General features: G+C 57.7%; 1 protein-coding gene across 11 annotated transcripts; it reads left to right on the top strand.

Annotated features, from left to right (window-relative positions):
- Nucleotides 1-11,014: 11,014 nt before the first annotated feature.
- On the top strand, nt 11,015-66,401 carry BIN1 (bridging integrator 1). 11 transcript variants are annotated; one of them, XM_065931958.1, is made up of 18 exons: nt 11,015-11,363; nt 39,548-39,628; nt 45,474-45,528; nt 45,730-45,824; nt 46,516-46,611; nt 47,505-47,612; nt 51,951-52,036; nt 52,224-52,299; nt 53,660-53,742; nt 56,681-56,828; nt 57,996-58,124; nt 61,056-61,163; nt 61,656-61,679; nt 62,472-62,579; nt 63,351-63,419; nt 63,646-63,756; nt 63,971-64,072; nt 65,740-66,401. In XM_065931958.1, the coding sequence occupies exons 1-18, from the start codon at nt 11,280-11,282 to the stop codon at nt 65,845-65,847; spliced, it is 1,671 nt and encodes a 556-aa protein (XP_065788030.1). In that variant the 5' UTR covers nt 11,015-11,279; the 3' UTR covers nt 65,848-66,401. The 11 variants fall into 11 exon arrangements, with proteins under 11 accessions (XP_065788030.1, XP_065788020.1, XP_065788024.1 ...); XM_065931947.1 differs by lacking the exons at nt 61,056-61,163; nt 61,656-61,679 and adding an exon at nt 54,969-55,013 and having other exon boundaries at nt 11,027-11,363; XM_065931948.1 differs by lacking the exons at nt 61,056-61,163; nt 61,656-61,679 and having other exon boundaries at nt 11,021-11,363.
- The last annotated feature ends 2,225 nt before the right edge of the window (nt 66,402-68,626 follow it).

Below are 68,626 nucleotides of genomic sequence, written 5' to 3'. Positions count from 1 at the left end.
AAACATTTAGGCTGTTGACTTTTGACTTTTAAAAGTCTGAACCTGTTTATAAGCCAGGTTCCATGACTTGGAATGGTACCTGATGAATTAGGCTAGAGCAAGCATTCCTTCTGTCAGATCAGAAAGCTAATCTGAAGGTGAGGTTGTGGAGAATCAGAAGAGAACATGGCTGCATCTAGGTTCTGAAAGAGGCCCTGGCCCTGCTGCCAGGACTCGCCTGCGGGGATAGTGAGACTGACAGAAATCCACGTTTGGGAGAATCCGAGAGCAGAATACGCCTTGCCCGGAGTCCCTCAGCTGTCATGCACAAGGCAGGAGAAACCTGCCTGTCCTGTCTGGGCAGTGGGCCCCAGGGAAGCTTGAGAAGGTTCTGCACGGCCCCAACGTGGAGGGAGAGGCAAAGAAATTCCTTAGGTCTGCCCCAAGAGGTTGCCAAAGCCAAGTATCCTAAAATCCAGTCACAAGAGAAGGGGGCTGTTTCTCTCACGCCCTGGAACAGACCCATGATGCAGTTGGGTGGCTGACACAAGAGCCCCAGACTGGAGGAAGGGAAGGAACACGATGCTGTGGTGTGTGGAAGTAGCAGAGGCCACATGTGAGGACCAGGGCTTTGTCTATCTGGAGACTTGCCAGGGAACTTGCCGGGGAAAGAAGGGTTGGGAGAGAAGAGTAAAGGATGTTGAGTCTTTCTTGCACATCCAGGACTGTGGATTAAAATCTGTCCCTACTACCTTTGAATGTACATCTTTTCTGCCATTTTTATTTAAGAAAGCATTGTTGTGTTTGGGGGGCAGAACCCGTTGAATTGGACATTGTCAGATGTTTACTTAGAATGAACAAAAACTATTATTATGTTCTGTGTACTATTCTGTAAAATATAAAATGCGAGAAACATGATTTCATTGCAAGAGTGACGCTGGCCACCTGCACCCTCTGAATGTGCATCACTGTCTGCCCCCCACACCCCTACCCCAGAGGTCCACCAGTGAGAGCTTGACCGTGTCCCCGCTGCTTCCACCAGCTCCCGGGGGCCAGGAACCAGGCTGCAGTGGTAGAAGCTGGCTTTAGAAGCAATGCAGATCAGGAGGAAATAAGTCAATTATGCACAGTCAAAGACATACAACCGTAAGTAAACACAGCATGCTTAATGAAGCAAATGTCAGTAAGAGAAAGAGAGGAGGTGACAAGGGTGGGGCATACGTTGAAAGACAAAAAGGTAGAGGACTTTGAATAAATGCTGCCTGCCCACTGATGAGCCATCAGCTCCAGGTAGGTCTCTGCCCTTCGGTGCTAAGCACCTTGCCTAAACTTGGGGATGGGGGATGGTGCCCAGGGCCAACGGCAGTGGCCACATCCTGGTTATATATGCTGAGTGACTGATCTGTACTCTGCTGATGGAGGGCATTGGAGGCCAGAGCTCCTTAAGTCTAGTCTCAGGAACCTCAGTTGGAGGCCATGGTTCTCAGCCTGGGCATCAGGTTCACTCAAAGGCAACCACAATTTCATGCAGATGTTGCCACTTCTCAGTTTGGTGTCTGAGCAAGAAATGATTCTTCCCTCCAAAGAACATAATCTCTTCTAGCTCTGGTCAGCACCATGACCAGGAGGAACACAGTGGATGCTAACTGTGTTAGTGAAGAGTTGGGTCCCAGAGAGCCTTTCACTCACTATTACAGAAAGACATTTTTGGGAAAAAAAAAAAAAGACATTTTTTTGGGATGGGTGCCCACGTGGCACTAGTGGCAAAGTGCCAGCGCAGGAAACATAAGGGATGCAGGTTCAATTCCTGGGTTGGGAAAATTATTTGGAGGTGGGCATGGCAACCACTTCAGTATTCTTGCCTGGAGAATCCCATGGACAGAGGAGCCTGGCAGGCTACAGTCCCTAGGGTTGCAAAGAATTGGACATGATTAAAGTGACTTAGAGTTGGACTGTGAAGAAAACTGAGCAACGAAAAATTGATGCTTTTGAACTGTGGTGGTGGAGAAGACTCTTGAGAGTCCCTTGAACTGCAAGGAGATCCAACCAGTCCATCCTAAAGGAGATCAGTCCTGGGTGTTGATTGGAATGACTGATGCTGAAGCTGAAACTCCAGTACTTTGGCCACCTCATGCGAAGAGTTGACTCATTGGAAAAGACCCTGATGCTGGGAGGGATTGGGGGCAGGAGGAGAAGGGGACGACAGAGGATGAGATGGCTGGATGGCATCACCAACTCAATGGACATGAGTTTGAATAAACTCCAGGAGTTGTTGATGGACAGGGAGGCCTGGCATGCTGCAATTCATGGGGTCACGAAGAGTCGGACACGACTGAGCAACTGAACTGAACTGAACTGAACTGAAGTGACTTAGCACGCATGCACGCTAGGTGTGTGAGGAAGGCAAGCACAGGATTCTGGGAAGTTTGGAGGCGAGTCACTTAACCTTGCCTGGGTTCAATGGGTGGAAGAAGGCTCCCTGGAGGAGGTGACATGTGAGCTGGTACTGAGGGGTGAAGAAGGGTTGTCAGGTAGCCAGGTGAGGAAACGAGGGTGGCAGTGTTGGGTCTGTGTTCAGGTCCTCAGGAAGGACACATTCAGAGCCCTAGTGCACGTTGGAGCCTGTGTGGGCACAGCTGGGATGAGCTGGGCAACTGCTCTCCACGCAGGTGTTTGCATCCAGGACTCACAGGGTGAACCACACAGCTGTGCCCCCAGTTAGCTTTCAGGCATAAACGATGAACCTGAGTAGAATAAGAGGCAGGAGGAAAAGAAAGGAAGGAAAAGAAAAGTTTGCTATGAGAAAAGGAGGAGAAATCTGACACAAGGGCAGAAATGGCTCTAGGGAGAGTTCCGGATGCTTCACTTCCTCATAGACGTTTGGTGTTGTCAGTCATTTTAGTTTTAGCCTTTTTGGGGAATGTGTAGTGTTAGCTTATTATGGTTTTAATTTGCATTTCCCTAAAGACTAACGAAGGCTTCCATAGTGGCTCAAAAGGTAAAGAATCTGCCTGCAACGCGGAAGGCCTCGGTTCGATCCCTGGGTTGGGAAGATCCCCTGGAGAAGGGCGTGGCAACCCACTCCAGCATTCTTGCCTGGAGAATCCCCATGGACAGAGGGGCCTAGTGGGCTGTAGTCCATGGGGCTGCAAAGAGTCAGACATGACTGAGCCACTAAGCATTGCCCACAGCAAGGACTAACGAGATTCAGCATCTTCTCTTGTGCCCACTGCCACCTTCTTTGGCCAAAGGTTTCTTCAAATCATTTGCCCTTTTTGCTATGTTTTTAAAATTTTTTTTTCATAAAATGGATTGTTTGCCTTCCTGTTATTGACTTACAATAATTATTTATATATTCTGGATCCAAGTCCTTTGTTAGATATATGTACCATGAGTAGCTTTATCAGAGGAGATTACTTCTTCATTTTCATAATGGCATCTTTAGAAGAAAAGATTTTTTAAATTTTGAAGAAATTCTATTTATCAATTTTTAATGGTAGCTTAATATCCAAAATATACCACAATTTTAGAAATTAACTTATTTAATCAACCCACATTTGGACATTTAGGCTGGTTCTAACTTTCCACTATTTTTCTTGTAAGGAATGTCATTATATGTATAACTGTTCCAAGGGTAGTGCAGATGCATTTTATGGTGCCAGCTTCTGTAAGGTTTTTGTTACACACTACTAAAGGGTTCCTCATACGCTGTCAGTGAAGCCCAGTTTCAAGGAACTTTCCAGCCTTAGTATTCCTTCCCATAGCATGCTAGTTTGTTTATAGATAAATGAATCTTTAGAAATGCTTAAAAACATACATGTGCAATCTTGTCACAACACTTTGTCTAGTAAAACATTTTCCTGCTAAAGACAATTATACCAAATTATACAAAGACAACTATAACAAATTTCTATGAATATTTCCAAAGGCTAGTATCTTATTTCCAAAGGGACTCAGCCATGATTCACTGAAATATTGCTGGGCCAGGGGCTGTTTGCTTTTCTGTACCTCAATTACTTGTCTATAAAGCCAGCAACAGTCAGCCTACAGCATGTCACTAGCAAAGAGGGCCCCAAACCAAAGACCCTGTTCCTGACCCTCAGGACAGGATGTCATGACAGTAACCATTGGCCAAGGCCACTAAGTCTTAGGCAGGGACAACTAGTTACCTCTAATCCTCAGCAACAACCTTGCCTCTTGCTATTTTTGTTTCATTTATTTATTTAAGACTTTTTTGTTATTGTTTTGGCTATGCTGGGTCTTAGTTGCGGCATGCAAGATGTTTAGTTGTGGCATGTGGGATCTAGTTAATTGAACCCAGGCCCCCTACATTGGGAGCATGGAGGCTTAGCCTCTGGACCACCAGGGAAGTCCCTATTGCTTCATTTAAAAGGAGCAGGCTCAAGGTCAGCCACACCACTGATAGTAACAGAGCTGGGTCTTCTGGCCCTGAAGCCTGTGCTGTTTGCCATCATCTTCTTGGGCTCTTTATTACCTTCGGCCACACCAAAGGCCACAGGTGGTCAACAAAAGTTTCAAGACATTGGGGAGCAACACAAGGAAGTCAATTATCTTAAAACTGTTTTTCTCTTGAAGACTTCATTTGCCTGTGGCCAAAGGGAGCGAGCATTTTTGCTGGAAGTCTTGAGATCCTGGGGTTGGCTGGTGGCTTGGTGACCGCCTGCTCCCCAACTCCTCCTGCAGGCCCTGGTGGGACTGGATGAAGACTGGAGCTGACCATCTGGGTCAGTAGGTTTGGAAGCCAGGACATGGAGCCTGAAGACAGCTCTCCTTTCAGAAGGTCTCCTGGAGGGCTGCCTTCCCATCTGTGTAAAAGTCCCCTCCAAGATCTGTCCATTCTCCCAAGCCTGTCCACCATCTTGGATGGGACATTTGTAGAGAAGGGAGGGATGAAAGGGTATCAGAACTGAGGCCCAGCATGTGAATGGCGTGTCCTTAGCCTCTTGCCACCTGTATTCTGAACGTCTACCCTGTAACTGGGGCTTCCCTGGTGGCTCAGCCGGTAAAGAATCCACCTGCCATGTGGGAGACCTGGGTGTGATCCCTGGGTTGGGAAGATCCCTTGGAGAAGGGAAAGGCTACCCACTCCAGTACTCTGGTCTGGAGAATTCTGTGGATTGTATAGTCCATGGGGTCGCAAAGAGTTGTAAAGGACTGAGCGACTTTCACTTTCCCTTTCACTCTGTAACTAGGAACTTGGACATCCCAATTTGCCCAGGACAGTCCTGGTTTAGGCCTAATGTCATTTAGGCCAGTGTCATTATTTTTCCCCCCACTTTCACTCAAAACTATATAAGTTTGGACATTTCATCTTAATTCAGATGAACCAGGTAGAGGTGCTCAAGGGAAACTCTACATTGAGGGTACTTATAGCATTAGGGACTCATCGGGTTATCTCTCAGAAGGATATATTTTGATAACAATGTATCAGTCATGACAGTTCCAGGTGACTTCACATTGGCTTTAGCAAGAAAAAAGTGCGTTGGTTTGTTTAGTTGGACAGTGGGAGGTGGGGGTAGGTAGGACTGAATCATGTGCTCCAACAATGTTGGTATATCCGTCTCTCTGTCTCTGTTTCTCTGTCTCCATCCCACCAACTCTCAACTCTTGACTATTTTCTAGGCTGGCTCTTTTACACTGTGAGCAAGCTGGCTTCTGGAAGCTCCACACTCATACCTCGCATCTTCTTAGCAAAGCCAGCAGAAAGAGGAACATCTATGTCTTACAGGGATATATACCTATGAGACCAGGGAAGACTCTTACTGGCTCTGCTGGGCTCATGTGCTCATAGCTGAGCCAATTGTGTGGCCTGGGTGAATGGCTCACCTGGAGTACGTATTCATCCTGGTACAAGGGACAAGACTGCATCAAGCCACATCAAACAAGGAAGGACGTCCTAAAGGACGAAGGACAATTAGCCAGGCAGAGTAAATTTATAGCATCTGCTAGTCACTATATAGAATCACCATTTACAGAGTCACTTCTCACACTCCAGGGGCTTTATATCTATTGTTCTTTATTTCTACAATAATCTAAAGAGTGTAATATACCCCCATAATACAGATGGCACTGGAACAGTTTTTAAGACATACCCAAGTGGTGAACTGAGGAGCTGACTTCCGACTCCAGGTCTGACTAGTCCTCCCATAACATCATGATGACATTTTATACGTGAGAGAGCGTGAGGATAATTTGAGTCAGGGGGCCCTTCTTGGACACCATGTCACATTTATGCTGCCCAGAAATAATGCTTCTGGAAATACATATCCCCTCTGGTTCTGCCTGTAGAGTCTTCTGCATGCTCCCTGTCTCTGTAAAAGATGCAGCTTGCTGTTCCAGGAAGAAGTAAGAAGATGTTTTGTTCCCAATTCTGAAGATGGCCAGGTGCCGGGGGATCCCAGCACAGGACCTAGCAACTATGTGCCTTCAGGCAAAGCTGTCTTCTCCAAGTCTCCACGTGAAAGAGAACTGCAAAAAGTCCTACTGCTGTTGAACGCAGGATTCCTGTGACACTCAAATGAGTATAAACAACAAGTCTTGCTTTGTAAGACAGAACGGTGCTGGTGATGACGACAGCCACAGTGCCAGCTCAGAGCCTCTTACTCGATTTTTGAAGGATAGAAGGAAAATATCTCGTAGTGCTTTTTATCTCCAAGGGTCAGGAGGACTGACCTTTGCCCCAGTCTGAGTCCTTCATGGTTCACAAAATAGTTTCCCCAGGTATCACCATTCAGACATGCAGACCAGCAGGGATGGAACACATTCCACAACATTGTGGTTTCCGAACCAAGGAACACGTTTCTCATTTCAATTTGTGTTTTTAATAGCATTTCTTTATGATTGTGAAAGTTGTTCAGTCATGTCCAATTCATTGCAACCCTTGAATTCTCCGGGCCAGAATACTGGAATGACTATCCTTTCCCTTCTCCAGGGAATCTTCCCAACCCAGGGATCGAACCCAGGTCTCCCACATTGCAGGCGGATTCTTTACTGTCTGAGCCACTAGGGAAGCCCCGGAATACTGGAGTGGATAGCCTATCCCTTCTCCAGTGGATTTTCCTGACCCAGAAATCGAACCAGGGTCTCCTGCATTGCAGGCAAATTCTTTACCAACTGAGTTATCAGCTATCCCTGATGATTTTGATGATTACAAAAATAGTACATGAACAAAATTTGCAAAATAAAAAAGGAAGAAGAGAAAAGATAGAAGACCAAACCCACCCTTTTACCACTCCACCCAGAGATACCAACCACATTTGAATATCCATTGGCACTATACCATTGTATGAGTTAATATCCTGCGTTATTCTATTAACAACACACTATAGCATTTCCCCATCACAAAAATGTAAGAGTTTTATTGTTTTGGTAAACATTTCATGTTTGGCTATTCTATAGCTTAATCACGTCTGGTTAAAGGACTTTGTGCAGAGGCCTGGGGTTGGGTTGTGGAGAGCTGGTGGGGTGCAGGGACTGGGAGACCTGGATGCTGAAAGAACAGAAGGAAAGGTAGACCAATAACGCATCGGACACTTGTTTGTCTGTTCATTTATTCTTGCCTCCATATTTGAGAGCTTTGCTGGGCAGCAGGCTTCCCTCCCTGTTCTCTTGTCAGTGCTTCCAGTGGTCAACATCACTCTCTCAAAGAGCCTCCCAGCCCTCCCAGACCCCGTCCGGCCCCCACATAGTGAATTCCTGAGGGAGAGGATTCACTGCATGCACCACTGGCAGAGCTAAGCCCAGGACTGGTGCTCAGTAGGTAGGGGCTTCCCAGGTGGCATTACTGGTAAAGAACCTGCCTGCCAATGCAGGACATGTAAGAGACGCTGGTTCGATCCCTGGGTCGGGAAGGTCCCCTGGAGGAGGGCATGGCAATCCACTCCGGTATTCTTGCCAGGAGAATCCTATAGACAGAAAAACCTGGTGGTTTATAGCTCATAGGGTCACAAAGAGTCAGATACAACTGAAGCAACTCATGCAAGTCAAGAGACTGACAGAGTGGGGGAATATGCATATTACTATAGTACTAACAAGAACAATAGTAATAGCCAACATACTGTCAATTTTGTACCATTATAATGGGATGAACATCTGTGTGATTAAACTTTGCTAAAATTTCGAGATATTTCTTATACTTGGAATTCTAGGATTGAAGAGTATTTTGATAATTCTTAATACATATTGCAAGATTGCTTTCCAGATAACCTGTATCTGTTATATTCTCAGAAGCAGTATGCGTCTGTCTGATTTTAAATAACATAATTAAAAAAATGACTTGCTGATTTGATGAAAGTGAGGGCGGGAGTGGTATCTCGTTGATTTAGGAAGCAATTTTGTTTTTCTGGTAAGACTGAACTCTTAATACCTATGTATTGATCATTTGCATCTCCAGTTTTATGAACTGTCCATTTTTACCATTTGGCCATTTATTTGTGAAAATCTTAGTGTTTTTCTTATGAATTGTGAGAGTTTTATTTTAAAAAATATTCCCCTAACTTACACTTTAATTTTTTATGTCAACTTTCTTTTCAAAATATAAATAATATTTTTTCCTGATAGTAAAAACAATGGACTGTCTTGCCAAAAAAAATCAGACACTATAGAAAACCATAAAGAAAGTAAAAATCCCCTACATTCCTAGCCTTTGGCCTTATAATAACATCTTCAGAGCATTTCCTTCCAAATTTCGCCGTATGTGTCGATAGTACTTTTTGAAGTTTAAAAAAATTGAATTTTTACATACCCCCAAACCAGTATTTTTTATTTCAAAACTCCCTCCAATGGTTTTGTGCTTAAAAAAGTCTTTTCAAACTAGAGATAAGATCAAAGAATTGTCTTCTTTAAAGATAAAAATCACATGTGGGTTATGAAGGCAACACAGCGTATCATAGAATATTTAGGAAGTTAAGGAGAAAAAGGCTTCCCAGGTGGCGCTAGTGGTAAAGAACCTGCCTGCCAATGCAGGATACAAAAGAGACATGGGTTCGATCCCTGGGTTGGGAAGATCCCCTGGAGAAGGGAAGGGCAACCCACTCCAGTAATTTTGCCTGGAAAAACCCCATGGACAAAGGAGCCTGGTGGGCTACAGTCAATGGGGTTGTAGAGAGTCAGACATGACTGAAACGACTTAGCATACAAGGGGAAAAAAATCAGCCATAATACCTTGACCTTAAAACATCTATTTCCTTGTTCATGGTTTGTTCCAGTCTTTGATCATGAGCATTTATATTTATTTTTATGTGGTTGCAAAGGCAGAACATGCGCAATTTTCTATCTCCTCCTTTTCACTCATAATTATACCTAAGAATTATTTCATGTTGCTACACAGTCTCCGTAATTGTTTAAAATGATTCCCTTAATGGTCTCTCTGGTTGCTGCACTGTCTAGCTGACCCTATCCTGCTGGTAACCATTCAAATTGCTTCCAATTTTTCTGTCAAGTGACCCAAGTTCAGTGAAGCAGAATCTCCCACTTTCCCTGGGGGCTGACTGTAATCTGATTTGACTTTTGCACATTCTCTCCTTTCCTCAGAGGAGGGTGGGAAGAAATCGCTCTTTAGAGAATGGTTAGAAAAGTGCCAGGCATAAAATTATGAGAACGACTCTGAGGTGAACACTGATGAGCATTTAGGAGAAAGCTGCCTGAGAAACTGCACTGCTTCAGTTTTGGTTTTGTAATTCGGGAATCAGGCATGAATTTATAATAATAATTTTGACAAAATGCTTTCTGCTCCTATGTGCTTGCTGCTTTTCCTCGAAAGCAGGTCCAGGTACTAGCTGAGGGCTTTAGCGCAGGAGGGTCTGGGTCTGAATCTCTGCTTCTCTCTTTGACCTTCAGCAGCTGCAGTTCCTCAGTCTTTCTGCAAAACAGGAATAGGAATGGGCTGGGAGGGCTGAGGTGCTGAGCAGTCTTGCAGGAAAAACTGGAGGAGAAGCCAGGCTCTCCTGGGAACATGTCCGCAGGGAGCCCAGGAGGAACCTTCTATGTTTCTCTGGGTATGGTGGGCTTGGTGGATGGTCTGCAAGAGGCTTTGCTCTTCTTCCTGGAAGCTTTTCAGTGCCTCCTGCCCTGGCTCCTGTGCGGGTGCTGGACACGTCCAGACCTCCTCAGCAGGGCTTCCAAGACTCCTCTCTCTACTCAGTTCAGCCTACATCCCTGGGACAGGCACTGGCCTTCCGGGCAACAAAATGCTGTGGCATCCTTCCAAGCCCCTGACATGATTTTGGGGAGCCGTGAGGGTGGGATCAGTAAGCTCGATGCATATTTATTAATTTCGAATAAGTGTCATTGGTCTGTTAGCAAAGTTGTCATTGGTCGGTTAACCTTTCCTTTGAATAATGACCATTCATTCTTCTAGCACGGAATAGGAGACCGAGCACCCAGGATGGAGTGTTTGGAAAGCCTGAGGTGTGGAGTTCAGAGGTCTGGTTCCAGGCCTCTCTGTGTCTCACTTGTAAAAAGTGAAAAATAATAGCACCTACTTCATCGGTCTGTTGCCAAGGGGGCACTTAATAGAGCGCCAGGCACTCCTCAGCGCTCAGTACCGTTAGGCTGTTGTTATCATGATGATTAACGGCAGATTAGAAGACCTAGCGTCTGGTTAGCAAGGGACGAGGCAGGAGGAACAGTTCCCTGGCGGCGTCCCGAGAACCCCGGTCGAGAAGGGTGAACCTAGATTCCAGGAAGAGGCCGAGCGTCAAGAAGGGGATCCTCGGTGAGCGCGCTCCAGCGCAGGCTCCCGGGTCCCCGGGGCGCTGAGCAAAGGCCACCCAATTTATCTTCGGTTTGTGAAAGGGCCCCTCTCCTCCATCTGGCCTCTTTTCCTGGGCGGCGGGAGGTATCTACTGGGTTGAAAGAAGGGCTCGCGGCGGCGTCGGACCCGGGGCGGTCGTACTAGTTCCCGCCCCGGGGCGGTGTCAGCGAAGTGTCCTGGGAGTCCGGCCAGCCACTGTAGCCGCGGCGACGGTGGGCGCCGCTCCCTCCCCGCCGGCTGACCGGTTCTGGCCTCCAGGGTGGCCCTTTAAAAGGCAGAGTCTTGTCCGGAGGGGGCGGGCGGGGGGCGCTGACCGCCACCGAGGCCCGGCCCCTCCTCTCTCCCTCCCCCTCCCTCCCTCCGTCCGTCCCTCCCTCGGTCCCCGCGTCGCTCGCTCGCTCGCCGGGCGCACGCTCCGCCTCCGCCAGTCGGCTCGGCGGTCTAGTGCGCGGCGTGGAGCGGGAGCCCGGGGCCGGGGCTGGGGGCTGGGAGATCCGCGCCCGCCACCGGGCAAGCCTGAGCCGCAATGGCTGAGATGGGCAGCAAGGGGGTGACGGCGGGGAAGATCGCCAGCAACGTGCAGAAGAAGCTCACTCGGGCGCAGGAGAAGGTGAGCGAGCCCGAGCCCCTGCCCCCGCGCCGCCTGGACACCTGTCCCCTACCCCCGCGCCGGGGGCTGGTCCTCGTCCGCGGCCGGGCGCTGTCACCTCCAGACGGGGGCTGCCGAGGACCTTCGGGGGTCCACAGGCTGCGCGCCGCGGCGCTCTGGGTGTCCTCCCGCGCCCGCGTCCTCCGTCTCTTCCCCCCCGGCGGGGGCAGGAGAGGGCGCAGCTGTCTCTACCCGCTCCCCCTTCCCCTCCCCCGTAGCTCCAGCCGCTTTGCATCGTCGCTGCTTCTCTGCAGCGGAGAGGCGGCCCCGGCTCTCGGGGCGCGAGGTCCCGGCTAACCCGGCCTGGAGGCCGAGGCCGGGAGGCCGGGAGGCGAGGTGGCGCTCCGAGCCCTCCCCGCGGGCGGGGCCGGCGCTAGCCGGGAGGGCGTCTGCCCCTTGTCCCCAGGGTCGCTTAGATCCGGGATTCCCGAGGCTGTCCTTCTGTTCGCGAGTGCCGGCGCGTCGGCTCCAGGCCTCCGAGCGTTTCCTGCGCCCGCCGTGCCCTCCTCTCCACCCGCCTCTCCACCTTCTGTCCCCGCGGGCTGAGGGAGCGGTCAGGTTTCCTTTCACCAGGGGTGCCCGCGGCCTGGAAGCTCCGGTCCGGCTCCCGCGGGAGGGGAGGGCTGCGGGCCCCTTGGGAAGTGCCCTCGCCCGAGAAGGGGCTTCGCATTTCCGGCGACCGAGGTGAGGGTGGCGGCTCTGGCTTGGGGAGCCCGCGGCCGGGTGGGGAGCCAGCCGGAGCGGAGAAGGCGCGGCAGGCCGCCGCAGGAAACGCGACCCCTCGGCCGGGAGAGCCCCTGGCCGTAGGCTGGGGGATGGAGCCGGGGCTTCCCGTGGCAACCTGACGGTGCAGGAAACGCAGGGCTTGGGGGCGGGGGTCCGCGCGCGCCGGCCTTCCATCCCCAGCCTCCTCGGGTTTATTGAATTGGATCGCGCCAGTTGCTGACGCCACTTCCCCTGCCGACTCTGACTCTGAAATCTGAGATCGCAGAATCTGTGATCTTACCAGGGTGGCCCCCCTCAACGCCCCCCGGCCGGGTCTGTCCCCTCTCCCCGCCCGACGCACGGCCGGGTGGGAACCGGGAGACCGGCCGGCCTTCCCCCGCCTGGCTGTGGCTGTTTATAAACAATGACTTTTGCAGCTGAGACCTGCGGGCTCCCTAAGGATGCAGCCACGTGATCGTCGTGGGTGGGGGGGCGGCGGCGGCCGCTGGAGCTTCCCCGGCGCTTCCCGCAGAGTCTGCAGCTCATTCCCGTGGTCCCGGGCTAAGGAGGCGGTGGGTCAGTGTGGAGGGAAGGGCCCTCAACCAGACTCCAGATCTGGCCTGCCCCAGCTGTCCTTCTCCCCTCCCCAGGGCGGGAGGAGGGATTAGAGTCCCACAGATGGCTGGCTGGAGGCTGGGACGGCTTCGGTTGCCCAGATTGGGGGTGGGGGGCAGATGCCGCTGCTCTGGTTCCCTCCTTCCCACCCCCTCCCCCATGACTGGCCAATCCGTTTAGGTGCCTGGGTCTGAGCCTGCTTCCTGCACCTAAGGGGCTGAGGAGGATGGACGGGAAGCCGAGGGAGGCTGAGACAGCTTCCTTGCCCCCATTCCGGTGATGTCTGGGCCTTCCCTTTGGTCTTGCTGTGTCCCCTTTGCCCTACTTGCCTTGTTTCTGCAGCAGCATCTTTCAGTGATTTCAGGGTCGGCAGGCCTGGGCCGTATTCCCTCTGGGTGTGTGGCGACGTGTTTCCACTAACCCCCCTGAACTGCCCCCCCCCTCCCTCTTTAGCCTCTGTCCTGTGGCCTTGGGCGGTTGGCTGACAGCTGCTCAGCTGTAGATACTGGCCTTGGCCAAGGGCTGGCCCTGCCCGAGCCTGGGCCCTCGTGGGACTGGACTTGCTTAGCGCTGTGGCTGTTCTCTGCCCCGTGCGTGGGCCCTGGCTGGGGAGACCCTCCCCTCCAGAAGCCAGAGCAGCAGCACAGACATCCTGGCAGAGTCTGGAAAAGTAGCCTCCCTGTTGGTCCAGGAAGCCAGGTGCGTCGACCCCCCACCAGTCTCTCCCCTCTGCCCTTCAGAGGCTCAGTCTGTGTGGAAGCCTGGCTGCTGCTGGCCTGGCTGCCTCCTCGGCGCCTTCTGGTGGCCTTCAGGGCCAAATCTAACTCGCATGGTCAGTGGTCTCATGGGCACCCCGCCCCCACCTTGCCTTGGTCAAATCTGTGAGTAATGGGGCAATTCCAGTTGTCCCGTTGCCATGGCAGGCTATTTCCTGATCAGGGATGAGCAGGAGCTTGGGTGGAGGGCCTAGGCAACATCCGCGTAGGAAGAAGGGCCCCATCTCTCCTTTTCCTCGCCATCCATCTCCCCCATCTCCTCTCAGCCCAGTCCGCCAGAATTCAGAGAGGGACTTTGTGGGGGAGGAAAGCTTGCTTGCTGGTGCCTTTGGAACCAGCTGCCCTATCCCCCAGTCCAGTGAGTCCCTCGGGGGCCTGCTGTTGCTCCTCCACCTGCCAGCCTCCACCACTGGTCCAGGTGCTTCCTGGGGGTGGGGCAGATCCGTGTATGCACCCCTCGTTCACCTGGCCCCAGCCAGTGCTGAGCGATGGTTAGGAACAAACAGGGGTGTTTGGGGGCTTGGTGTGGGAGTCCTGATGCAGGCTCTGGGTGGGTGATTTGACCAGAGTGCTCCTCAGCCTTCCCGCATTCAGCAAATCCCACCAGGACTTGTGTGGAGCACCTGGGCCTGGCTGGGCCCGGGGTGCTGAAGGGAGCAGGGTGCACGTGGCTCTGGCCAGCAGGAAGCTAATTGTTGCTGTGAGGGCCTGTGGCCTCTGGCCCTGGTGTGACGGGAGCGCAAGACCACACGGGAGGGCTCCCTGGGGTCTGCCAGCCCAGCATGGCTCTGTCACAGCTCACCTCCCAGCCCCCAGCCACCCACAGGGTGCTCAGTACCCTGAGGTCATCTTCCCATCGCGCATTTGGCTTGTCGGACCCTCTATAAATGACTCTCTCCATTTTTGGGCCTCAGTAGGTGGCTGGGCAGAGTCAAGTTGGGGTGGAGCCTGGGTCGGATGACAGAGAGGATTAGGGATTGGCGGGCTGGGTCCTTGGTGGGGGGGATGGGACAGTTGGGGAGAAGGGACAGCTGGGGTGGGGGTAGAATCTGGCCCACTTGCCCCTGAGTTCCACTGCTCAGAAGTCCTCATGGGGCGTGTGCAAGGGAGGCCAGCCTGTACTGGAGGAGCCAGACCCATGAAGGGCGCAGGAAAGGAAGCTCCGCACCCCACCACCCCTCACTGCAGGCCCTGAGCTGCTGGGAGTGGGGAGGCCCGGCTTGGAGGCGCAGGGCCCAGGGCTGTCTGTGGACCGGACAGCACTGGCGGGTCACAGCTGATTCTCCCTAGAGGGCAGGTGCAGTGGCAGTTATTTATATGAACCCACACATGGCCATGATGGTGCCATTCTCATCTGGATGGTCAAGGTCTCCCACGCTGTAGCCATGGACCTAGTAGGAGCCAGGCCTTTGCAACCAGTTCTTATGCTCAGAGTGGCCTTGAGAGGGGCCGGGCCACCCCGAAGGGCGGGGGGCAGGGAGCCCGCCCAGGTCTGAGGCCCCAGGCTGCAGTCAGTGACTCTCTTCCGCTCAGACCCTCCTGCGCTCCCCGTTGGGGTGCCTCTCTCTCACCCCTGAGTGTCCTCTCCCATGTCTACCCCCACGTTGGCTTTGCCTCCATCTCTCTGCCTTGCTGCTCTTGTCTCTGTCCTCTGATCCTGTGTACACTTTTCTGCACCTCTCCAGGCTCAGATCAGCTTCTCTCTGAACCCGAGTTATTTATGTAGTTGGTTCATCTTGCCAGTGCTGGAGGGAAGGCTCTCCAGCCAGGCGTCATCTCTGGGTGGGGTGTCTCAGGGGGCTCAGTGGACATTTGGCTGAGGTCCGTGGGTGTGGGGAAGTTGCAGGCATGGCCTCCAGACTTCCTGGGCCCCAACAGGCCGGGTTGGGCTGAGCCCAGGCTCCTCTGTCAAGGCTGTTGGTTCATACAGGGCCCAAAGCAGACAGAGGCTGTTTTGCCCAGGTCGGCTGATGGGGCTGCCTGGGGCCCAGGGGGAGGGGGAGGGTGTTGGGGGTGGGGTGGGGGACAGCTGTGGGCCAGGGAGTGTGTGTGGACTGGGAGAGTGAGCTGCTGGTCACTGACGGAAGGTGTGGGGTGTGTCAGGAGGTGGCTGGGGGGTAGATTTGGGCTGGGTTTGATTGAATCTTGAACGCCGGTGGGATCTGTGAATCCCATGACTTCTCAGAGAGATTGAGGCCTCAACTCTTCACCTCCTTCTTCTCAGATGACCCCTCTGGGTCCCCGTCTCACCTTCCCTCTCTGGCATCGCCCAGGCTCTTGCCCCTCCGCCCAGCTCACCCCTGCCTTAGCCTGGCCTTGCCTGTACTTTTCCCCTGAGGCTCTAGAATCCCTGTGTCCTTCCCCGCTGGGTCTTGGGGTGCGTATGTCAGGGACAGAGCCCAGGCATGGGCCGGGTAGGCAGGCAGCAGTGGCGGAGGGCTCCTGGCTCCTCCGAGCAGCCGGGACCTTGGGCAAGTTTCAGGACCCTCCTGAGTGTGGTTTCTTCGGTGTGAGATGGGGATAACAATGGTCCCCTTCCCACGCCTGTTGTGGAGAGGAGGGTCCTGGACAACAGTCAGGCACAGACCAAGTCTCAGTGGGTAGAGCCGCAGCATGGCCCAGAGGCCTCCCTTTCCCCGGCCCTCCTCCCGGCCCTTCTCCCTGCAGTGTCCATTACAGGCCCCTGCAGACAGCTAATCCCTGCTGGGCCCTGGATGGATCAGCCCAGGGTAATGTGTGTGCATGTGTGGGTGCCCGTGTGTGTGTGTGTGTGTGTGTGTGTGTGTGTGTGTGTGCGCGCAGAGGGGCAGCATGTGATGGGGAAGGGAATCGCGCAGTTTTCCGGGTCGGGGTGGGAGTGGGGGTCTGGACTCATGTACATATAAATCCTGTGGCTCTGGGTAAGTGTCCTCCCCGCCCGCTGGCTTCTCTCTGACCATCAGGAAAGTGATCACGGGGTTTACTTCTTCATTTACTTGGAAAACAAACACTGAACACCCACCGTGCGCTGGGCACTGTGTAGGAGGGGGAGACAGGGCTGAACAAAGCCAAGTCCTCGCCGCCTGGAGCTGGTGCTCTCCCCTCCTCCCAGGGGGTAAGCAGTCAAGAAACGAAGCGTGTGGGGGCAGGTAGATACAGAGCAGGGCAGCCTTTCCATAGTGGAATTTGATGGTTTAGAGCAGTCTTTCCTGGGCACCCCAAGGCCAGTGCTCACACGCTGCAAGGGGTTGGTGGGAGTGTGTGTGCGTGCATGTGTGTGGGTGTGCGCTAAGCCGCTTCACTCGTGTCTGATTGTGTGTGACCCCATGGACTGTAGCACTAGGCTTTTCTGTTCATGGGTTTCTCCAGGCAAGAATACTGGAATGGGTTGCGATGCCCTCCTCCAGGGAATCTTCCTGACCCAGGATTTGAACCTGCATCTCCTGCAGCTTCTGCATTGCAGGCAGATTCCTTACCGCTGAGCCACCAGGGAAGCCCCTGGTCAGGGAGAGGCTGAGCCAAAGCTTCTGGTCTCCAGGTGGGAGGGCCCGTGGGGGACCAGGGCTTCCTGTTGGATGTCACCCTGGTAGGTCACCCACACGTAAGCTCCTTTTTTGGCAAGTCTCCCTTTGGGATTAAAAGTGCAAAGAAAAGGTCACTCATGCTGAAACCACCCTGCAGGGCATTGACAATACAGGCCAGGGCAGCTTGGTGGTTGTAAGAGGGGAGATAGGAGGGGACAACAAAAGAGAAGGGGGAGACCCCAAAGATGGCCCAGGCCGTGGAGGACCACTTAGAAACTTTTCACATCAAGCAGCAACTCAAGGTAGTAACAACTATTGAGTTTCTAGAGAGCTGGGCTTGAATCACTCCCCACAAGCTACTACCCTTGGGCAGGCTGCGCTGACCTCTCTGAGCCTCACTTTCCTCACCTGAAGTCAGCGGTGTGAACCACAGAGGATACTGTGAGATTAAATAGACCCAAGCAAAGGGCAGGGCTGGTGGTTCCTGTGCCGGGAACTGGCTGGCACCCTGGGCTTCTGGGGCCTCCCCAAAGGTGTTGCCAGCTCACAGAGAGGCCACATGGTTCTGGCCTGGGCAGCGAAGCTGGCTTAGTGCCAAGGGCTGGCAGGGGTCAGGGCTGGGGAACTGAGAAGAGAAAGACAGGCTCTTCCTGCTCTGAGGGAAGCCTTTGTCAAATATTGACTTTAAAATAGCCTGATTTTCTTGCAGACCTGCTGAGTGCCAGATGCTTGGTGAGAATACTCATCCCCACTGCAGCCTGGGATGTCATCATGATTCCCATTTGGCAGATGAAGAAGCTGAGGCTCAGAGCAGTGGTGTCACTTGCCCATGGGCTGCTCTAGTCCGCTGTCTAGGAGGTTATGTCTCCCTTGGTGACTAGGCCCTCAGGCTGGGGGAAAGCCCGGAGACATGCACTGCAAATAAGACATAGATTTCCACCCAGGAGGCGGGGTGAGGAGTGTCAGCTGATAGATTTGGGTCCCAAGACTTTCTCCCCCATTAAATGAGGTCTGAGGCTGCTTGTCTGTCCCTGGGTCCCCACCTGGCGTCAAAGTTTATACTTCAGAATGTGGTCTTTCTGTTTGGACGTATTTGGTAGGCCTTGGGTGCTAGCAGTGGAGAATCTGCCTGCCAGACATAAGAGCCACAGGTTCGATCCCTGACTCAGGAAGATCCCCTGGAGAAGGAAATGGTAACCCACTCCTGTTTTCTTGCTTGGAGAATCCCATGGACAGAGAAGCCTGGCGGGCTATGGTCCATAGGGTCACAGAGTCAGACATGACTAAATCGACTTAGGACAGATGGACGAGGTGAGGGGACAGCCTGGGGTTTCGTGAGGCAAGTCTAGGGATGGGAGTTCCTGCAATTGAGGACAAATGGTGGTGTGTGTCTGTGTGTTTTCCCAGATATGAAGGCTGTGTCTACTCAATATAAAGGAACACACTTTATCCTGAGATTGTATCTACTTTTGTTTATATTTTTGCAACAGTGTTTCTCTCATGAAATGATGGTACTACTGTTTCCTATGTTCTTGGGGAGAAAATAGTCTCCATGCTGATCCCTGCCCTGGCCCAGCTGAGAAGATTTTCCTGGTGTGGAATCTAAATGTCTGGGTCCTCCTGCCCTGGGGCAGTTTGCTGCCTCCCCTGCCGCCAGGAGTCCGGGGTGGGTTGGGGGTGGATGGGCTGTTCTCCTGGTCTACGCTTGAAGCTCAGCAGTGGTGGCCTGGGGCAAGCCCCTGGAATATCTGCTCCACGTGGCTGGGTGCTGTCTGCTGCAGTCACTACGGTGCCCCCAGCTGTGAACACAATAGGTGCTCCATGCACCCGTGTTGCCTGGATGCCTGGACTCTTCAGGGGGATGGAGACAGGCTGATGGCTGGCAGAAGTCCTGGAGGCCGTGGATTCAGGGTGTAGGGTGGGAGGGGTAGGGGCGATGTGGCGGAGGATTTCACACCTCCAGCGAGCGTGTCAGAGCCCAGGTGTTAGGGTCAGGTGCCGTGGGGCATATGATGGCGCCGGCATAGGCTATCCCCAGGGGCCTGGGCATCAAACCCAGAACTTTTTCCCGCATTAAAGTCTCAGGACTGTGATGGTGCTGACCTGAGCCACGGGTTGCAGGGCTTGAGCCTAGATGCTGGCCTTCTCAGGAGTGGGCTGGGGCCCTGCTGGGGAGTCCTTCTTGACTTTAGGCCAGTCGCCAAAGAGAGTTTGGCCTGGGTCATCTCTTCCGATATGAGAAAGCTTTGAGGTGACCGGGGTCCCAGGGCTCACTGACCTGAGGGTCTCTGTGATTTGTTGGCCCCAAGACTCATGGCCGTGCTCAGACCCCTCAGCCTCTTGGACCTCGCCTTCGGGCCCAGGCTGTGACCCAGGTCCCAGGGCCACCACAGACGGGGTGGGAGCGAGCCCACAGCTTGGATGGAAAGTGGGGGTTGGAGCCTGGTGGTGGGGTTTGGCCTCGTGCTGTCCACGGTGCCCTTGGGCGGGGGCATGCGTGTCCCCCTATGCTGTGCCCAAGGGTGCAGACAGCAATGAATCTACCTGCAATGCGGGAGACCCAGGTTCGATCCCTGAGTTGGGACGGTCCCCTGGAGAAGGGCGTGGCAACTCACTCAAGTATTTCTGCCTGGAGAATCCCATGGACAGAGGAGCCTGGTGGGCTACAGTCCCCGGGGCTGCAAAGAGTTGGACACGGCTGAGTGACTACCACACGCTATGCCCAAGCCTGCGGTGATGGGCTGGGTCCCTGCTGCTGGCCCCGCTCAGTGGACGGGGGGGGGCTCGGTGGGTGGGTGGCGAGTTGTAGACACTCCTGCCTGTGCAGTGTGAAGGCTGCGGCGTGTGGGAGCTGAGCCCCGGCGGCTGAGGGGTGAGTGGGTGGCAGCCGGGCAGGCAGCAACCACCAGCCGCCGCAGTGCTGGGGGCGGGACTCGCCACTCTTGTCACTGCCGGCTGGGCTGGGGCTCTCAGGGCCCCTGCAAGGCCTGCCCGCCCCATCCTGGTGCCCCCAGGGCACCTTCCTGGGGATACTTATGCTGCTCCTTGCTTCAGCTCCTGGTGTGGAAGCCGCTTCTCTCCCCTTGTCATTCTCTGGTTCACGGCCTGCCCACTGTAGGCCAGGATGCTGAGGTCTGAGGGCACTCAGAGGAGGAGAACCGGCCCTGCCCTCAGGGAGCGCCCAGTCCCACTCTCCGTGCCCATCGCAGCCCTGGGGAGAGGTGGGGGAAGGGCACCGCAGCCTCCCATAAGGCCTGGGCAGTCAGGAAAGACTGCTCGGAGGAAGTGGCCTGCCCTCCTGAGGCAGCCAGAATCCAGCTGTGCCTGGGAAGGCATGGGGGCTCCGGGGCAGGGCTGCCGTCCTGGAGTCCTCTACATCGGGGCTGGGGTCGTGGCCTTCCCCGAAGGCTGCTCTGCATCCTGTGTTCCCTCCCGTGGCGTGCAGACCTGCCCATCTGTATTTCAGGGCCCCAAGGTGGCACCATGGAGGGGATGACACTGCTAAGCTTGTGGAGCTGGACCGCTGTGAGGGGCCAGTGGGTCAGCACACCCTCGGTGCCAGGCACCCCACTGCACTCGCCTTTCGAGACCAGACCAGGTGGCCAGGTGGAGGCCCCCTTGGTCCTGGATCCGAGCCGGGGTGGGTCCTCAGGGGGTGATGGGTCATGCCCGCTGGTTGGGATCCTGGCTCTGAGTGCAGATGGCCAGGTGAGGAGTGGACGACAGTAATGTCGCATTGTGTGGATGAGGCTCAGGATGAGCGGCTGGCTGGTGAGGGGTCCGGGTTTCCACCCAGGCCTGTGCCTGTGGAGCCGGAAGGGGGCTGGAGTGAGCGGAGAGCCTCACCAGCCCTCTTTCCAACAGCTGCTGCTGCTTTCTTTGGACCCTCGCTCAGCTCAGCTTCTCCCCGGGACTACAGCCAACGTGCTGGAGCCCTGGGCGGGCCTGGGCTCGGCAGTGGGCACTGGGGACAGACTCGGCCCCGGGAGGGCGGGGCCGGGAGAGACCCTCTAGGGGACCCCTGTTGCTCCCTCTCCGGCCCCATGTGGCCACCCCACCCTCCTCCACTTTTATGCTCTGAGACAGAGTCATCTCTCTCAAGACATGCCCTCCAGCTTGTCAACAACTACCTTGGGACCAGACGTGGGTGATAAGGTGGACGAAGACACTGACCTGAGTTGGGCCCCTGGGAGGTGGGCAAGAGTCGAGGAGAGAGATTGAACACGGGAAGGGGAAGAAGGAGGTTGATCCCAGTGACTACCCACCCGCTCTGGGGTCCTGGGCAAGTCATGCCTTCTCTGAGCCCACCTTTCCTCCTCTGTAAACGGGAACGGGCGTTCCTGCCCTTGGACTTGTGCTGAGAGTCCAGGAGGATGTGATATGATCAGGACCTGCTGGGGTGGGCACACAGGTTCTGTTCCAGGGAGCCTCTTGGGGAACCCCTGGGAGCCCACAGGTAGGGACTGTTTTGGCTTTTGTGTTCTGAGCTGTCTCTCTTCGCTGATGCCCAGATTCTCAAAGTTGAACTGCAGGGTGGGTTTTGTTCCCTTTTTCCCTGTAGAGTCTGGAAACGCTAAATTGGGAGGGCTGGTGTCGTCTCCCACAGGAGGGAGGCCAAAGTGCCCCCTGAGCCAGAGCTTGATCGAATGGGTTAGGGCAGCAGGAGGGCAGCAGTTCCAGGTGGGCTGGGTTGAGGAGTCTCCCATCCCTCGTTCATTCATTCATTTGAGGAACCAGATGTACAGCTAAAAGAGACCTGGGTTGAAGCCTGGCTTGGCTGCCGAGCCTCAGTTGCTCATTTGGGAACTGGGAAGCATGAGATTCCCCTGGCAGAACAGAGTTCTACTGGGTCCAGCTGGGTCTGGGTGATTCTGGAAGGGAGGACAGGCGAGCATCTTTGCGGCCTTTCATTAGTTTACTCAGAACCCTCCCACCTGCCATTTTTCGTTTGTTCTTCTCCATGACCAGTGCGGTCGGCAGGACTGGATTATGGTCCCACTTGGGAGGTGAGAACTTTGGAGCTCAAGGAAGCCCTGAGATTTTTTCCCCCTTCTGTTCTCCATGCTGGTCTTTCCTGGGAGCTACCACCCCCATCCCTGAATGGGGGAGAAGGTGGTTGGAGGATGCTGGAAATAGACTATTGTAGTGCAAATATAAATGCAGAAGTGTTTTCAAATGAAAGTCAGTGTGTGGGGGCTGCCTTTGTGGGGCAAACACCTGGGGGAAGGGGTGTGTGTGTGGTTGGGGAGGAGGCTGACACAATGGAGAAGGTGACCCTGAAGAAAAACCACCTTGGAGCTTTTCACAGGGCCCCTGGTTCCCCTGTGACTCCACCATGGTGGTGGGGGAACCTGGTTTCACAGAGCAGTCACGGGGACCCTAGAAGGTGAGCGTCAGGTGTGGACAGAGCTGGCCTGACACAGCGCTCCTTACGGGGCCTCAGTAGGAAGAGTCCCGGGCACTGATGCCAGCGCTGTACATGGCACACTTTTGGGGAGGGTGCGGCAGTGGGCGTGGGCTCCCAGGCCAGGGGAGGGAGGGGACACTTGAGGAGGAATTAAGGGTCAGGAATACAAGTTGAATCTTGATCCGAACTGAGAAACAGAATCCACAATTAATCGGCTGCATTTGCTGAACCTGGGGCGAGATGACAATGTTCTCCTGAAATATAATTTCAGCCAGGAGGGGGTGTGTGTGTGTGTGTCCACCATGGGGCAGACTGTGGGGCAGTCTGATCTGGAAGTGGGCCTGGCTGAGCTGGACCGTCACCATCTGCCCGAGTTTGCCAGCCCTGGCCTCCTGGTGGAGTGGACCGTGGACCACTGCTGAGAGGGGTCAGGGCCCTTCCTGTGGGCCGGAGGTGGTGCTGCCCTGGATCTGGTGCGCCAGGTGGGAGCCGGCCTGGTGCCACAGCAGGGACGTTGGCCTGAGGTGTGGGTGCTGGGCTGCCTGGCCTGCGGGAGAGCTGAGTCAGCCCCGCGGGAAGCCCGTGGTCAGCAGCGGGACAGAAGCCGGTGCCTGCCTCCCGACTTGAGTCACTGCACTCTTGGGTCACCCTGTCCTGCTGCGTGCTCTGAGGGACCAGGGGAGGCCTCCCCACATCCTGCAGCCAGCGCAGGGCTCTTCTGAGCCAGGTGGTTGGTGAGGGGAGCTGGGGGTGTGGGGCGGCTCAGCGCCCTGGAGACACAGGATTGTCGCTTCTGATCCCCTCCCCTCCCTTCTGCTGGGAACTTGGGTCACTTGCTTGACCTCCTCATTTCAATTTGCTCCTCCGTAAAACGGGGGTGAGTGCCCCCTGCTAGGTCCAAGTCTCGGATGGTGGATCCTGCACCTAAGTGCACACAGTAGGCCCTAGTGCAGCGTCAGTTGGGGTGTGGGGCTTCTGTGCCCCCGGGATGGAAAAGCCTTGGCAGAGTATCTCCCACAGTGTGGCAGGTGGAAAGCCCCCATTCAGATCCCAGCTCTGCTCCTCCCAAGGCCTTGACCTTGAGCAAGTTACCTGTCCCCTCTGAGCCACGGTGTTCTTGTGTGTGAGGGTTTAATGGGGGGCCAGGTGCTTCCATTTCACACCTTAGGACACTGAAGTTTGGGGTGGGGGTATAAGGTGCCTTAGTGGGCATGGGGCACTCTGCTTGCAGGTCCTGTTGGACCTTCCTGCCCAAGTCTGGACCAGCCTTGGCCCGGCAGTGGCGGAGGTGTGCTGGCTTAACTTGGGATCCAGATGGTGAGGCCATGGGGGAAGAGGAACGTGGGAGGGCCTGAGAGGGCCTGGCAGGGGCCAGGTGACACCGGGGACCCCTTCCCATCACACTCAGTGCCTGCCCCACCTGGCCCGACCTCCTCGTAGGCAGGAGGGGTCCCTCCCAGCTTTCAGACGCTCCATCAGTGTCCAGAGTCACACCTGGGCTGGCCAGGGACTGCCTCCTGGGACCTAGCCCTGGACGCTCACCCCAAGCCACACCCTGCTCCACTCTGCTCTGTTCTTTGGCACTTTCCTGTGATTTTGTCTTTTTTTTTTTTGAATTGGTAACTCTGGCAGCTCAGCTTCCCCTTCCTGTTGAACTGCGTTTCTTTTGGGAAAGAGGGCCCTGGGGGAGGAAAGGACCAGGTAAGTGGGAGCCCCTCGGCAGTAGGCCCAGAGGGTGAACTGGTGTTTGCTGTGATTTTGGGGGCCAGTGCTCTCTGGTGGGGGTGTGTGTGTGGGTGGGGGGTGGCCTCTGCTACCCCTCCCCATTCATGCTGCCTTAGCTCTTCTCAGGGAGGGATGTGATCTCACCCTGAGGACCTCTATAGACTGCAAGATAGACTCTAGGGCTGATGCTCGGCCTGTGTCCTGTTAAGTCAGAGATGTAGAGGCCCTTTGCGTCCACCTGATCCTCACCTCCCCACTGTGAGGGTAGAGATGGGACCCTGAGTGGTCACCTGCCCAGGCTTCTGGCAGCCCCCTCATCATGTTCCTGTCCACTGTGTGCTGATTTCCTGCATCTGCTGGGCTGGGAGGACCAGGGCCTTCCCCTCAGGCCTCTCCTTGCCCACCATGTTTCTCTGCTCCACCCCAGCCCAAAAACAGTGGTGCAGGCTTAGCAGGAGAGAGCCCGGGAAAGCCCCCCTGGTCCCCTGAACAGTCATTGCATCTGCCAGGCGCGGGGGCCCCGCCCAGCTTCCCATCCGTTCTTGGCCTCTCTTGTTCCCCGTGCTCATCTTCACCCTTGCTTGGTCTATGCTCCCTCCCAGCCCCCTCCCAGCCTTCCTCCAGCTCCCCCGCCCCCAACCAGGGGAAAGCAGTGGGATTGGCCCTGGGCTGGGAGAGGACCACCCTGTTCGGAACCAGTGAGAACGAGTGCGTCCCCACCCTTTGATCCACCAACTCTGCAAAGTGGAGCATCCTCACAGGTGCCGGTAACTTGGAATCAGCCCAGGGGCAGAGGTAGGAGAGCCCCTGGGGCCACCCCCGGGCAGCCAAGGGCCTGGGAGTGACCACAGGACCAAGGGTGGGGAGGTGTGGGTGGGGTGTGTGACTGCACTCTCGCTTGGCAGGACTGGGTGGAACTATTTAAAGCTGACTCTGGGCATCAGCTCCTGTGAATGACACAAATAACAACAAAAACCAAAATAATAGCAATAATGTGTTGGGGGAAAAAATACCATGGGTTATGTTCTTTAGGTACTTGTTAATCATTCCAGGTTCACAGATGTGGCTATGGACGTTTCCAAGTGACAAAATGAAGGAACAGCCTGGTTGCACATTAGGTCAAACAGACATAGGCAAAGGGCTGAGGGCATTTAGAGGACTGAGTGAGTTCATGTACCTGAGGTGAGATCAGGAAAGGCTGCCTGGAGGAGGTGATATGAGGGAGGTGACTTGGCCTGGCACCAGTAGGGGAGAGATTTCTTAATGAATATTGTGGGGGTGCGCATGGTCCCTCCTGGGTCAGACTCGGCCCCAGGCTGGTGCGTGGAGGCAGGCCCTTCACCTCCTACCCGGGCTCTGGCTCCATGCTCTGTTGAGCTGGGGGTGGGCTCCTGCTTGCTGCTGCTCCACAAGGGCTGTCCCCTCACCCAGCCCAGGAAGCAGCTGATGAGGGGCTGGTGGGAGGTGGCCGGGCAAGAGGGGCGGATTCCACCCCTCTGCTGATGGCCGGCGTCCCGGCGCCTGCCTGGGGCTGAGAATAGCACCCACACTTGCATGGAGGGGACAGGTGGGCGGGTGGTGGCTCTGGGGGGTGGGGGGGTGGTGCTGACATCTCTGAACAGGTGGCCTGGAGGGCTGGGCCGAGGGCAGGGCTGCGGTGTCCTCAGCCAGCCACAGCCAGCCCCTCCTCAAGGGGCCAGCGGGTGGACTTGTGGTGCTCCCATCCGGGGCACCCCGTCTGGGAGCCCTCCCGGCCCCTCTGTAGAGTGGGCTGTGTCCTGGGCTCAGTGCTGGGAGGTTAGGGATCAAGGCACCCCAGGGCCACGCATGGCGGCTGCTGCGGGGCATCAGAGGCCAGAACTTCCAGCTGCTGTAATGGTGGTGGGGCTGCTGGCAGTCTCTGCAGAGCCGGCAGGGGGAGTCTACCGAGGGAGGTGGGGCATGGTGGGGCAGGCTGTCTCCTATGTAAGCCTGGGTGAGTCATGGGGAGCAGGCGCTCGGGGCACCAGGCACCAGCCTGGAAAGGCATGTGTGGGCTGGGCTGGGGTGGGACGGGGGTTAGGGAGAGTGTACTGACTTGGATGGGCAGAATCCTAGGTCAACAGGGGTCAAGGGACGGCGGGTGCGGGGGAGGCCAGCCCCTGCTCTGTGTTAGACCCGCTAACCTACACAGCCCGAGCTCATCCTCACACTTCCTTGAGGGAGAGGTCTTGGCTCAGTTTTCCCGATGGGACTCAGGGCTCCGAAAGATGAAATTGCTTGCCCAGGGGTACACAGCCTGGGCCTGCTCATGTCTCCTGCTCCCCCTTCGACTCTCCCCATCAGAGTGGGTCCAGAGGGCCCTCCTTTCCTCCTTCTTCTTAGTCACCATCCAGGTCAGACATGGAGCGGATCACCACCCTGAGCTGGTTGCTGGGGTGGGAGCCACTGAGGGGCAGTGGGTGAGGAGGGGGAGCCTCAGGAGCCCAGTGGTGGGCCTGCGGGCTGCCTGTCCCCACGTCCTGGCTGACCCCAACCTCCCTCCCCAACATCTGTGGACATCAAGCTCACAGTGACCCCCAGGCGTTCCCAACTCGGGTGATTCAGGTGCCTTTCTTCTTGTTGCTCACACCTGGGGTCACCCTCACTCTTCTCCCCGTCACCCTGTCCTTGACCCCTCCTCACCATTTCCTGTCCCGGCCATAAACCACTATTGCCTCACCTGGGTCATCACAGTCACCTAAGTGGGCTCCTTGCTCCAACCTGCTCTGTAGTCTGTCCGCACATAGCAGCAGCCTGGGACTTAACTGCGAGTCAGATCACAGCTCTCCAGACTTCCTCCTCCCTGCTGGAGTCTCAAAGCCCCATGGCCCTGCCTGGCTGCCAAGGCAGTTCATACAGTGGTTACATCCTTTGGAGCCAGGCTCACTGACTGTGTGACCCTGTGGAGTTCTTAAGGCAGTGCCTCAGTTTCCACATCTGCAAAGTGGGGTAATAGTAGTACTTCCTTTGTGAAGTTATTGAGGGGATTGCTTGAGGACTCATGCAAAGGCCTCAACTCCTGTGTTGCAGGGCATCTTCCTCCTCCGCCCACCCTCCTGTCCTCTTTCACACACTAGCCTCGCTCTTCCCACCCCAGGGCCTTTGCACGTGCTGTGCCCCCGCCTGGCGTGCTCTCTCTCCGTCATCAGGTCACAGAGGTCACTTTCCTGGCCCCACTCTTTCTGTGCCCTGCGGTGTTTTTGTTTTTGCCACTGGACACGCGTCCCTTGGAGCACCGAACCCTCCAGGGCAGAGACCTTGCTCTGCTCGCTGTAGAACACAGCCGGGCAGCCGGGGGAGGGTGTCGCAGACCACCAGCTTCAGCTCCAGTCTCAGCCCTCGGGGCCTAGGGGCCAAGTCCCAGAGCCCAGGGGCAGGGACTCTACTTCCCCGCCCCCCTTGCCCAGCTGTGAGGGTCAAAACCATGGGGGATGGTGGGGGGCAAGGGGGCAGTGAGGAGGGGGCAGCTTGGGCCCAGCCTGAGAAGTTGGTGCAAAGTTCCTTTGTTCCCCTGGAGTGTGGGTCTGGTGGGGTGAAGACTGGAAGAGTGGGGTCTGGATGGCTGGGTGGTGCCTGAGTGCTGAAGGAGGTGGCTTTCCCCTCTGGGTGGCCCTGGCCCTTCCAGAAGCCTGCCTATCCTCATAGAGGCCTCTCCTGGAGGTTCTGGGTTTGTTGACATCCAGGAATAAACTCAGCCTGATGGGTGGTCCCTGAGAGGAGGAAGCCAGTCACGACCAAGCCTGGGCCCCCTCCTGCACCCCCTTGGGGCTCTAGGGCACCCCTTGTGGCCTGATCCCCCCTCCCCAGGCTCCCATGCATGGAAGGGGGCTCCTTTGCACCACTGGGTTTGGGAACCGATGGCCGTGTTCAGATTCTAGATCCGGGACCAGGGATGTTAGGCCTCAAGTTTCCTCATCTGAACACCTCCTGCTCTTAGAGAATGCTTGGCAGCCTCTTGGAATGCCTGTGGATTAGCGACTACTTCTGCTTTGTGGGTGCCACCTCACCCCACTGGTCCAGCCCAGCCCCCCTCCCAGAACTCCCAACCCTTCCGCACCCCCACTGTGGCCCCTGCCACCTCTGCTCCCCTGCCTCTGTTTTAGGCCATTCCAGCCTCCCCCACCCACCGCAGCCCACCCTAGCTTCCGCTGGGGTCTGGGTGGCCCTGCTGTGGCTGCTGGCCACTGGCTTATCTGCTGAACAGGTTGGAATTTCAGGCTTCCTGGGAGGGGGAGTGGGGAGAAAGGAGAGAAGGGCAGGGTTTCTCAGCTGGAATCATCTGGAAACTTCCTACCTGGGGTCAGAGCCCTTCCCTTCCACTAGCAGTGGGTGTGCTATGGAGACTCCCCACCCTGCCCCCAGTCCCTACCTTTCCCAGGGGCCTGGCTGGGAGGCTGGGAGAGGCTGGTTTTGACCAGACAGTTGTATTGCAAGGCATTGTTGTGGGACGGACATAGATGGCAGCCAAGTGTTTATGTACCAGTTAAGGACGTAAAAAAAGAAAACCAAACATCACTTTTTACTCTCACCAGTATTTCAAAAGGAAAGGGAAAATCACTAAAAGGGGAAGGAGATAATTTTAGAGTGACAGGCTCCCAAGAAAGGCCCTTTGGCTTCCTCAGTAGGTCAGCCGTTCTTAACCAGGGGCCCACGGGAAAGGATGATGAATCTCTGTGGACTGGTGTCAGGTGACAGTGACTTCCAGAACCCGAGGACTTGTGGGAAAAAAAAAAAAAAAGGTTACTGTGGGGTGAGGCCTTGGAGATTCAGGGTGGGTGGGACTTGGAAACATTTCTTTTGGTTTTATATTTCATTGCAAAAATCCTTGCAAACTTTGCATTCTGATACACAGTCTTTGTTGCTTATGGCACAAAAGTGGTTTCTTCACCAGTTAAATCTTTGGAACGCAGGTGGGACAGGAATTTTTGGAGTGGGCAGACATGCTGCCTGTCATCCCCAGCCGGCTCTGTATCCCCATTTAAGAATCAAAAGTTGAGGGAATTCCCTGGCACTCCCGTGGTTAGCACAGTCACCACTCTGAGGGCCTGGGTTCGATCCCTGATTAGGGAACTAAGACACCACAAACTGCGAGGTGTACCCCTGGCAAAACAAAAAGAATCATCAGTTGGGTCTGGGCTTTGAAATCCAGCCAGCTTGGGGTCTTTGTTCTGCCGCTCTTTAGCTGAGTGATCTCTCTGAACCTGTTTTTTCATCTATGAAATAGGACCCAAAGTCACACCTTTGGATGTCCTGGTGATATGAGCCCACTGTAAGGAAGTGTCACGGGTGCTGAGCCCCCTCAAGGTGAATCCTTGGCGCAAGCTCCCTAGGGTTGTGCTTTGCGGTGTGATTTTTTTGTGGAGCTTTGAAGGAGGGGCAGCTGCAGCCCAAGGGGAGCTTTCCCTGGCAGGTGGGTGGCTGAGAGGTGACATCCCATGGTGAGAGGTCCCCTCAAGAGTGTGAGCTGAGCTCAGAGCACTTCCCCAAGAGGAAGGCAGGATGATGGTCACCGCCTTCTAGCCACCAGCCTGGGAAGCTGGAGATCCAGGGACAGGGGTGCAGAGGAATTGGGGAGGGGTCTCTCTCTTGGGGACGGCCTTGCGTGTACTGGATTAGGGAGAGGGATCTGAGTCGAAAGGTCCCTGTCTCCTCTGAGATGCTCTTGCCGAGCTGGCCCTTCCCGGGCCTGGAGCCCGGCAGGTCCCCTGGGAGCCTGTGGCTCTCTGGTTCTCTCTCCAGCTCCCTTCTGCATTCTGGATTCTTCCACTCAGCTTCTCGCCTGGCTCTGTGGCTTCTGGATGGTTCCTGCCACCTTCCCACTGTGCCTGGAGTCGACCGAATGGTCGTGGGCAGGAGCCGTGTCAGGGAGCGTGTGTGAGTGTCTGTGCAGACAGGCCGGTGAGCACCAGCGTGTGGACATGTGTGGGTGCAGATGAGCCCACGTGGGGGGACATTCTTGCCTCCTGGGGGTGGAATGCTGTTCCTGGCTTTTGCCCAAGGCCAGCATTTTAACATTTATCTTTCTTAAAAAGTCATTGCCCCTTTGGGAAGTCGACAGGCTGAGTCTGGCACCGCAGGAGGGCTGAGGAGTCTTATCGGCCAGGCCTCTTGCTGTGTCTTCTGGAAGTTGTGTGTTCTGGGCTCTGCTCCCAGGCAGAAGAAGCCTGAGCTGCTTCCCCCCACTGTCATTCACAACTGGGTCAGGGAGGCCAGGCCCCTCAATCTAGCCCCTTTCTGCCCGGTCCCCTCTCAACACCGGGGCACAGCGACAGCTCCCAGGCTGTGAACTGTGTTACCCTGGCCAGTAGATCACCAGTCTTGGGCATAAGTACTGTGACTCTGGTGGCAGGGATGTCCAACATGTCCGTGTGAGTGAGCTCATGGGCCCTCAGAGGGAGAGGCAGAGTTTTCCTTGCTGGATGACAAGATGAAACTGCCCCCTGGTGCAGTCACTAGCCAGGCTGCCGGCAAGAGCCGTACCCCAAGAGTGGCATTCAGTGAAAAGGACCCCGGAGTCAGGAGCCCTGGGTCCAGTCCTGGCCTGTCCACAGTCTCTTCACTCAAAAGAGGGGTGCCAAGGCCTGCTGGAGGAAGAGGTCCAGGGGCCCAGACTGCAGCTTAATGCCCAGACAGAGTCAGCCAGGCCAGTCGCTGGGCCAGAGGCGCCTCTGCATCCCCAAGGGCCAGTCAGTGGGTGGTGTGGCTTCAACCGTGACACAGTGACGGACCCGGCGGGCAGCTGCTAGGGCCCTGAGTCCAGCCCACTCGCCACAGCGGATGAGATCTGAGCCACACTTGCTCGGCGACCACAAGGCTACCAGACTCTCCTGGGGTCGAGCTGTGGCCAAATTCCTTCCTTTTCTCATCTCTAAAGTAGGGGTGAGAACTTAGAGGAGGCCAGGCATAAAAATGGCAAGAAAGGACTAGGAGTAGGATGCCCAGAAGCAGTGAACACATCTCTCCTTAAAGGGAACCTGAGCTTCTTTGAGAAACGGCTGATTCTAGGTCCAGGGCAGGGACACATCCCCCTGAGCCTGGAGCATCTCTCAGTGTCAGGAAACAAGGACGTGCTCAAAGACTAGTGGAGACACGTCCTCAGGCTCCCACTGGCCAAGTTTAGGACAGTTTGAACATCAAAAAGAATAATGATAGTAATAGACTATAAAACACTGAATGCAAAATGAGTCCGTAATGATGTCCCTACAAGGACATGATCTGTATAGAGCACCAGGTAATATGGAGGAGGGTAGAAGCCCTCGATAGCAGTTAGTTCCGGCAAAGATGAGAGATGCAGAGCTTCTCAGACTTTCATTTGCACACAGGGCATAAGGGGTCTTGTTAAAATGCATTGTCAAATCCAGCAGTTCCAGGGCGGAGCCTGAAATTCTGCATTTCTACCAGATTACCAAAGGGCTGTGATGCTGTTGGTTCATGGACCCCACTTTGAGTAGTAGAGTATTAAATGGACATAAAGGCATCAGGTAAAAAGTTATTGACTGTAAACATTTATGCAGGGATGATGTATCGGCCCTCAGATGACTAATTACCTAGAGAAAAGTCACCTTAGCAGAGGTCTGGTGAACACTGCCCAAGGTGTGCGTGTGGTCAAGCTCAGCGTCAGAAGCAGGAGATGCCCCGAGGTGATGCTGTTGAAGGACACGTTGCCTCTGTGGTATGCTTGCCAAAACAATGTTTAACCTGCACTCAGTCACAAGGAAGTGAGCAGACGAACCTAGAGTGTAGGTCATGCCCCACGGAACTGGTTTGCATGCTTAAAAAAATGTCTGTTTGGCACAGGGAACGATACTCAATATTTTGTAATAAACTCTAAGGGAAAAGAATCTGAGGAAGAATATATATATATATCTTACAACTGAATCACTTTGTACACCCGAAACTAACAACACTGCAAATCAACTATGGTCCAATAAAAAATGTCAATACAATGAAAGAGAAACAAATATGTACCGTGAATAGGTGTGGGGAAATATTCTGGATTAAAGGAGACAGGAGACACGACAACCCAATGCAATGTGTATACTAAGTGAAGTAGGTCAGAAAGAGAAAGATAAATACCATGTGACATCACTTATATGGGATTTGAAATATCCACAAATGAACCCATCTATGAAACAGACACAAACTCAGAGAACGAACTTGTGGCTTCCAAGGGTGAGGGGGCGTGAGGGAGGGATCCACCGGGAGTTCGGGATTAGCAGACCAACCACTATATATAGAATAAGTAAACAATAAGATCCTACTGTATACCGGGGGGCCATCCCTCAGTGGATGGTGGCTCAGTGGGTAAAGAATCTGCCTGTAAGGCAGGAGCCACAAAAGATGCACGTTTATCCCTGGGTTGGGAAGACTGCCTGGAGAAGGACATGGCAACTCACTCCAGTATTCTTGCCTGGAGAATCCCGTGGATAGGGTCTCACAGAGTCAGACATGGCTGAAGAGACGAAGCCTGCATGCATGTATAGCACAAGGAACTCTACACAATATGGTGATAAACCATAATGGAAAAGAATATGAAAAGGAGTGTGTGTGTGTGTGTACTGAATCATATATATATGATATGATATATATATATATATGATATATATATATATATATATAACTGAATCACTTTACTGTAGAGCAGAAACGAACACAACTTTGTAAATCACCTATTCTTGTTCAGTAGCTCAGTTGTGTCCGACTCTTTGCAACCCCATGGACTGCAGCACTCCAGGCTCCCTGTCCTTCACCATCTCCTAGAGCTTACTCAAGCTCCTGTGCATTGAATCGGTGGTGCCATCCAACCATCTTGTCCTCTGTCGTTTCCTTCTCCTCCTGCTTTCAATCTCTCCCATCATCAGAGTCTTTTGTAATGAGTCAGCTCTTCGAAACAGATCGCCAAAGTATTGGGGCTACAGCTTCAGCATCAGTCTTTCAAATGAATTTTCAAGATTGATTTCCTTTAGGATTGAATCAACTATGTTTCAATTGAAAAAGCAGTGTGTGAACCACATTTGAATCCCAGATCAAAAAACAAATAGCCCAAACATAAGGGAGATGTGGGGGACACCGAGGCATGTTTGCATATGGACATGTGTTGGATAATAGTAATAAGTTAAGAGTAAACACTGGGTGTTCTCTGGTATTACGGGGGTTTAGGAGAATATTCTTATTCTTTGGAAATGTGCCAAAGTAGTTAGGGGTGAAGGACTGAGTTAAAGGGTCATGATGTCTGCAACTCCTTTCCAGGGGTTGGGCTAACATAAACAAACGAACCAAACTATTTAAATAGAGAGAGAGAAAGTAAAGGTGGCCTCATGGTGACAATTGGTGAGCTGAGGGAAGGACAGATGGCAGTCTATCGTACTATTCTTTCAACTTCTGTGGTTTATCGGGTTTATATTTCAGACTAGAAGTTGGGGAGATGGCCTAAGCAATGTGGCAGGGCCTGGTGGGCTGGGGCTCACCTCTCCCCACTCTCTCCTGGCTCTGCTGAGGCCCTGCCCACTTGGCTCCTGGGTTATCGGGAAGTTGGGAGGAGTGTGGGACCGAGTGTCCAGCACAGGGGCCAGGTGCCTGGGCACCGCCTGGGCAGGAGGACCGTGAGGCCAGCTGTGAGCATAGCTTTCGGGCACGGCTGATAGTCTGTGTGTGGGCGGGAGGGTCGAGCAAGTGGGCAGGAGACAGGGGGACCCCTCAGATGTCAGGGGGTGAGCCAGAGACCCTGAGGCCTGGGCAGTCAGGGCGGAGTACCCTACCCTGGCACGTCTACCAGGGGAGGGGACAGCTCCCGTCACCAGGTGGCCTTTGGCCCAATTCTGATGGCCCCCGCTTGCCTCTGGCGGTGTCTCCCTCCAAGTGGATCCCAGCTGTGGGACCCGTGGGGAAGGCCAGCCTTCCTCCTGCCCCCCAGTCTGTCTGTCTGTCTGTGTGCCCCTGCCCACCTGGGAGGCTCTGGGAGCCTGTGAGGGTGTGCATCCTGTCTCTGTGGTCCCCTGACCGCAGGCTCTGCTGTCAGCGGGGGAGGAGGAAGTACGAGAGTGACGCCCAGCCGCCCGGGCGCAGCTCACTCTGTGACCAACCTCGACTGAGGCCGTGGCCTTGGAGTGCCGGGAGATGATGAGGAAGGTGAAGGCCCGCTGGGGTCTCGGCCACCGGGTGGTGGGTGCCAGGGGAGCTGTCTGTGTGTGTGAGAGAGAGTGTGGACGGGGGTGCTGGGGATGCCCCGGGTGGGGGGTGGTCCTTCATCTCTACTGGTCGCTGGAAGAGTTGTTCCTTTCTGGCCCAGAGTCTGGGGACCAGGGCTTCCCTCCTGGGCCCCCGGGCTCAGCTCTTCTCCCCAACCTTGGCTCCTAGAAAGTGCTTATTCTTGCCTTGTGCCACATGCTCAGATGTGGGCGTGTGTTCCCACACAGGTAGGGGCTGGCCATGCTCTGGGGGAAGGAGGGGTCCAAGAAGGCTCCTGGGGCAGCCCGGGGGTGAGGGCCTGTGCGCGCGCTCCCTGCCCTTGCTGGCCCCGCTGGGGCGGCGTGGAGAGGACGAGGTCTGCCAGGCGCCCCCGCCTCCAGTTTGGTGCCCTTCTTCCAGCCTGGAGCTTGGGAAAAGCCCTGTGCCTGCTCCTGAGTGTGAGGCCCTAGGAGTCCTGGTTTGCCTGCCGCCTGTCGCACGAAGGTAGAGGCTGCGTGGGGTCTGTAAGGTGCTGTGCTGGGGGAGCCGTGAGTGATGACTTGCTCCTGTCTCCAATGACACTGGCCCAGGCGCCCTTTCTGGGTTTGGTGGCCGGGTGCGCGGCACAGCTGTGTGGAGGCCGTCACCACGGGTGGCCTGGCCCCCCGGCTCACTGGCTGGCCAGGAGCAGAGGAGCGTGCCTGGGAAGACCCCGCAACCGGGGCCTCTGGACTGTGAGAGAGGCTGGGGAGGGGCGCGCAGGAAGCTGTCCTTGGGCCCTGGCACTCAGAGGTGCTCAGCCGTGTCCTGCGGGCCTCCCGCCCCGGGGAGGGCCCGGAGGAGGAGGGGAGGGCCCCCAGCCCGGAGTCACAGCCTGGGCTCTGACAGGCTGACTCGCAGATGTTGTCAGGAGGAGGTTCATTCTGCCACCAGCTCGCCTCACTCGGCCCTGCTGGGGATCGGTCGTACCGAGGTTTTTAGCCCCTCTCGTCCTTGGCTGCATGAGGATGTGGTGAGAGGAGCAGGGCCACCCATGAGGCTTCCTGGACTCCGCTGGGCTTGGGCTGAGCAGCTCCCACCTTGGTGTGGGGGGGGCTGTGACCTGTCCTCTGTCACATTGTCAGAAAGCTTCCCTTTTGTTGATTACAAGGGAGACACGCGAGCTTAGTGTGACAAAGGAGTGTCTGGGGCCCCCCACCACGGATCTCCATAGCTTCATTCAGGGATCGGGAAGCCGGACTGTCTCCAGGCCCCCTCCTCACCTAACTCCAGCTCGTTCTCCAAACCCTGGCTCAGTCGTCATGCATCCCCTGAGCCCTGGCGACCGGCCCCTCCTGACACCCAGAGCCCACCTGCTGCTCGCAGTGGCTGGCTGAACTCCAGGCAGGGTGGCCCCACGAACTGAGTGTTGCATCTGTGTCCCCCAGGCCCGCGGCCAGGGCTCCCCTCTTGGTGTGGAGAGGCCTCTGAGCATGTGTGTGTCTCCTGGTGAGGGCATTGGTGGCAGCTGGACAGAGCTGCCCTGGAGTCTCTGAGCGTGGGGACTGGTCGGGCAGGGCTCAGCAGCTGTTCGGTGGCAGGGCAGGATAGGGTGTGGTCTGGGTGCCCCAAGGGCCGGTGGGAAAGACCTCTCCCCCAGCATCCGGGCTGCAGCAGGAGCCTGGCTCTGGAGGGTGGGAAGCACGCAGCCATCGGTGCTGGGGGTCTCACCGCACCAAGTTTTGTCCCGGTCCCTGTCCTGGGGGCGGCGGTGCCCAACTTGCTTCTCCCCCATAGCCACACTGGGAGCTGCCCCCGAGGATAGGGCCCCAGGGTGTGTGCCCTCCTTCTCCTTCTGTAAAGCGAGGCAGGTACAGCGAGGGGAGACAAGGCCGAGGCCCAAACACGCGCACTGGGTGAGCCCGCCCCTTCACGCGCCAGGGCACCCTTGTCACTCCCGCGTCACAGGCGGGCGCTGAGGTGTCAGAGGCGAGGTGAGCAGCTGGCTGGAGGTCACGCAGAGCCACATTGGTCATGCCCCTCTGCGGCACCCTGCAGGGTCCAGTGGGACCCACTGGACCAGACCTCAGATTCAGGTGAATGCCAGTTCTAACCCCCTGATCCTAACGGCTACCTTCATGGTGAGCTCTCTGCGTGTCAGGCCAAGTATTCTCCATACAGACCCTCTCATTTTATGTAACAGGAAACTGAGAGATGGGCTGCTTTGTTTGAGGTCGTGACTCTGACCTCAAAGTTCACAGCTCAGATGAGAATGTGTTGTGTGTCGACCCTGTGCTCTGCCCTGTTAGTGAGCTGGGGACGCAGGAAGGCTGGACACTGCCCTCGACCTCAGGCTGTGCAGGCTTGGTTGGGGCCAGAGGCAGACCCCCAGGCAATGAGGAGAGCTGGTCCCAGGCCCTAAGTGGTGGAGGCGGGGGAGGAGGGAGAGGACAGTTTCACAGAGGAGGAGGAGGAGAGGTGGTGTAGGCGGGGGAGGAGGAGAGGACAGCTTCACAGAGGAGGTGTCGCCTGAGCAGGGTTTTGAAGGATGAATAGGAGCTGGCTGTGTGCACATGCCTGCCTGTGTATTTGAATACAGAGTGTGTGTACTTGCCTTCTGTCTGGCATCTTGGGATGCCATCCGTCTGGACTAGGAGGGTGGGTTCATGTCAGGCCCAGCCCTCAGCTGTGTAAAGACAGCTCTGAAAGCCCTATACGTGAGTACCTGTTAGGGGCTAGATATGGAGACGTGTTTCACATGAGCCTTAAGGTGGGTGCTAATGTTCTCTTTATTTATTGACAAGGTGCTTGAGATTCAGAGAGACAGTAAGAGTCCCTTTTCTCAGGGTCTTCTCACTGCCTGGGATGTCACCATGGTTGGCCTTTCTCGAGGCCTGAAGGTCTCATTGGTGAACCACACAGCTGTGTTTGATGCCTGGAGCCAGGTGTGGACACCTGGGGCCTTGGCCTGCTCAGGATCCCTGATGGCGGGGAGGGACTGGCAGCTCCACTGATCAAGTGCATCTCCGAAGGGAGAAGTAGAGGCAGTGGGTAGATAGTGTCACCTCCATTCCTCCTGCCTGAGCACCGGCCAGGCTCTGGTCCTGCTTCCTAGGAGCCTCTGGTTTGCTCCGGTGGACTGTGCTGACTTTTGGATGTTCTTTCTTTCCCACCTGGTGGTCCATTTCTCTCCTTGGCATAGATGGGGGTGAGCCACCTGCCCGCGCTCAGTGTCAAGTGGGCCAGGTACCCCCGGAGCTCCACCCTTTTCCCATGGGGCCAGCTGGATGTGGCTGCCAAGCGGAGGGGGAGCCTGGATTGAGGGAAGTGCCCGTTTTCTTGCTCGCGGGGGTTTGGTTTTACTTTCTCCTCAGTTCAATGTCAGCACTTGGCATCCAGTTGCCCTTGCCTGCTGGACAGTGTCCTGACAGAGTTACTGGGGGCGGCTCCCCAGTGTGCACCACTCCCCGCCACCTTTCCTCTCCATCCTCTGTGACCTCTAGTCACCTGGAGCGTCTTGAAATTCCCTAGTAATGGACCTCATCTTTCTGGTCCTCCTGCTGCCAGCTCTCCTCTCAGTCTGAGCTGCCACTCGTCCCAGAAGTTTTCCTTGATTACACAGGCTGGATAGGATCTCCATCCTGATCTCCCACAGTCTCATGTACTTCCCTCTGTCTTGGGACTGGACCCATGTCTGATTGATCTGCTGCCCCAGCAGAGATGCCCAGGGCACAGAGCAAGTGCCTGGCAAGAGATGGCCGAATTCATTACATGATGAGAGAGAGGGTCAGAGGGCTGACTGGCTCCACCGTGGCTCCTGGGCAGGTGAGGGAGGGGGAGCAGGGCAGTGCAGGCTGTCCTAGGGTCAGTCAGGGTTCCGGAGGGTCCAGGCTCTGTTCTGAGACTGGGCATCCCTCGGTCTAGGACCCTGACCTAGTGTTCCAACCCCATCTGAGCTCATCCCTGCTGGGGACTCACCTGCTTTTCTCCTCCACGTGCCACCCTTACCCAGAGCCACCTGCTTCCTTCTTATTCTCATTGGGTTTTGGTCACTCTCTGTGGGCCTTCATCTCCATGTTCTTTCTGCTTCCCATGGAGGTGCCTGCCCAGGCCAGTGGAGGGGAGTCCCTGCCTCCCTCTCTCCCTCCACATCCCACCCTCTCTCTGCCTAATCTGTACCCCATCTCTTATTTTCCTCTGCTCTTCCCCTATGGCCCTCACCCATCCTTGCTTCTTGAACTCTCTCTCTCTCCCTGACCATAGAGAACTCTGGAGTTGGAGGCAGGAGGAGCTGGGAGTTGGGAGTCTGGGAGTACCTGGTGGGCCAGCCCTTTTACTTAGGGCTTTCAGACTCCTGATCCAATTCCTTCTTTTTCTAGAGCTTTCTCCCTCTCCAGACTTTGGGTCTCTCTCTCTGCCTTCACCCACCCATCTCACCACCTGTGCCTGCCACGTCCTCTCTTTGACACCGCCAAGAAGGGACAGCTATGACTCTCTGAGGGGAGGGTCAGCCTCTGAGATGTCAGGAATAGGGTGTGTGTCCGTGAGCCCGTGTGTACGTGTTCTTGGGTGCTTCTGTGTGCGTGAATGTGTGTATGCCAGTGTAAGTGCCAGGGGTGGGAGGGCGTCTAGATACGGGCTAGAAGGAGTCTCAACTGGAAATCTAGGCAGATTGGAAGCTGACTCCTAGTGACAGCAAGAGCCTGACCCTCCGCCAGCCCTCCCTCCCTCCTGGTCCTGGACTGATTACCTCCCTGCCCCTCCCTCTGGGGTTCGTGAGCAGTGGGCCCAGGAAATGGAGTCGTGTGGGGAGGTGGGGCCACCCCTGCCGGCCCCCTGGTGTTTGGCTCACTTTTCAGTTGCCAGGTTAGGGTGTAGCATCCAGGGCTGCAGAGTGATATCAGCTGGGAAGGACACGCAACCCCTCTTACTCCTGGTTTCCGCCACTACAGCAAGCCTGTCCTAAGCTCCTCCTCTTGACAGATGGGTGAGCCCTGAGAAGAGGAGGGAGAGATCTCAGTCCTGCCCTTGGGGGTCACAGCAACCACAGGCCCTCTGGTGGTCCCAGTGGCCTGGGCTCGGTGATCCTGGCCAGGATCACCGAGCCCAGGCCACTGGGACTACCAGAGGGCCTGTAGAACCCCGCCGGGGTGGAGAGGGCTCTGTGGTATTGGTGACCTGGTACTCTTGGTTTGGCCACTTTCCTTCTCAGTGTAACATTCTTCCCTTCTCCCTCTGCCTTGGAAGGTCCTTCAGAAACTGGGGAAGGCGGATGAGACGAAGGATGAGCAGTTTGAACAGTGTGTCCAGAATTTCAACAAGCAGCTGGTGAGTATGGATGGCCCTTGGCCTTGGAGAGCTTGTGAAAATGGAACTGTGGCTGCCAGGTGGAAAATGTCAGGAGCTGAATTTGTGGAGTAGAGGAGCTTGAGAAGGGGATCAATGTGGGCTGGTGAGTCATGGAAGACTTCTTGGAGGAGGGGGCACTGGCGCTGGGTATGGATTAGGGGAAGGGGAGCACTGTGGGGGTTTACTTTAGGTAAGGTGGGGTGGGGTGGGAGTGGGAGCTAGTGTTAGATCATGGCCAGATTCTGGGCAGCCGTGAATGTCAAGGCAAGTGGGCTCTCTAGAAGTGTCTTGTGAGGAGAGTGGTATCTGCAAGGTTTAATACGGGAGCGGAGCAGACTGGGTTTGATTAGGCACCCTCTGAGTGTCGACTGTGCCTGGCTGAGTGGTGGGCTCCAGGCCAGGCCATTTGTAGATGGCTTGTGGATTCCTCCGATACCCCTGTAAGGCAACTGGTATCGCTGTTTCCGTTTCATAGATGAAGCAGTTGAGGCTTAGAGAAATTGGGTAATCTGCCCAAGGCCATCCAGCTTTGGGAGTGGACAGACCCATACTTCTCTGGTTCTAAAAACTGCAAGTGAGTTAAAAGGCATCCTTAGCATTTCTTTTTATAGACCAAGGGCTGGTGACAGAAGGGCCTTAATTATGTGGACAGTCTGGGGGCAGTGGTTATATCCAAGGGAGGACGTCTTGACCCCAAAGGGCTCTAAATACCCTGACTGAGTTGTAACTGAGACATTCCCCTCTCAGATCTGCTAAGTCTAGAATAAGACACTTTGGTGACTGTATCTGAAGACAGTAGAAGTTGGGAGTGAAATGACTCTGGTGATTCTTGCCTCCCTGGGAAAGGCCAAGGAAGCAGGGACAGAGAGCTGGGCCATGGCTCTGTGGCTTCTGCACACCAGTCCCAGTGAGTGACAGACAGGAATGGAGGCCAGAAGAGGCCACAGGAATGGGCATGGGTGTTGGCAGTGAGGTCAGGATCTAAACTTTGCTAGGAAAGGGGCTGGTGGGCCTAGACTGGGGGCTGGGAGGGACCAGGCCTCTTCCTACTTCTGGTCCACATCCGAGGCCTCAGAAAGCACAGAAGATACCCACCAATGCTTCTGTGACTGGAAGGGAATCCCTGGGAGAAGGGGCCTCCTTTGAAAAACTCTGACAACCCACTGGCCCGTGGCTGGGAGCAGCTGGAAGAGGGCCAGGGAGCATGCTGGGAGAAGGCCGGGGAGCATGCTGGGAGAGGGCCGGGGAACATGGTGGTATAAGACTGGGGAGCATGCTGGGAGAGGGCTGGGGAGCATGCTGGAAGAGGGCCAGGGAACATGGTGGTATAAGACTGGGGAGCATGCTGGGAGGGGGCCAGGGAGCATGCTGGGAGAAGGCCAGGGAGCATGCTGGGAGAAGGCCAGGGAGCATGCTGGGAGAGGGCCAGGGAGCATGCTGGGAGAGGGCCGGGGAGCATGCTGGGAGAAGGCCAGGGAGGATGCTGGGAGAGGGCCGGGGAGCATGCTGGGAGAGGGCCGGGGAGCATGCTGGGAGAAGGCCGGGGAGCATGCTGGGAGAGGGCCGGGGGACATGGTGGTAGAAGGTTGAGGAGCATGCTGGTAGAAGGTTGGGGAGCATGATGGTAGGAAGACTGGGGAGCATGCTGGGAGAGGATCAGAGGGCATGCTGGGATAGGGCAAGTGTGCATTCTGGGAGAGCGTAGGGAAGCATTCTGGGAGGGGGCCCAGGGCCAGGTCACCCTCACCTGCCAGAGATGCTCCGCTGAGGGGCTCCTCAGAGCAGGGTTGGGCGCCCCCATGGCTGCTTGTCCCCTGAGGCCAGTAATGAGAGGTGTTTCAAAGCCGGTAGCAGAGACTGCTTGTTTGGCTCTGGGTGACCGCTTGCCCCTTGGGCCTCAGTTTGCTCACCTTCAAAGTGGAGGCTTGAAGAAGAACACTGAAGTCCCCTCTGGATCCCTGGTTCTTGGCAAGCAGTCACTGATCCTTGCCCAGAGCGGCTGGGGAGTGAAGCTAGGGCTAAAGATAGCCGGTGCTTTTGGCTCCCTGGCTGTGGATATGGGTGGTCATTTGAGCTGGTGCTCTGTCTGCCTGCAGATTGGGTGGTGTGGTCAGCTTCTCAGGGGCCGAGGGTAGAAGCATGAGTGGGCAAATATGAGGTCTCGTTTGAGGTTCAGGGTAACCCTCCCTTAGGAGTTAGGGCAACTGGACAGTTCTGGATTTGATTGGTATGTGGGGGTGACTGGGGCCTGGGGGTGGGGTTCAGGATTTAGAAAGGGTTACTAAGTGAGGATCACTCTTCTCAGGGAAGTGAATTCAGAAAGCTGCAGGGCTTGGGGAGCCCTGGGAAAGGTGAGGTGAAGCTTGAGCATGGGGAGTCCTGTTCATCTGGGAACGTCCAGCCTAGTGGGCCAGCGCTAGTCAGGGCCAGGGATGGCAGCGAGTTTGGGCTTCAAGGACACGAGTCTCCCATCCCTTCCACTGGGGGTGGGCCCTAGGAGAGAGGGTGAGTTGCCTTGCCGTTGCCTCCTTTCACAGGGACCCAGTTTGCATAGCCCCTCTGGGCCTACTCAACTTTAGGTCTGGCCTCCCTGGCCCTGTCCTTTCTGTGAAGCCTTGGAGGGCTCACTCACTCTCACCCGCCCAAGTGCTTTAAATCCAGCTCAGATCCTTGGGAGCCATTCTGGGTCCTCCAGATGGCCCAGCTTCTTCCTCCTAGGGGACCGCCTGGACCTGGCTCCCCAGGGCTCAGAGTTGCTATTTGTCAGTGAGATGGGGCAGGTCTGGTTCCTTCTCATTCTCCAGGGCCCACCCAGGGCTCTCCTCCAAGTGGGCATCCCCGGCTATCACGTGGTGATCCTCTGGCACTTACCACAGAGGCTCAGGAGTCCAGCTGGAGCCAGAGGGGTCCATGCAGGGAGCACTTCCCTGCCTCCTGGCTTCCCTGGGAAGATGGGGGCTGATGTCAGGGAGTTGGGGGCTAGCCTTTGGAGGGAGGTATGGGAGGATGTGGGGTGCCTGCTGGCCAGTTTGTGGAGCCACACCTGGTGTTAGTCCTGGGCTGCCAGAAGAGCAGGCTGAGGGCAGTGACTTCAGAACTTTCTACTTCCCCCAGCTGCTTTGCAAGGCATATGTTAGACCCCAGGGACCTCCAAAGAGATGTTTCTCAGAGCCAGGGTGGAGGGTAGCCTGCCGCCAGGGCCGCCTGAGGAAGCAGCTGGCTGGGGGCCCCCGGGGGTAACATTGACATTGGGGACCAGCTGCAGTTGGCACAGGGGAGGCAGGGCTCCAGGCAGCCCTTGCACATCTGTGCCCAGTGTGCCTGCTCACAGCGTGGCCTTGTTTGGGAAGCACAAGGGGCCCTGGTACAGCCTGAAGCCTGGGCAAGCCCAGCAACCCGCCCTGTGAGTGACCCCTTCCTCTGGGTGCCTTGCAGACAGATGCTGGGGGACAGTGGGGAGGGGAGCAAGCTGATGAGGCTTGGTGGGAAGAGAAGCTGGGTCTGGAAGATTCTGACCTCAGATGAATACAAGAGCATCGCATCATAGGTACACTTAAATCCTCATCTCTACAACCACAGCACTTAATTGTTCAGACTGGGGAGGCTACATCGGGAGTGGGGTAGACCCTTCCCCTTGCCCCAGTCTTTGGTCCACACGCGTGATCCCTGATGGGCTTCCAGAGAGGTTTGAGTGCTTGTGGGTTGGCCTTTGGTTTCCTACTCTAATCAGCGCACCTTGAACTTGGATGTTCAGAAGATTCCTCCATGGCCAGGGTTTTACACTCCGTGGGGACTGAAGGAGTTTTGGAGAGGGTTTCCGTGTTTAGTGTGACGCCCTGCAGCCCTCTCTCTGTGGTGTCTGCGGTCACACGGCTGTGTTCATCGTAAGGAACAGGCAGCTGCCTGTGTTCCTGGCCCTGTCATGACTGATTCAGCAAACTGGGGCCCACATGCCCAGGCCATGGAGGTTCTCACCAGCTCTCCCTGTGCCAGTGTGATCCTGGCAAGTCTCGGAACCTCTCAGCTTCCTCTTCCTCAGGTGGTGACAGTGGTGTTGAGAGGCTGTGTGTGGGACGTTCTGGCCCCAGTGAGGAGCTATTGCCCCAGCTCTGAGGACTTCGGGGCATGATGAGAGGACTCTGGCCAGGAGGGGCCCTGTTTGCGGGGGGACAGCGGAGATTTGAGGGTGCTAGGTGAGCCCGTGCCTGGGGCCCGCGTCCTGGCCTGCTCTCGGCAGGGGCGTTGTTTGACCAGCAAGGGTGGAGACCACTTTTGTCTCAGGCAGGAGCTCCAGGCTGGCAGGTGGAGCTCTGTAGGGGCGCAGGTCTCCTGGGACTACGGCTTGCTGCCATGGTCTGTTTAAGCCTCCCTCAGAGAGCAGGACTTCCACACAAGATGTCACTGAGGTGTGGGCTGGCGGGGACTCCGGGAGGTCAGCCCCAGGCTCAGCCATTCACGGCGCTCCAGAGGCCGGCTCGCTTGTGTCCCCCTCCCCATCCATCGTGCTGCCCAGGGTAGAGCCCACCTCCCGAGGCTGCTCTTCATGGCCGCAGTGAAGCCATTTCCGGCTCCCTGCAGCCACGTTCCCGAGCACCTGCGATGGGCCAGGTGCTCCATGCACCTTGCTTGTGGTCTCCCAGGCCACGGTCGTTTGACCTGGCTGACAGATGAGGAGACGAGGCTCTGAGGGGTTCAGTAACTTTCTTAGGGTTCCATGTCTAGTGTGTAGAAGGAAATGGCAGCCCACTCTACTGTTCTTGCCTGGAGAATTCCACTGACAGAGGAGCCTGGCGGGCTACAGTCCATGGGGTCACCCAGAGTTGGACACGACTGAAGTGCCTGAACACGCATGTGTCTAGTAAGGCACAGATCTGGGTCTCCACAGCTCCACAGCCTGTGTGTGCTTTCTCCTGCATTCCACACGGCTTCTGGAAACTTCAGCATCTCCCTCGCAGGAGTCTCAGACTCTGCTTGCTGGCCTCAACCAGCTCACCCGTCCTCACACCTGGAGCTCAGCTTTCCCGCTCCTGCCTCCTGCTGATGCCAAAGGGAGTTGAGGCTGCGTCTGCGGTTTCACCTCTCTACTGGCCCTCCTGCTCCAGGGAGCCCCTGGGGCTGCCCTCCTAGCTCTGAGGGCTTCACTCCCTGGGCCACTCCCCCCTCTTTCCTTTCCCCTGCATCTTCCCTCTCAACAGGGCCAGTGTCCTGAGAGGCCTGGACATGACCCCACCCTTCTCTGCACTCCTGTCAAAGGCCTCCCCTTCTGGATCTCTCCTCTCCCCACTGGGTCATCCTCTGTCCATCAGAAACTTCCTGACCCTGTAAAGGCCTGCCCCAGGCCCCTCATCTCTGGTGGGATGCTCTGGGAGCCAGCTGGCCTCAGGCAGAACCCAGGCTTTCAGGACCAGGGCTGGGTGGTCCCTGTACCCCCATCATCTTCCCATGCTTGTCGGTCCCCTAGCTCATGGTTGCCCGAGGGCAGGCTTGCCAGCCGCCGGTCCTGTCATACCCACGGGCTGTGCTCCAGTGTGTTGTTCAGGGTGGAGGGTCCCTGTCTTGCTGCTTTCCTTCCAGGGCTGAGGATAGTGCCTAGGAGAGAAGCTGAATGTCCCTTCAGGAACGGGGCTCCCAAGGTGGAAGCTCAGTGTGTGTCTGTGGCCAGAGAGGCAGTAGCCGCCGTAACCCAAACCTGGGGTGTTTTCCTATCTGGTCTCCATAGGCCCCTGATGCTTTGCAGTGGACAGCCCATCCGTGGCAGGCGTCCACAGGGGGCAGGGGGCAGGTGTGGGCTGTGCTCCAGGCCCCCCCTTCTCTCTCTTTGTAGACCGAGGGCACCCGCCTGCAGAAGGACCTCCGGACCTACCTGGCCTCGGTCAAAGGTAAGGGGCAGACCCGGCTGGACCGGTGGGCTTCCTGGGACACAGTGAGGGGCCTTCCCCATGTGGAGCTGACGGACGCAGAGCTGGGAAGGGGAGCAGGGCTGTCTGGTATGGCCACATACCTCCTGGGCCTTCAGGGGTGGGGGCAAGGGTACCCCCTGTGCCCCGCCCTGCCCGCAGTGTGGCCTGTCTGCCCACCAGCCATGCATGAGGCCTCCAAGAAGCTGAACGAGTGTCTGCAGGAGGTGTACGAGCCCGACTGGCCTGGCAGGGATGAAGCAAGCAAAATCGCTGAGGTGAGTGTGGGCCCAGGTGGCCTTGGTCCTTCCCCTGGGGAGCCTTCTGACCTCAGCTGGCTGCCCATCGTACCCTGCACCCTCTGGGAACAGCCCTTCCGGTTCTTACATGCTGCATGCTCTTGGGCAAGTCCCCTCCTCTCTCTGGGGGTCATTTTGCTCATCTGACACACCCTCACGCGGAGATGCATTTCCTGTGGTGTCTGGAGGCATCTCTCCTCTTTGAGTTGTAACGCCTGGCTCAGGAAGCCTCCCTCCCTGGCCCCACCAGCCCTGGGCGTATCTCATCCTCGAGGTCACCTTGTGAAAAGGCAGGAGTTGTGACCCCGTTTTATAGATGAGGTTGGGCTTCCCTCATTGCTCAGTTGGTAAAGAATTTGCCTGCGATGCAGGAGACCTGGGTTTGATTCCTGGGTCGGGAAGACCCCCTGGAGAAGGGAATGCCTACCCACTCCAGTATTTTTGCCTGGAGGATCCCATGGACAGAGGAGCCCAGCAGGCTATGGGGTTGCAAGAGTCGCACATGACTTAGCGACTAAACCACCACCACCACCACGAGTCTGAGGTTCCGAGGCGCCACCCAGTTGTGAAGCGACGGGGCTGGCCCCTGGGTCCCTGGGAGGGGCGAGCTGGCCCTGCTGCAGCCCAGCCCCCCCCCCGGTGTCCACTCCTGCGCTCTCGCCTTCTGCAGAACAATGACCTGCTCTGGATGGATTACCACCAGAAGCTGGTGGACCAGGCGCTGCTGACCATGGACACGTACCTGGGCCAGTTCCCTGACATCAAGGTGAGTGGTGCTCTGGCCCTCCACCCTGCTGCGGCCTGGCAGCCTGTGTCGGGGAGCAGGAGTGGGAGAGGGGTGTGGGGGCATGCGGGAGGCAAGGAGGCAGCTCAGGGCTGAAGGCAGGCCTCCCCTTCGCCTCCCAGTTCACCCTCCGGGGCTGCTCCTGCTGAGACTAGCCTTCCAGTCCCCAGACCTGGGCCTTTCTGAGCTGGAAACCCTGTCCCTGTGGGTCTCCGGGCTATGGAAAGAGACCTCGTGGAGCATGTATGTGTGTGGCCGTGTAACTGTGGAGTGACTCTAGGGCTGACGAAGTGTGTGACGGGGCTGGAAGGCCTGGGCGTTGTATGCCCTGTGTTGGACTCTGTGCGCTTGGAAGGGAAGCTGTGTGTCATTGTGTGCATTGCCTCTTATCTGGGTGTATCTGTGTGACTGCGCGTGTTCAAAATGCCAGCTGCCTTTGCCGGGCCGGGTGAGTTAGAACTTATCAGTGTGTTAGGATCTCCAAGGAGGCAGCTGGGACCCCAGGTGCCCCCGACACACAGGCAGAGTTGTCTAGAGCTCAGGTAGTGACCGTGGTGCTGGGCCGCTCCTCTGGAGGGCTCACACTCCATGCTGGCTCCCGGCCACGCAGTGCAAAGGCTCCTGAAGGAGTTTTACAGGGGGTGCGGAAGCGAGGCTGATGGGGTGGCTCAGGAGGAGAGAAGCCTTGAGGGGTGAGCTCTTTGCTGCCAGAAATGTTAACGCGAGTGTCCCAGGCATCTGTGAGACAGACTTGCTGAGCCTGGGGTCGGCGGCCATGAGCCCTCTGGGTTCATCCTGGCCCCCTTGCCCGGGCCAGCGTCTCAGCACGGGCGTCGTGCTGAAGCGTTCAGCCGCTTCCTCCTTCCGTACTCCAGTCACGCATCGCCAAGCGCGGGCGGAAGCTGGTGGACTACGACAGTGCCCGGCACCATTACGAGTCCCTTCAAACCGCCAAAAAGAAGGATGAAGCCAAAATTGCTAAGGTAAGGCTGGCGGTGGTGGTGGCTGGGGGAGAGGCCTTGGGAGTCTCTGCAGGGGGCCCAAGCCCCCAGGGAGCCTTGCTCCTGTGCTGGCCCACCACGCCCTCTGCAGCGGGCAGGGATCCTCGGCCCCCTTTGCAGAGGGATTCACAGCCCCTGAGTGGGAGGCCTCGTGGGCCTGATGGGTGGGGCCCCCTCCTGGCCCGTCCCCCGGGCCCTCCGCCTGTCCGGAGGCCGCTTTCCAGGATGAGAGCAGGCCTGGCTTGGGTTTCACTGGCCCAGCCCCTCCTGGCCTGGTGTGCTCCGAGTGGAATTCCGTCACGGGATCCGATGTGAACCTGTCTCAGCTGGAACAACCCGGGTCGGGGTGGGGGTGGGGGGTGTTGCACCCACATTTCCCCCACCCCCCCACCCTCCCGGTGAGCGCCCCCAGGGCAGGACCTGCTTGCTGAGTCCCTCTGCCCTTGCTAACGATTCTCATATTCTGCTTTGCAGCTGGACTTCACCCACTTCTCCGCCTTCCCCGGGGCTCCCCTTAATTCTCTCAGCCTCAGGGGCCTTTGCCTGCTGTGGGGGGCTGGCCCTCTGGAGGGAGGCAGGGCTCCGTCACTGCCCTGGAGACGTGGGGATGTGGTGTTTAACGTCTGTCTGTTTCTCTCTCCCGGTCTCCCTCCTCTCTCTCCTCTCCTTGGCCTTGACCTCCCCTCCCCACCCCTAGCCTGTCTCGCTGCTTGAGAAAGCCGCCCCCCAGTGGTGCCAAGGCAAACTGCAGGCTCATCTCGTAGCCCAAACTAACCTGCTCCGAAATCAGGTGACACCGGCTTCTAACCTTGCACGCGCTGGCGCCTTCTGGTCTGTCATCCTGTCCTTGGCGCTGGGTGGTGCTGGGTGCCCGTCTGCCCAGCCCCACTGGGAGTGGGGGAGGGCGCAACTCTTTCCCCAGTTGGGAGGCAGGGGTGTTTTCAAATGTCTCTGCTGGGAGACCTCCTGCTTCGGAGAGCTGAGGTCAAAGGAGGATGCGGATGGGGGCCGGGGCTCTGGTTAACCTGGAATGGGCCTGTCTCTGTCCTAGTGCCTGGACCTCTGGTCATCCTGGCTCCGACTGTGAAATCCTAGCCTCCAGGAGCCCAGGAAAGCCTCAGACGCTGTCCTCTGTGAGGGCTCTTGCAGGGACAGATGTGTCTTTAATGCGTATTCCTTCGAACCTCATAAGACCTGTGAGGTTAACCTGGATTTACTGAGGAGACAAACCCATCCAGAGAGGGAGAATCTCCTGCCCAGCTCCCAGAGCCATTCAGTGACTGAGTCGGGGCTCACCCACCTCAAGCCCTGGGTCATTATCCTAGCACCCTGGACTGGGGGTCCCTGTGGATGGTCCTGCCACAATTGGCCAGAGTCATGGTGACCCTTGGACCTACAGGCCCCGGGGTGCCCCTGGGGGACACTGAGAAGGCTCTTTGGTCTGGCTGGGATACTGAGACCTGGGGCTGAAAGGACTGGCTCTTTGGGAGTTCCACGGAGGGCAAGCATTCTGTATCACAGTGATCCCAGAGGGCTTCCTGGAGGAGGCTCTCTGTGCAAAAGTGATACTACTATCCTGGCAACACTTTGGAGTGGGCTGGGCCCTGGTCAGGACCGTGACGCAGTGCCCTGGGAGAGGGAGCCTCGTGGTTCTGACTGCAGCAGCACCTTGTGGTCCTGGGAGGGGCAGGAGACAGGCCCCACTGAGGAGGCTGGGTTTCTATCCGGGCAGCTGCCCCATGTTTTCTGGGCTACTTCTGATTTCATCATCTTCAACTCACGTGTATTGAATACCTGTGATGTGGAGAGCGCTGGGTTTAGCATGGGCTCGCGGCCCAATTTCTTATTCATCCTGCTGCCTGATTTCTTTTAGGCCAGAGCAGTGGGCTGACTTTAGAGACACTGAGTGACAGCCCCACCCCCTTAGGGTCTGGGGGAGATGGCCTGGGTTAGGTTAACCTGCAGGAGGGCTGAGTGACCGGAATGGCCTGTGCCGCCTGTAGAGTTCAGGACTTCGGGCTAGAGGGGGAATAATGGAGCCACTGAGCCAGGGCCGGGATTTCTGCACAATTTTCCCCGAAATGGGTTTGGGAGGATGCCAGGTGAGCATTTTAGTCCAGTGGGATAAGCTCCTGGGAGACCATGGGGCCGGGGGTGGTGGCCATGGCCGATTTGGGGCTCCTGGGATGGGTGTGGGTGGGGATCCAGCTGGGAGGGTCCCATCTCCCACCTTCACCCCCCACCCTGGGGGATTGGCAGGAGAGGCCAGGGCACGGGATCTCATCTCTGGATGTTGGACGGCAGATGTTTTGCCTTTTGGCCAAATTGACATTCCCATTTGGATCCAGTTTTCATCTGAGCCTCTCCTCTTTCTTCCTCACCCTGCCTCACCCTTGACTGGGGGCTGGGGAGACTTCAGCCACTGGCTGGCAGTGAGCTGGAGTACTTGGGGCCCTGGACTGCCTTTGCTGACTGACTCGACTTTGGAGGGACAGCACCAGCTCCCGAACTTGTGTTCTCCTGAGCTGGCCAGCTCCTGGTGTTCCCTGATCTGGTTCCAAGCTGCTCTCCACATGTGTCATGGTCTCCCCAGCAAGGGACAGCTATCCCCCCACCTCCTGCCACCCCTGGTATTTCTAAAAGAGCCAGAATATGAAGAATGTGACTCAAAGGAAATAAAGGATAGGCCCTGACTTCTAGGAACTCTAAAACGAAGGCACCCTGTCCTCGGCAGCATTGCTGAGCTCCGTGGACAGGGCTTGGTGTCCGGCTATGAACTGCTGTGCCATCCTCACCGTCTTGGCCATGCTTGTCCACTCGGGGAGTTAGGACCAGCATCGTGGGAACCAGAGGGCTTGGTCTCCGTGGGTATGGAAGCCAGGGAGGTCAGTGTCCTGGAGGATGTGGGACTTGAACTGTCCAGTGGGCACTTGAATGGGAAATGCAAGTGACAATGTGGAGCTCTGGCGTCTGGAAGTATGGGAGTCACTGTTTTGGGGGTGGTAACCCCCATCAGGCACTGGGGTTCTCAGAGAATTAAGGCAGGGATGATCTGACTCCTGGCCTGGAGGGCACCCCAGGACTGATCCATTCTAGGCGTGGCCAGAGGCATGCATATTTAGAGACATTTCTTTGATTTCTTATGCTCCCTTTAATTTTTAAATGAGATTTTAAAAAGTTAGATGAGATGCTCATGCTCAGCGTAGCAAGTTCCAACAACCTGAAGGTGATGGAGTCAGGAGCGTGGTGGCCCATCTCTCCTCCAGTTCCCTAGTCATCCTGGCTGGGCCAGACACAGAAGGACTAGGACGAGATGTGGGCTGACCCTGGTGCCTGAAGCTGCGTGGACAGCCGGGTGGGCTTCAGTTGGACGGGCAGCTCTGGTGTGTTCTGCAGCAGTTTGGCGTTCAGGCCAGCTGGCCTGAGAACATGAGGCTGCTGGAGGGAAGTTTTCTCCTGGGCGAGGCCACCACGTTCCTGGGCTGTGACTCAGACCCCGAATCCAAGTCACCCCCCTGAGTCACTATTTCCTGCGGCACTCTCCAGAATGAGCGAACAGAGCACTTTCTGGGGCCGGGGTCTGTGACTCACCTCCTCCCTCCGCCCAGCTCCCGCCTTTCTAGGATTCTGCCATGGGGCCTGAGTGCCACCAACTGGTGTGTGTGTGTGTGTGCAGGCCTGGAGGGTGTGGGCTGGCCCTGGGAGTGGGCACAGGCAGCCTGCCCGGCAGCCCAGCCCCCTTCTGGCCTGCCCTCTCCCCTGCCTTTCTGCATGTCCCCGAGCTCCTGCCTCTGTTGGGGAAGGGTCAGAGGAGAAGGTAGGAAAGCTCCCATGGAGGTGAAGTCAGCCTGGTGGTGGCGACTGAGTAGGGGCCGGCCCTGGGAAAGGGGAAGGAAGAGTCAGAGGGGCCGGCACGACCAGGGCCGGGGAGCTGGGCAGCCGGCAGACACTTAGCCCGAGAGGGGCTCCAGCGTGAGTGGACAGGACGCCACCTGGCTGGTCTGGGGCCGCGTGGCCTTCCTGGGCCTCTGCCCCCTTGTCCCCTTGGCTGGCGCCGGCGCATTGTGCTCCCTTCCTTCCTCGGGTCCCCCTGGGGCGCTGGACCACATGGGGTCTCTCTCCTTGGCCCTGGCTGCTCTCTCGGCCCCTGCCCGGAGCACCCCCAGGGCGCGGGGGAGGGACTCGGGGAGGTCTGCCCAGGTGTCCACAGCCAGAGCCCTGGTTCCAGTGTGTTGGGGAGAGTAGGTCCCAGTGGGGGCCTGGCCTGGGCTGGCTGGGATGCAGGCCCTGCAGAGGGAAATGACTCATCCCACCCCCCAGGCCGAGGAGGAGCTCATCAAAGCCCAGAAGGTGTTTGAGGAGATGAATGTGGATCTGCAGGAGGAGCTTCCATCCCTGTGGAACAGGTGAGGGGCGGGAGGGGGCAGGCAGAGCCTTGGCCACTCTCCGGAGGCTGCAGGGCTGTGCTGCTCTGCTCCAAGCCCTCCCGGGGCTGGGGCTGTTGAGGGCGGAGGTCCGGCTGCCCGCGTGGCTCTCCTGGGCTGCCCACCCTGACCTGCAATCCACCTGGCCCTTCTTACCTCTGTCCTGCAGCCGCGTGGGTTTCTATGTCAACACATTTCAGAGCATTGCGGGCCTGGAGGAAAACTTCCACAAGGAAATGAGTAAGGTAGGTAGGTCCCTTTCCTCCCCTGCCTCCCACCCACCCACCCAGGGCCATGCTCCACCTGCAAGAGTCAGGGTCCGAGGCACTGGAGGGCCCGGCTTCCTCTTCCCTGCTGGGGTTAGAGACACAGGTTAGAGAAAACCCTTGAGGAACAGGGTCAGGGCCCAGTAGGAGCTGCTGGGTGCACTGGGAGGCTGCAAGCCAGCCCCACGGGTCTCACCCTAGCCCCTATCCTGCTCCCAGGTCTATTCTCATTGCCTGGGCAGGGCCAGCAGCCCTCAAACTGGAGACATGCTCTCAGGCAGCCTTGGCCCAGCGAGCTCAGTATTAGAAAATGGTGGTGGTTTCCCAATTTGTGGGCTGATGGTAAATAAATTACTAAAATTTTTCCAATTATAATTTTTTAAAATATTCCTTAAGACATTAAAGCAGATTTGCCTTATCTACTGGAATCTGATATAAGATGGGGTCTTAAATTTCTATGTTGTATTATTTTCATTTTGATGAATATGGCAGTTAAACTGCAAAGCTGAGTTGTAAAAACTTCATGTTGGCAACTTCCTCCTTCCCTGTGCCATGGGTGGGCCTGACTGTCTCCAGGGCCCAGAAGAATGAAGCTATAGATCATGGGGGGTTCCAGGCCCAGGACAGGAAAAGGGCTTTGGCCACCTTGGGGCCTGTCCTGAGGGACCACCCTGAGTATTGTTTCCTGCCTGAGTTTTCCTTTTTTTCCTTTTCCTTCCTACTTTTCCTTCTTCCCTTCAGTATGAGACAACTTGTGAAAAATTAAAAGAAAAAAACAAACAGAGACGTGTTTTGGGAAGAAAATATTTGTAAAGTCAGGAGGAAAATTCAGCTCTGGGCTTCCTAGTGGCTGAAGGAGAGGGAAATATTTTCAGTGAGCAGAACCACAAGATGCATGGGGTCAGTCCCTCATCCTGCTGGTGCTTTTGGTGAAATCTCTGTCAGTTGTAACGGGTCCTGAAAACATCTTGGCACATGACTTCAGCAATTAGGATCAGCAGTTAATTTGCAAAATTGAAAAAAAAAAAAAACCCATGCAAAACAAAACAGTACAAGCTTTATGTGGCATTTTAGGAAGTGCCTATAAGTAGAAAGAAGAAAGAGATGGTCCCCAGAAACTGTGACTGCTAGGCAGTGCAGCCCACTTCCTCCTCCTCTTCTGTTTTCTGTCTGGGTTTGGTGTGCCGGCTCCCAGCTCCCACGGATGGAGAGAGAAGAGCTCGTTCCTGGCCCAGGCAGAGGCACAGGGCAGGGCTAGGGTGGAAAAGAAGCAGGGATGTCACTGGGAGCTGGGTCTGGTTGGTGGCCCCACCCAACCTGCTTGCTGTGTCTCCTGCAGCTCAACCAGAACCTCAATGATGTGCTCATCAGTCTGGAGAAGCAGCATGGGAGCAACACGTTCACAGTCAAGGCCCAGCCTAGGTGTGTGCCTCCCCTGAGAGCGGTGGGGGGCGGAGAGACATGTTGTCTGGGGCAAGGCGTCTTCCTGCAGTCCCCTGTGGGCTTGGCCTTTCTGCCTTGGCCTCCCTGTGCTCAGGGGAGCAGGCAAAGACGCCCCTTCTCCTTGGCTATGTCCCATCTGAGAAGGCCCGATCCAGGCAGTCTGTGGCTCCCCCAGTGCAGGCCTGGCTTCCTCCGCTGGGGAGCAGCAGAAGCGGTGCCTCCACTGCTTTGCAGGCAGGCTGGGACTGAAGGATTCAGGGGATCCTCATAGCGGGGAGCCCCCTTCCGCCACTCACTGCATGGAGGTCCTCGTTCCTGCCTGGAGGAGAGCCCTGCTCCCTGAGGTTGAGCCTCGAGGGAGGGAGGGGATGCGCCTGGCCAGTGGCCACAGCGAGCCTGGGACTTCCCTTCGTCTCTGTCCTTGAGGCGCCGTGCGTCGCAGCATGGCGTGGAGCGCGGCGGTGCACCTCGATCTCCTTACCGACCACGCAGGATGGTTGCGTCGGGTTCTCGGGGTAACTGGGGAGGAGGAAGGCAGTCAGTGTTCAGTGACTGTCACTGCCCCACTTCCCCCTGGAAACGCAGTGTGGGAGCGGCCCACAGGCTGCCCTGCAGGAAGGGAAGGCCCCGGGGCATTTGTTTCACAGGTCACCTTCCTGCCTAAGGTCAAGGCGGCACACGCAGGATGGTTGAGGAGGGTGGGCAGTGCAGGCAGTGGGGGCCAGGCCGCCCTTGGGAAACAGCTGGTCTGCGGGGAGAGGGTGGGCGGTGGAGGAGGCTTGTGAGCCTCCTTACTCCTGAGTGGCCCCCAGGGCAGCCCAGTGGCCTTCTCCCGGGGCCCCTGCTGGTCCGCGGACCCGGCTCCTTCCTGGGTCCTGAGCTCCTGTGCCAGGACCCGGGCAGGGAGGGCGGCTGGTGCTGTCCCGCCCAAGAGCCATTCAGCAGGCTCTGTTTGAGGGAGCATCTTCTGCTGCTCATTCTGTCAGCACCGCCTCGGGGCGCCGGGCTGGATGCCAAGGCCGTGGCTCGGACAGCAGGGGTCGGGGGCAGGCCTGGGGCCTCCGCACACCCAGGGAGTCGGGGGCGCTTCGGCCCTTAGTCTTCCTCCAGGCATGGAGGGGCGGCCGGCGAGGGAAGGGGTCAGGCCAGTCCCCCATCCTCATTTCCCCCAAATGAAGGCCTCCACGTCCCATCCGTCCCCACAGAAAGAAAGCTAAACTGTTCTCCCGGCTGCGCAGAAAGAAGAACAGGTACCAGTAGGGAGTGCTGTGCTGTGGGGGCCTCCGAGGACAGCCCCCGGACCCCCATGCATGCGCCTGGCCCAGCCGAGGGCGCCACTAACCCCTAACCCGCCTTCCTGTGTGTGGTGTGTGTGTTGGGATGGGCAGAGGGCAGAGAGGTGTTGGTGGGAATCGGAGAGGGTGGGGAGGGTGGGCAGACCGCCTCAGCATGTTCCTCTCGGGCTGCAGCCCGAACAGGAGTGGGGGATCACCCAGAAGGGAGGCCTGGGAGGCTCGGGGAGAGAGTTGCTGCAGCTACCAAATTGTAGGAACTCTGTGTGCTGTGTGCGTGTGTGCCTGTTCATACACTGGATGCATTTGTAGTCTTTAAGGAGGCTAAGACACCCCGGGCGGGTGACAGGGCTCCTAGTTTCTGTCTGTCCTTCTGGACGTGCCCCGTCCACCACGGTGTCTGCCCACCCCATGTGCCCGGGGAGCACTTAAAGTGTAGCCGTGTGACCAAGGAGCTGCGTTTTTAATATAAACACAAAATATGGGCTTCCCTGATAGCTCAGTTGGTAAAGAATCCTCCTGCAATGCAGGAGACCCCGGTTCGACTCCTGGGTCGGGAAGATCCCCTGGAGAAGGGATAGGCTACCCACTCCAGTATTCATGGGCTTCCCTTGTGGCTCAGCTGGTATAAAGAATCTGCCTGCAATGCAGAAGATCTGGATTTGATCCCTGGGTTGAGAAGATCCTCTAGAGAAGAGAAAGGCTACCCACTCCTGTATTCTGGCCTAGAGAATTTCGCAGACTGTATAGTCCATGGGGGCACGGCTGAGCGACTCTCACTTTTCAAACGTAAATGTAAGCAGCCCCCGCAGGCGGGGCTGATCTTGATCAGCACTGTTCTAGAGTCTCTCCAGGCAAGTACAACGCATTATTTCTGCCCCTTTGCACCCAAGTGGTGGGTTGTGCATGCCATTTGTCCTTGTCAGTGCTGAGACTTGACGTGGCTTCTCCCTCTTCACCCTGGCTATGAGACACCCCTTTACTTTTCCTCTCTTCCTGTGGCCTCTGCTGGTCACCTAGGTTCCAGGGAGGACCTGCAGGAGCAAAAGGTTGGAGCCAGCTGCTCCGGTGTGGTGGGGAGCTGGGCCCTGCTAGCAGGGTGGATGGCAGGCCGGCCCGGAGGCCCTGGGGTCAGGCCGAGGAGCAGGCTCGCCCTGAGCACGGGAGCTGCTGCACGTGTCGGATGACACTCTTTGTTTCTGGGATGTTTGACCTTCTCTTGCGGTGGGCTCAGCACCCCTGCACGAGGCTGGGGATCCTGGCTGGTGATGCCTCCCAGGGACCCACCCTGCTCCTCCCGCTGGGGTGGGGTTGTCACTGTGTCCAGGGCAGGCCCTGCTGCAGACATCTTTGTGTTCCCGGTGCTCATGCCTGTGTTGCCTCATTTCCACCTGTTCTCACGCACATTCACACATGGATGCGTGGGGACACGCACTCATGCACACATGGGTGTCATATTTTCTCAGTGAGGCTGTGGACACACGAGCACCCTCAGTTTCCCAGGATCTACATGGACACACACATGTGCGTGCACACAGCCTGTCACACACACACGTTTCCTCTCTCCCTCTCGGACACCTCAGCCTCCCTCCATCGGGCTCTCTCTCCCTCATCTCTCTCTGCAGTGACAACGCACCTGCAAAAGGGAACAAGAGCCCCTCCCCGCCGCCTGATGGCTCTCCCGCTGCCACCCCCGAGATCAGAGTCAACCATGAGCCCGAGCCGGCTGGCGCAGCCACCCCCGGGGCCGCCCTCCCCAAGTCCCCGTCTCAGGTAGGTGCCTGTCTTGGCGGCCTGTCCCCTCCCTTGCTTCTTCCTGCTCTGCCGGCGTCCCGGCTCCTTCCAGTCCCCTGGCCCTGTGGGCCCAGGCTCCTCTCTGTGGTCCTGGCCCCTCCCAGGGGCATCTGTGACAGTCTGGCGCCCCAATCCTGCTGCCGCATCCCTTCTTCCCTCTCCCCGGCCTCTGGGCTGCTGAACTCTCTCCATCTTTCTTTCCTGCGGAGACACAGGCTCCTGGGCCCTCAGCCCCCAGAGCATCCAGGTCTGCCGAGGTGGCTGCCTCTCCCTCTGCCTCACATTCTTTCTTGCGGTGGTGGGGGGCACCCAGGACCCTGAAAGGGCCGGCGAGATGAGGGGCTCGGTGAGGGGAGGGGAACGTCTGGGCCCTACCCCCAACCCGGTTTCTCCCAGGTTTCTGCAGTGTCCCCAGGAGCTGGAAAGGGAGAAAGGAGGAGTGGGGTCCACTGTGCAGCCCCGTCTGAGCCCTTATGGGCGCCCGGCCGCCGCTCTCCTGGCTGCAGGCCCACTGCTCAGCTGATTAGGAGAGCGATGCTAAGAGGGCGACGAGAGCCCACACTTGGACACTTGGGCTGCACCCGCGCCAGCCTTTCTGTGTTTTCATTCATTGTCCTCACACCGGCCTGTGAGGCGGACACTCTTATCGTCTCAACTTGACGAGTGAGGAAGCCCAGGCTTGGCGGGCAGGTGTGCTGCCTCCACGGTGACCTCCAGAGTCTGGACTGCAGCTCCTCCGGGGGCGGGGGCCGGGGGCCTGGGTGCCGTTTCTCTCCTCAGCTTCCCCACCAAGGGCCGTGAGAGCCGGGCCCTCCGACGTGGCCCCTGACAGCCTGGCAGGCCCGTCTTTCCTCCCTCTCGGTCCTGCTCTCTCCTCGTCTCCCGTCTCGCTCCCTTGCCCTCCGACCCACCTCTCTCTGGGCAGGGCTCCTGACCGCCGGGCCGCGGCCACTCCCGGGGGCCTGTGTGGTCTGTGCGTCGGTGTCTTAGGGGGCAGTGACTTTTCTTGTCTGTGTTCCGTGGTTGCTGGTGGGGCTGTTGCCGGGAGGTGACTAACCTTGGCTTTGTCTCTGTCTGTCTCCCCCAACCCCCCCACGCTCCGCTGCGCCTTTCCACGCGGCCCCCTCACCTGCTGCTGGCCCACAGCTTCGGAAAGGCCCACCAGTGCCTCCGCCTCCCAAACACACCCCGTCCAAGGAGGTCAAGCAGGAGCAGATCCTCAGCTTGTTTGACGACACGTTTGTCCCCGAGATCAGCGTGACCACCCCTTCCCAGGTCAGCCGCGGCCGCCGCGGCCCAGCACTCTCTGCCCCTTCTCTTGCCCTTCTGGGGCGTGCATGGCCTTCCCCTCCATCCCATGCCCCGTGCCTTTGCCTCAGAAGCCAGAGGCCGACTGCAGGGATTGGTTCTGAGCCTCCTTCTCGCACATCCATCCACTCCCCCGCCCATCATTCTGCATTTCTCTCTGAGCATGTGGCCTAACAGAGGGACACGGGCAAATGGTCCTCGTGGAGATGGCTGGCTCAACAGTGGCCTCCTGTGTCCGCTGACACTGTGGCCCAAAGGGGTGGGCGGCTCAGAGGACCTGGGCCAATCAGGGAAGACTTCCTGGAGCAGGAGAAGTTCGCCAAGTGGCTATGAGCAGGCGCAGTGTGTAGCCAGAGGCGGCAGCTCGCGTGTAGGCTGGGAGGGATGGGAGGCGGGCTCAGGACGGGCAGGGGCTCCGTGCGTCAGGCGAGGAGGCGACCGGGCCAGCGCACAGTTCGGGAGCCTCCAGGGCACCCGGCCTCCAGAACTGCCGTCACCACGTGGAGGTGGGCCGGTGGCCGGGTCACAGAGCAGGGAGGCTGCTGTACCCGCCCTTGGAGGCGTGCGACGCCCGTTCCCAGATGGACGAAGGGCGGGTGGAGTAGGGAAGGTCCCTGTGGTGGCAGAGGAGGTGGGCTGCCCGTGGTCGGATCAGCGCACAGAGGCCGCAGCCGCCAACCTCTCCAAGCCTGGCTTCCAGGCCTGCCTGTCCATGCCGGGCTCACCTTTTGTGCAGGCCAGCCAGTCCCGAGCTGCGCTGGGCCCTGCGTTGAGGCGCCCCCATGGGCTTGCTCTGCCAAGGGTCTGCCTCTGCACCAGCTCAGAGGCCTGGAGGAGAGGGGCAGACTGGAGGGTGTGCATGTGGCGGAAGAGGCAGTTGGGAGCACGGGACAGTGTTTCCAGCTACGAGGGGCCGTGGCGCAGTGGGCTTCATGCCCCACAGCAGGACTTCAGATTGAGCTTGGAACTTTCAATATAGATGGCTGGGGGCAGGCAGGTGATGCCCCGGCTTGGGGGCCAGGGAGGGAGCCCCGCTGCAGAGGCACAGCTGAGGCTGGCTCAAAGTGCTCCTGGGGTCTTGGGGAAACCACGACCTCCGGGCAGATTGCAGCTGGGGTGCTTGCCGCCTGGAGCCCGCCTCCACCGCAGGGGCACATAAGGGCTGGTAGACGCTGCACAGGGAATGTAGCCAGCCGCTGACCCACTGGCCTGGCTCAGGGTTCCGTCCTCTCTGGGAGGGGCTGTTCCCGCTGAACCGGTGAGGAGCTGCGGGCCTCGGCCGCAGCCAGGCGGGCTGCCCTGCCCTGCTCCCTGCGTGCCTCTCCTGCTGCCTCTCTGCCCACTCCTGGGAGCTGGGGCCCTGCCTGATGGGGTGGGCAGTGCCCCTGTGGGTTCTGTGGCCCGGGGCGGGGGTGGACTGGCCCGTCCATGACGCTGTGCTGACCGGGCTGCTCTGCTGGCCAGGGGTGAGTAGCCTGTGTCCCCACACTCAGGGGGCAGCTCCCGGCCTGCGTGGGGGGGAGGCTGAAGTGCTGGGAGGTGGGGCAGAGAGGACGCAGCCTGCCCTCAGGCTGCTGACCCTGTCCACTTGGATTCTGAGGGGGCCTCTGTCTGGGCTTGGCTGACTGCTGAGAGGGGGTGGGCGGTAGGGCGCCCTTGGGGAGAGAAATGCTACCTGTCCCTGGCCGGAGGGCACCCAGAACTCAAGCCTCCACAGTGTCCTGGACTGATGCCGTGGAGACAGTGGTGACCTTCCTCCCAGGCTCACCAGACAGGGCTTGACCTAAAGGAGAGTCTGTGACTGGGGGTGACCGTGGGGCGGGAGTGAGTTCGTTTGGTCTGGGGTCTCTGAGCTCAGCCCCTTGTGCCCTGAGCTGCGGGTTGGCAACTCCAGCCCTCAGGACCCTGATCTTTGGCCTCCCTGGACAGGTCACAGCTCAGCTGGGAAGGCCCTCCAGGAGTGCCCGCCCAGGCTCCCAGGTCTTGGGCCCTTCTAAATGGAGGATCTCGGGTGCCTTGGGCTGGAGGGCGAGTCCCATCAGTTCTGGACACCATCAAGGGGCTGGGGGGGAGCTGGCTGGCCTGGGCTTGTGGGGCTGTGGCCCTTTCAGCACTGCTTTAGGGGGAGCACCCTGGGCCAAGGCAGGGCAGGCAGAGTCCTCCCTTGTATGAGATGGAGATGCAGTGGAGCAAGCCATCCTCATAGGAAGGCAGTCCTCCAGGGTGGCTCTGGGAAGACTTCCTCCATGGTCATCTGGCCCAGCTCACTAAGCAGCTGTCCTCACAGGGTGGACAGGGCCAGCACGCTGCGGTCTCTTGCGAGCCGTGCTGGCTCCGTGCACTCAGCCCTGCTGAGTGGGAACCTCGGGGTGCCTGGAGAGGGCCCTGCGCTGTGAACCCAGGTGCTCCTGTGTCGGGGACCCCCATGTTTGCGACGGGGCTCGTGGACCCTGTGTGCTGGCTCGGCCGGCCCTGAACCGGCTGGGGTGGGTGTCACTGAGGGATCACCTGTCCATCTGGGTCAGCCCGTGCCTGCGTAGGGCTCCTCTGAGCCAGAGGCGCTGAGTGGTCTTGTCCAGGCCAGACGGTGGCCTGGGCCACTGCTGGAAGGAACACGAGATCAGGGGCGTTCTTGGGCCTGGGCACTGGGACAGCTCCTCGGTCTGTGGGATGGAGAGCGTTGGGGGCTTGGCATTGGTCTGGGGGGTGGCTGCCAGGCTGAGGGTGGAGCTGGCCCCAGGTGTGCCTTTGTGTGGGTGGGGCTGGTGCCAGGCGTGTGGGATGGGCCTGGCCCCTTGTGTCGGCGGGTGTGTTTGGGAGAGGAGCCTGCCATGTGCACCCCAGCTGCGCGCTTGCTGCCCCTCACTAACTGCCTTCCTCTCTGCCGCTGCTGCCAAGTTTGAGGCCCCGGGGCCTTTCTCGGAGCAGGCCAGTCTGCTGGACCTGGACTTTGACCCCCTCCCGCCTGTGGCAAGCCCTGTGAAGGCGCCCACACCCTCTGGTCAGGTTGGTGTGAGCCCACCACCGCCCATGGGCCCACTGGCCTCTGGGCACCTGGGGCCTGGGTTCATGTCTGTCCACCAACCTCCTTTGGGGGTTTTGGGGTCCCTGGGCTTTCCTCCCACTCACCGCCCTTCCCTTGGAGCCCTGGTCCCAGCTCTTGTCACCTCTCTTGGTCCTGACCACAGGTCAATGAGAGACCCCTCAGGAGGTCAGCTGTGTACTCACCTGGCAACTCACGCAGTCCAGCATCTGAGCACCCCGTCCCTCTCCCAGCGGCAGCCCTGGATGTGGGTGCCCCTGGCCTGTGATCTCGGGCTCCCTGAAGGTGTCCAGGACTCGGTCCTCTGGAGGGCTCAGAGCCAACTCTGCTCTGCCCCACGCCTCCTGGGCTCGAGGGCCCTGGGGTGGGCATGGGGTGGGGTCCCTGGGGACTGCGCGCCTGCCTCTGTCTCTAACCTCTGTGCTAACTGTCCTTCTCCCCTCCGCTACGCTCAGTCGATTCCCTGGGACCTCTGGGAGGTAAGCTGTGCTTGCTCTGTGCCCACCCCTCAGGGCCGCACCGTGCTGTGTGTGTGGAACCCGCCCCACCTCCTGCTGCACCTGTTCACAGGTGCAGGCGCACGCACGGCCGCGCCTCCCGCTGTTTCTGCCGGTAGGGACCCTGTGCCTCCAGCCAGGCCCTTTGGGAAGGGGCCCCTCAGTTCAGCCTCTGCAGAGTTCCCCAGGGTGCAGCCCAGTTTTCAGGGACTGTGAATGGCCCTAGATAGTAACCAGCTGGCCCCCAGGGTGGATGGGGTGTCCCTGAACTGAGCGCAGGTCTGGGGGGCAGGGGGACCTCGGGGTGGAGAGTCCTCGCCTCCCAGGGGTTTTCTGTCTGCAGAGGCCCCAGGGCAGTCGGACTAGCGAGCTGGTGGGGCCCAGGAGAGAGGAGCAGGACAGGCGGCCTGAGGCCAGACGGGTGCCGTCATCACCTGGCAGCTCAGACACAGAGACTGGGGTGGGGGGCCGGGGGACACCCCACAGCTGGTAATGGAGCTCCTGCAGGAGGGGCTGGCGTGAAGGTGCCGGCAGCCCAGGCCTGGGGGCTTGCGAAGCTCCGCTGGAGGAGGTCCGAGGAAGTCTGGCACCAGCGGGCAGCTCCGCTTCCCTGGCAGGGGCGTCACTGCTGCGGCACACCCACACCTCCCTGTCCTGGGGCACTCAGCTCAGCAGGCCGCTCACCACCTTCTTCTCTTGTCTCCCGCCCCGCCCGACACCTCCCCCACCGGCCCCACCCCTCCCACCCCGTCCCCCCTGCTGCCCCGTCACTAGCCCACAGAGAGTCCAGCTGGCAGCCTGCCTTCTAGGGAGCCCAGCGCTGCCGAGGGCACCTTTGCTGTGGCCTGGCCCAGCCAGACGGCCGAGCCGGGGCCTGCCCAAGTAAGTGCCCTGTCAGCGCCCACACCCTCCCCTGCCTCTTGGGGGTGTGGCATGGAGGAAGGGGCACAGGAGGGGTCACGGTGGGACTGAGGGTGAGGCTAGAGCCTTTAGCCAGGAGGCCCCTGGACAGGGCCTGTCTGTCACTTGTGCTGGAGTGGCACAGATCAGGTCAGCCCCTCATCTGCTGGCCAACACCAGCCTCCTCGCTCAGGCCTCCCACGGTGGGAAGGAGGTGTGTTGAGATGGCCTCCTGGTTTACAGTGGGCACTTTCCAGAATTCTCCTTTAATCTTCAGCCTACCCTAGACATTTCCTCCTTCTACCGATGAGGAGGTGGGGGCCAGGAGGGTTGAGTGATTGCTCCCAGAACTCAGACGTGGCTGAGTCTCAAGGCAGACCCAGGTCAGCCTGACTGCAGCCAAGCAGCCTCTGCGGTGTCCTGCCTGGGCCCTCACCGTGGGAGCCACTTGTGAGGGGCCGGTGGGGCTGAGCAGCTGGGAAGAAGGAAGCCGAGGCTCTACCAGGGTTTGGGATTAGAAGGCAGAGCCTGTGCGGGAGCCCGGGGGCCTGTGCTGGGCTTCTCAGCAGTTCTTCACTTGGGGTCCAGGGTCTGTGTGCCTGCCAGCGCCTTCTCCAGCTGCTTCCCATGCCCAGGGCCTTTCCTTCAAGGGCTCCGTGTACTGGACAGAGGCACTGGCCCTCTGCAACCTCTCCTTGTTCTGGCTGGCACGCCCTGTCTTGTGTCTGACCCCACGTGGCATTTATGTTGCAGCCAGCAGAGGCTTCCGAGGCGGCTGCAGCCCAGGAGCCCGGGGAGACGACCGCAAGTGAAGCAGCCTCCGTAAGATGCCAGGGACCCAGGCCCTGTGATTCCTCCCCGCCGCCCGCGGCTCCCTATCCCCGTGTCTTGCTCTGTGCTGGTCCAGGTCACAGTTCCTGTCGAGGAACCTGGAGGCCCGCTGGTCCGGCATCAGGCGCAGACACCCCCCTCCTCTGCCGGCGCGGCCCGCCCTCTGCCCTCCGGGAGACCCTCCCCGCGTCACTGACCTGCTCTCCTCCCCCGCCAGAGCTCTCTCCCCGCGGTGGTTGTGGAGACCTTCTCGGCAACTGTGAACGGCACGGTGGAGAGCGGCAGCGGGGCGGGCCGTCTGGACCTGCCCCCGGGGTTCATGTTCAAGGCGAGTCTGGCCTGCTGACCTGCGATCTCCTGGGGCCCTAGGCTGTGGGGGTGGCCCACACCCACCCCACGCCTCTCCCACGCTGCTCCCCACTTGTGAGGTGGGGTCCCAGCCCTGTTTCTGCTGCTTTCACTTGCTCCCGGCGCCCTGGGGACTGCAGGGGGGACAAAGGTCGCCGAGGGAAGGGGTGTCAGCGCTCCCCCACCCTCTGCAGGTGCAGGCCCAGCACGACTACACGGCCACCGACACGGACGAGCTGCAGCTCAAGGCTGGGGACGTGGTGCTGGTGATCCCCTTCCAGAACCCGGAGGAGCAGGTGAGCCGGCTCTGCGGGAGGCACGGCGGCCAGCAGGGGGCAGCAGAGCCCCGCCAGCCCGCCTGCGGCTGCTTCCCCGCCCCCCGCCCCCCGAGGGTTCCTTCCCTTCCGTCCCTGCGGCTGCAGGGCTCCCCTCGGCTCTTCAGTCTCTCCTTCCCACCTCAGTCTCTCGCTTCCTGCTTCCTCCTGTCCCCAGGCTCTGTCTGCCTTCCTCCGGGCTCTCTGCATCTCAGTTCCTTCGTCGTCATCTCCCTTCCCAGCCCCCCGTGGTCACCCTCCTCCAGGACGGGATCCCGGGCTGCCCCTCCATGGACCTCCCACCCCGCAGCCTGCTCTGCAGCCTCCCAATGGCCCTGGCTGCCACCCCGAGGCTGGCCCTGCCCCGTCCACAAGGACCGCCACTTCCCTGCCCACAGGGAGAGACCCCTGAGTCTCCCACCCTGTCCCCACCTGGTCCTCACCCGGAAGCATCCCAGACAGACCCTTCTCCTGCTGTGGCCTTGCTTTGTTGGTGAACGTCTTCAGAGCGGGTCCCACCGATCCTGGGAGGCTCGGCGTGGGACAGAACTGCCCCCGCTAGGTTCCGGCCCGGCTGTTTAGTTCAGATTGCCCTGGCCCCTCAGCAGGAGGCCTTGACGTGGGGCACTGATGGTGCCGTGGGGGTGCCCATGTGGGTATCCAGGTGGCAGCCATGGCGCAGAGCAGAGCTAGCGGGACTCCTAGGCGTTTAGTCATCAACACGTCTGTGTGATTTAATTATCAGAGTGCCGAAATGCGGGAGGAAGGCCGGGTGTGGAGTGAGGCCAACCTGGCCGGGGCATCCTGGGCTGGAACTTGAGGCTACTAGGTACTTTTTGAGCCCACCATGGGCTGGGAGGTTTGAATAACAAGGCTTTCCTGGGCCTGGTGCTGAATCAGTTAATTCTCCTACAGCCCCAGGTCTCCGCTGATCTTGCTGGCGGGCCAGCCCTGAGCTGGGTGGGGTTCTCAGGAGCAGAATCCTGGTCCCCCAGCACACAGCGGGAGCCATCTGTGATGGCTCATGTAGGACACACATGGGGTATAGGACAAGGCAGGTAACCTTGTGGGTAGGTCCCAGGGATGGCCCAGCGCAGGGGCAGCATTGGCCTTGGCTTCAGGGAGGGTGTGTGGTCACCGCAGGCTCAGGGGTCAGGGCTTGTCAGGGCTTAAATGGATGATCCCTGCGAGGGGTCAGTATTAAAGCAAAGGTCAGATTCAACTTGGAGGGCTTGGTGGAACACCTTAGGTCACTCTAGACGCTTTTAAGTGGTCAGTGGTCTGTAGAGCTTTCTGGCATTGTTTGTAGAAGGCCAGAAGGACAGCTGATATCCTGCTTGGTGATGCACCAGCCAGTGGAGGAGACTGAGGGAGCTGTTTAGAGGCGTTTGGACCAGTGCAGCAGTCAAGCTGTCTTTCTGCAGTGAGGAGGACTCACCAAACAACAAGGAGTTAAATCTGCCTCCTGAAGGGTCCTGGGGGTAGGGGGTGCCAGTTTGGGTCTTGAGAGAAAAGCAGGAAGTGCTGCTTGGCAGAGGTGTCCTAAGGCGGGTCTGACAGCCTAGAAGAAATGAGCAGGCAGAAGGAGGGCCCACCCTGCAGGTGTGACTGCCCTCCTCCCCCTGCAACCCTCGCTCGCTTCCCCTTAGGATGAAGGCTGGCTCATGGGCGTGAAGGAGACTGACTGGAACCAGCACAAGGAGCTGGAGAAATGCCGGGGCGTCTTCCCTGAGAACTTCACCGAGCGAGTGCAGTGAGGGTGCGGCTGGCGGAGCTCTGGGCGCGTGAAGAACAGCACCTTCTCCCGAAAAATGTGTGTTTCTTTCTTTCTTCTTTTTTTTTTTTTGTTTTTAAACTTTTGAGAAGTAAAAGGGAAATTGAGAGGAGAGACCTAAGCCAGGAGGTGTTCTCCCAAAGCTGAGGTTGTTTTCCAAAGAGCCTGGTTTCGGCGAGTCCGGCAGAGTCACCAGTGTTCCTGAAGCTGCTGTGTTCCCTAGCTGAGTTCCTGGCCGCCTCCCCCACCCTCGCCCACTGGGTGTCACCGTCGCCGCAGCTTGAGTACCCGGCCACGGGGCGGGGCCTGGGGGCCACCAAGCCACCACGCTTGCCTGAAGCTTGGGCCGTGCCACCTGGGCCAGGGGCTCCTTTCCTGGCAGCTGCCGTGGGTGGGGTCCAGTGTCTCCAGAGACTTCGGGCCCAGTCACCAGCCTGGCCTGGCCCAGCCCCGCAGATGTCTGTGTGCTGTTTGAAAATAAATCTTAGTGTTCAAAACAAAATGAAACAAACAAAAACCGACAGAAGCACTCAGAAAGCGCGTGTTTTTTTTTCTTCCCCTCCATTTCCGTCTGCCATGTGGCCTTCCTTTGTGGCTCAGCTGGTAATGAATCTGCCTGCAGTGCAGGAGACCTGGGTTTGATCGCTGGGTTGGGAAGATCCTCTGGAGAAGGGAAAGGCTACCCACTCCAGCATTCTGGCCTAGAGAATTCCGTGGACTGTATAGTCCATGGGGTCGCAAAGAGTCGGACACACCTGAGCGACTCTCACTTTCTGTCTGCCCTGCAGTGGAGCTGTGATTATCTGTGCTCTTGTCCTGGGATGGTCTGCCTTGCAGGCCCTGTGTCTTGGACAGCCCCCCGCCGGCGTGTGACCTCCACTTCCTTTTGAGTTCCCCTGGGCTTCAGCCCCTTTCACTGATGTTTTCACTGGTAGCTGGCTGGGGTGTGGGGCATGGGAACCAGGTGACAGGAAGGGCAGATAAGGGTGCCAAGGAGGCTGTTGGGTGCTGTTCTCAGTAACGTTATTTAACAGGGAGAACTCAGGAGGCAGTCCCAGGACTGCCTTTCACAGATGTGGTATCAGGCCCAAGGAGGGGCGGGGCTAAACCTGGACTGTTGGCCCCCAGGCACAAGAAGGCCTGGGCGTGATGGGCAAGCGTCTCTCTCTCCCCACCTGCCTCCCTTTCCAGCATCAGGGCCTGCGCTGCATGCAGCTCGGGTCTCCAGCACCATCAGGGTACATGGGCTGCACGCACAGTAGTGGCCTGGGTCCTCTCTGGGGGTCATGGAGTTGTGGTCTTGGGCCCGGGAGCCAGGCTGGGCTTCCAGTGGCAGGGATTTATGTCTGCATGAATCTGTTCTGTGGGAAAAGCAGGTGAAGGGGACGACTGTCGGAATCTTAGTTTTGTTTTGGGATAAAACTCGTGAGCTTTGTTTCAGGAGGCAGAATGGTCAAGCTGGAGCTCTCCCTTGTCCTGTGGCCGACAGTGTTGGCTCTGTCAGCCAGGACTCCTGTGAGCAAAGCAGTTATGAAAGGGGGCGTGGGGAGCTCTTTTCTAGGTGTCCCTGTTAGAAAACTTCGCTTTTCCCTTCCTTCTTCCCTGCCTCCTCCTTTCCTCCCTCCCTCCCTCCCTTCTTTCCTTCCTTCTTTCCATGTTGACAGGTTAACTTTCTCGCCCAAGGCCACACAGCTCATTGGTGGTGGAACCAAGCTTGAAGCCCAGACCTAGCAATCTCCACTGAGCTTCTAAACCTGGGGCTCCATGCTCTGGGGTATGTGGGGGATCTGCATCCAAGGTGCCAACATGAGAGTCTTCACTTTTATGTCATGATGAAAAATTTTATTGAGTAGGAAATATTCACATTAGTTTTCTCACAAGATGAGATTCAAAGATGTGTCAGCTAGTGGGGTACTGTGCCCGGAAGAGACCTGCTCTGTCACAGGTGGGGCCTGCAGGAAGCATCTTGCGGGAGGTGGGTGGGAGCCGGCTCTGCAGAGAGAGCTCCAGGCTTAGGACCTGGTGTGGTGATCCCGCCTGAATGAGTAAGCAGCAGGTTAGAGGTCTGAGATGCACTGAGGGTCTGGGAGCTGGTACACTTCCTGGTGTGTGTCAGCCCAAGAGAGCTAAGAGGCGGGCAGGCCACACTTGTTGGCTTTCTCTCCCTATTCCCAAGGCCACAGATGCCCCTGGCACATCTCAGGGCCTCCCCTAGCTGCACTTCCCTCCAGCCGGCTCCCCAGGCCTTCCCCAGTGACTTGGACACTGTCCAGCCTGCTGGCCCCCTTCTCTTCATTCTTGGCTGCATTTGGTAACCACGCTGGCCTTACTCCCCTTGGTTCCACTGGCCTGTAGAGCCTTGGGCCTGCCTCTGGAACTTTTAAGTATTCACACCTCTAGCCTCCCCCACCACAAACACCAGGCTCTAACTATGCGGGGACGTTGTGACCAAACTTCGGGTCCTTGGCTCAGCAAGCCTCAACTGGGTGTCTTCAGGGTCTGAGGTGGGTGGGCACTTGGGCTGCAGTTCAGGCCCTCTGAGATGCTCTTGGGGAAACTTCCTTCCCTGAAGCCCCCAGCAAATCTCCTTTGTCTCATTGACCTGAACTGGGTCAGGTCCCCAATGCTGAACCAGGGGTGGGACCTCTGGGGTGGACCACTTACTTGGCCTGGACATGGGAGTGGGGCTGGGCTAGGGGAGACAGGACACGCAAATAAAAATCTGGATATAGCTCCCAAGAGGAGGGGTGGATTTTAGGAGC

Source organism: Muntiacus reevesi, chromosome 3, assembly GCF_963930625.1.
Source record: "Muntiacus reevesi chromosome 3, mMunRee1.1, whole genome shotgun sequence".
Classification (NCBI taxonomy): Eukaryota; Metazoa; Chordata; class Mammalia; order Artiodactyla; family Cervidae; genus Muntiacus; species Muntiacus reevesi.
Note: the sequence above shows the minus strand (reverse complement) of the source record. Positions and strands in the feature narration are given on the sequence as shown.

Bases quoted from the DNA above. Each gene is read 5' to 3' on its own strand.
- BIN1 (XM_065931958.1), top strand. From the start codon at position 11,280: ATGGCTGAGATGGGCAGCAAGGGGGTGACGGCGGGGAAGATCGCCAGC. The intron at 61,680-62,471 runs GTAAGCTGTGCT...CCCCGTCACTAG, and splicing joins TTCCCTGGGACCTCTGGGAG to CCCACAGAGAGTCCAGCTGG. The intron at 62,580-63,350 runs GTAAGTGCCCTG...TTTATGTTGCAG, and splicing joins CCGAGCCGGGGCCTGCCCAA to CCAGCAGAGGCTTCCGAGGC.